This window comes from Nymphaea colorata, chromosome 10 (genome assembly GCF_008831285.2).
Source record: "Nymphaea colorata isolate Beijing-Zhang1983 chromosome 10, ASM883128v2, whole genome shotgun sequence".
NCBI classification, from domain to species: domain Eukaryota; kingdom Viridiplantae; phylum Streptophyta; class Magnoliopsida; order Nymphaeales; family Nymphaeaceae; genus Nymphaea; species Nymphaea colorata.
In genome coordinates, this window is record NC_045147.1 from 9,113,090 (window position 1) to 9,185,178 (window position 72,089).

General features: G+C 41.2%; 1 protein-coding gene across 5 annotated transcripts; it reads right to left on the minus strand.

Annotated features, from left to right (window-relative positions):
* Positions 1–12,156: 12,156 nt before the first annotated feature.
* LOC116262427 (uncharacterized) lies at positions 12,157–49,594 on the minus strand. 5 transcript variants are annotated; one of them, XM_031641781.2, is made up of 11 exons: positions 49,392–49,594; positions 49,085–49,202; positions 47,880–47,907; positions 47,555–47,746; positions 45,129–45,305; positions 20,617–20,801; positions 16,110–16,205; positions 15,152–15,197; positions 14,370–14,476; positions 13,601–13,702; positions 12,157–13,505 (listed from the first exon to the last, which is right to left on the minus strand). In XM_031641781.2, the coding sequence occupies exons 3-11, from the start codon at positions 47,899–47,901 to the stop codon at positions 12,459–12,461; spliced, it is 1,974 nt and encodes a 657-aa protein (XP_031497641.1). In that variant the 5' UTR covers positions 47,902–47,907; positions 49,085–49,202; positions 49,392–49,594; the 3' UTR covers positions 12,157–12,458. The 5 variants fall into 5 exon arrangements, with proteins under 5 accessions (XP_031497641.1, XP_031497642.1, XP_031497645.1 ...); XM_031641782.2 differs by having other exon boundaries at positions 49,320–49,594; XM_031641785.2 differs by lacking the exon at positions 45,129–45,305.
* Positions 49,595–72,089: the final 22,495 nt, after the last annotated feature.

Consider the following 72,089-nt stretch of genomic DNA (forward strand, 5'->3'; position numbering starts at 1 on the left):
AACACACTGATAGTCCATTGGCTATAAACATGGTCATCATGACAAGCATCAGTAGAAAATCCATGTGGACATAATGCACAGCCAGACATAGCATATTTTCACTAGGAAATCCACATAAATTGAGAATAACCTACAACAAAGCCTCATGAAATATCACATATAACTACTATAGTAGCAGGGTGTCACAACCAACATTACCAGAAGAAGTAGACTGACCCCTATAGGCACCCAAGTTGAGGGACCAAGAGACGCCTTGCCCTTCAACATAAGAATAATAGAACCTCAAGCCATTGTGCACCCAATAACCTATGGGGAGTCCAATGTAGTTAGAGGAGTGTGTTACCGCAGGGAACTAATACCATACTAATGCCAGAACAAAGCCATCCACTGGACTGAGCTCCCCACTCATAAGTCTCATTGCATAAAACATGGTTGGTGATCCTTTTGTGTATCAGTCCTTAAGATTTGTCATTTCAGAACATATTCTAGTGTTTCCCATAAAATTTAACATTGGGCACAATTTTGAAGACTAATTCCATTCAATTAACTACAATTTCCCTAAGAGATTGCAGTTAAAACATTATAGAGCACACCTACATGAGTAACAATAATTAAAATTTACTCACATTGTTTGTATTCCATTCATTGACATGCATGCATGTCTATTGATCATATTTGCACCTTCATGATTATGTTTTATAGGCTCACATTTTTACGTATTATACCATTAAAGCAAAATCTATATTTTCCTTGATTTCTCTCTTAACCAACTTTATGTTAAGAATGTAAACTCAAGTATATACCTATAACTATGCAGATCTAAACCAGATTCCATTCTCAATCTCATGGTTCCTTCATCTAACCATCAATTTCATAACATAGAGAATGATTATTTATAAGTAATCTTATCAAGATTATGTGTCACAAAGGAATCTTCATTTGAGCCATGAGGAAATCAAAGAACCCTTGCCAAACTTGATCTCAGTTCATTCATATTAGACAGTTGCATCTTGACTTGGTTTTTTCCTATATAGAGTAAACAGTAATTTTCATTTATAATGCTTAATCAAATTATATAGATTCTTTAGCCCATTTTCTCCTTATAGATATTTCTTTCAGTTCAGCCACTACGTTTAACATACATCCCTCATGTAAATGGCTACACCTTCATTAAAAGATGACATTCTAAACATATTATAAAGGTGATGTCCTATCTACTTTGTTATCTTATAAAAGATGAAGAGACAAAGACAAATTGGCCAGTCAAACCAATCATAGCTGAATTAATATAGTCAAAGTCATGAGAATACAACTTTCACAACTAAAAGAAACTCGATTCATACATCTATTCTACTCAAGTTCACTAAGGTTCATCTTTCTTTGATTCCCCAGTCCTGACACTCTTGCAATTTCTGTTTTATTTAGTTTTTTATTCTTCCCATTTCCTACTTCCAATGAAAGAGTGCTAAGAGGTTGGCTCCCCATCTTTTATTCGGATGGAATAATATGTATACGAAAAAACAATGAATGGGAACTGGGAAGAGGGATGCGATGCATCAACTCTATGCAGAGAAAGTAAAACAAGGTTTCTAACACAGCAAACTCTTCACTGGGAGTGAAACAGAATAGGTGGAGCCAAGAGGCCTAAGCCAGCCACCACAAAAAGGGGGGAACGAGCAGATATTAAGATCAACTTGTGGTTTATTCGTCTAGGGATTTAGAGTAGTCCCTTACCAATGTACCGACATTGATAGGGATGGTTATCACCTTTGAGCCTTCATTGTGAGTAGTGATCAGCCAAGGAGATCCATACCTCCAGCCGTTTTCTTCTACCTTCAATAGATTTTTTGAGACATCTGATCCACCCATCGTTGTTGAGTGGATAGCAAGGGGAGGTCAGGTATTGGATCACATGATTTCACCCCATTTAAGCAAGTTAAATTCTTCAACTTTTCAGCACAAGGTGCATCCGTTGGCTAGGATTATTATTCTCCTCTCGAGACAATCCAAGGTAGGCAGCCTATTGACGCAAGCCCAGTCGATAAACTAGCAGGCCCTTGGGAGAGTTGTGTTACTCCAAATAAACTTTCTCTAGGGCTCTTTAGTGCCCTAGTGACTAAGATCTTTATAAAAACGAGGTTGATGACGTTTTCTGATTGCGATCAGATATCCACCCATGCCAGTTTGTATTATCAATCAAAGTTACTTCACAAACCTGTGACATTGCTGGTGGATGTTGATTAGCTTCCACAGTTATTTATTTCTAGCCATAACTACGTTGAAGTGAAAGCCTTTACTAGTGAGGGCATAGTCATCTGCTTTAATGCAGTTTTTGAATAGTTCATCACTTCATTTATCCATCCAAAAAAGAGCTATTTGACCATCTTCAATTGTCCTTGCTAACGAGCCTATCAATCTTAACCAAGATTCTTCCATAGAAAGGATCTAGTCCATGGTTTCTTTATGGGACCATAGGCTCTTGGTTGAGTCCAAGTATATTTTCCCTACATTTCCAGGCTATGGGAATTTGTATTAACTAGGTGGCAGATCCTTCTCGCTCAAAAGGGAAGCATTCATGCTCTCCAACTATTGAGACCCACTCTTCCTCCTTTTTTAGGTCTACAAAGAGAGCTCCATGTCTTCCATCTATATTTACGTTTGCCATTCTGCTCCTCAGTCCACAAGAATCTAGCCATTGCTGCTTCCATCTGTTGTACAACAGCTTTGGGGAGACGGAAGGATTGCATCCAAAAGATTGGAAGAGAGTTGAGGTTGTGCTTAATGAGACATAGTCTCCCACTATAGGAGAGTGAGCTCGTTTTTGTAGCTGAAATTGTCAAATTTATCAATCAATTCCCTGCATACTTCCTTTTTTAAACAGCCAGAGAATAGCGAGAGGCCGAGATACTCGAGGGGGAATTGGTCTACCACCAGTTTAGAACACTACCAACGGAACTTGATCACTATCTTGGACATTGCAAAAGGAATGGTTGACCATTAGTCCGGAGGTGTTTTCTATCTCCTCAAGGAAAGATTTGATTCCTCGTAAGGATTTTTAGTTGCTTTTTAGAAAACCGTTACATCATCAGTGAACATAATGGTACTGATATTCTCCATTGCTCTAAGAGCTCTCAGAACTACAATCATCTTTCACTTCACTTGATATTTTTGACCTCTAAAAACTGCTTCCCTTGCAATTATGAAGAGGTAAGGAGTGGTTTTGATGGTAGCCATGACCTTGGAAATCCAATCCCAACTAAAACTGAGAAGATGCATGCTTTTCTCTAGGAAGTTGCATCTCTCTAAGAAGTTCCAAGAAAAGTGATCGAAAGCTTTTGAAAAGTCCAATTTCATGCATGCAACTTGCTACTTCCCTTTTATGTATCAATCCATGATATCTTATGCGTGAAAGAATTGGTCATGAACCACTTTATTGTTCAAGAAAGCCTTGGGTTGGATCTATGATTCTTGCTAGGATGCATTGCATGCATGAGATAATATAATTTTGTACACTATGTTGCAGAGAGCAATAGACCTAAAGTCTTAAATTCTTTCTGTACCCTAGAATTTGGCGAGGAGCATGATATTGGTGTGGCTTGCCTCCTTACTCAATCTACCGGAATTAACAAAGGAGATAACTATCTTGCATGTGTCATTTCCTACCATAACCCACATGTCTTGAAAGAAGTTAAGAAATCCATCCGGACCTGTTGCATTGTCTCTATCTAGGCTGAAAACAGCCTCTTTGTTTTCCTCCTTGGTCACCGGAACACCTAGAAGCAAATTTTCCATAAGAAAAATTTTATTGCTTTGTACCATAGACTCAAACATATGACCATTAGCAGCATCAGAATTCATAAAGTTCTCAACATAAGAGGAGGCATCCTCCTTGATGTTGTTTCCACCTTAAATCACCTCACTGCCTACCATGAGCTTTACCTATTGTTCCTTTCTTTTCTTTAATTGATTGATTGAATTATTTGTTGTTGCAGTCACCTTCACTTAACCATCGAGTCTTCTCTTCAGAAGACTTTCTCTCATCTTCAAAAGACTTTTTCCCATTCTAAGGCTTGTTGAAGATCCTTTTTTACCTCCTCTTCATTAGCTATGGCTTCTAATCGACCTTCATCAATACTTTTGGCCAAGCTATCTAGTTCAACATAAAGCAAATGGACTCTTTTGCCAATATTGCCAAAATGATGCATGGTCCATTTTTTTAGGCGAATGTTGACTAATTCCAGCTTCCTTATAAGCTTCAGCATGTGGAAGCCTCTACTGGGTTGTCTCCACTCTTGTTGGATGATGTCTCTAGCCTCTTGAACCATAAGTCAAGGCCTGGCTTGTAACTGACATGATCAAGGCTTTATGATCAGACATGGGGTGCCTTTTGCATATCAAGTTCGAACTACAATAAAAAAATCCTTCCAAGTAGGCTGACAAGGCACTAGTAGAGTTTACAATGGATAATATTATTTACATCTTTACTTTTGGATCATGTGTAGAGACCTTTGGGGTCATTGATTTCCTTAAGTACGCAAGCAGCCAAATCACTTAAACCTCTACAAGATTACTGACTAGGTGCCCGACCCATTTTGTCACTTCTACTTCTCATTGTGTTAAGGTCGCCACAGCATGCCACTGAAAAGTCGTAGTTAGTTAGGATGTCTTCCAATTCCATGAGACTACTGGTTCTTTGCCTGCTATCATTCTCGAAATAGAGACCCACAAGAACGAATTTAAAGCCCAATGCATAAGAGAAAAACACCCCAATCAAACCCCAACGCCTTTTGGTCCAAGAATCCGGACTGATTCTGTTATTGTCCCAAAAGCAGGCTATCCTCGCCGTTCCTTTGTCCCAATCAAAGTTAGAGGCATCATCCTGTTGCCCCTTCTACTAGCCACATTGACGATCATCGCATCTTTGTTCATGGAGTCATATAAAAAGAAATAGCTGGCCCTTCTGCTTGCAGCAGAGCAATAGTGTCAAGGCGGCAGCTGGCCAAGCTGTCCCTTGATATTCCAGCTAATGGCATTCATTCCCCACTATTAGCCCAATCTGCCCCCTGGGTTGTGGGTTTTCTTTGTTTGATAAGGGCTGGCCTTTGATGACCTAGATGGCATTTTTCTTCCTTTTACGCATCACAAGGGTCCATCTCTCTTCAAGGTCTGCATGCTAGTTCTTTTCAGCAAGTTGTTGCCGAGAGAGGGTGGCTTCCTTGTTTATGAGATTCGTTGTAATGAACTATGAACTATCTCCTTCAACTAAGCAGTTGACCTATTGGCAACTGATCCGTTTTGGTCCTCTATCCCTTTGGTTCGACCATTAGTCTTAGACTTGGCAGACAAGCCGAAACCTAGAGGAGAGGTTAGAGTCCATCTGACATAGAGAACCCACCAAGGTTGGAGAAGGGGTTAAAGATGAGACAGATGTGGGATTTACCTTCTTGGTAAAATTCCTTAACATTGGAGGCATGTTTGTGAGCTGCCTATCTACTGGCCGGGAAGATTTTTCCTCCAATATTGCTTGAAATTTTGCATTTAGTCGCACCTACCTTGCTCGATTCAACTCTGATGCTGGTCTGTGGCCTTTTCTTTTGGATGGTGCTAGTGGAGTCCATTTCCATCCCCTTTCTCCTGGGGCATCGCAGGACCTGGATGCCACCCTAGGGGTTGTTGCACTCCCCTAATCCCTCTAAAGTTGGCCTCTCGAACTTGCAGCTAGCCGCTGGATGAGTGAGAGCCCCACATCTGCTGTAGAGTAGGTGATTCTTGATTCATATGTGATGGCCTGAGGTACTGCAAGCCCTTCTCCATCACAAAGAGTGATTTTAGGGACAGGGTGGAAGATAATGAGAACTTCCATCTTGACCCTAGCAAAACCCAATTTTTCCTATTTTTTGGTGCATGGGTCTTCCTCTATGAAGCGTCCCCCAATGCTTTGGCAACTCCCCTGAAGGTATAGTCATTCCATAGCTCGGCTAAGTGTTGTGGTAGTCTTAACCACATTTCGACAGGTTGCTCAACTTTTATCTTCATCTCTTCACTTGACCTCCATCAACTAGCTACAATATTTATCTTCCCACCTTCCCAGCCTTTTTTTTCAAGATTTCATCTAGTTTAGCTTCAAAGATGACTCTCACCATGAAATGCCCTTTGCAAATGATAGTGAACAGAGGGTTTCGTACCTTCATCCATTGACCTCTTAGGAATTTGAAGATGAAGTTGAAATCTGCCCCTAGCGGAGCATTACCCCCAAACAGACCAGTTATGGCTGCCAACCGAAAGAGGGATTTCATCTCTTCATATGCCCTAGGGTCAATCAACAATTGTTGCCCTTAAAACTCGATCTCTACTTGGCTCAAGTTCTTAAAACTCAAAACTTGTTTCAGGAGCCAAGGCTTGAGCCAAGCCAAGCATTTCATTAAAAAAATAATTTTTTTAAAGGAAGAGGCAGCATATGAACTTGAACATGAACCTCCCACCAATCACATGTACACCCATTTGAGGAATGTACTTTCTTGATAAGTTCATGAGACATATTTTATATATTTTCTTTCTCAAGTTTAACTGAGCTGAGCCCACTTAACTCGAGCATGACTCGATTAAGTTGTCGAGTTCATTTCTTAACTTGAACTCGACACGTTTAATAAATGAGTCGAGTTCAAGTCAAGTTTATCAAGAGAGGTCCACTCAAGCTCGAGTTAGTTCGACTCATTGACTCCATCCCCACCCCCTCTACGCACCTCTCCCTCTCTCCCCCTCCCTGCATCCCCAACCACTCTACGCACCTCTCTTATTTCTCTCTCTTGTATTTCCTTCCATGGACCTCCTCTTCACATTTTAATTATTATGTACCTTTGTTAAATATTGTAATAAATAATTAAATATGATTTTTTTCATTTATATTATTTATTTGAACAAAAACTGACAATGAGTATTGAGGGTGTTATTGTAAACATAAATAAATATTTTCCCTTCCTTTCCTTTATACAACTAAACAAATATGACCAATTCGAGTGGTGGCGCTATACATCATTCTATCTGGGGATTTCATAATGGATATTTTGGAGTAAAATCAGACTTTACATACTCGAGTTCATGCATAGAAATAACTAGATAAAGCACTTACCGGTTCCTACCATGATTCACAATGAGGATAACGAAGACGGGAAATTTCCTCAGCCAATGGCCACCGTCGATAAGCACAGGCGTAGAATGTTGAATGTGAGCAAGGATGATGGATCCTCAGAAATTTTCCAACACACTAAAACCGCTCTCATCATGCAGTATAAATACAAATCAAGAGTCACGTTGAATGGGTGCGAAGACTAAGTTGCAAGTTGAAGAGGTGCTGAAACGAAGGCTCACAGCTGTTAGACTACTCTTCAATGCATGTTCTCCAACATTCTCTTACTTGACCCAAGTGACAAGCAACCGATATATTTTTGGTACATAAGTTGTCATGCAATACTCTTAACATAATGAGTACACTTAATGCACAACCAACAAGCACGCAAGAGTCATGCCCTTTCTATCTCCTTACGTTCCAATGTTGTTTTAATGTCTATATGCTTGCTTGATAGATGTATGAAACAAAAACATAAAGTCCATGAATTGGTTCTCATACTCAACTAACCGATCAAAAAATAGCCCAAATAGATCAGATAATATTCAAAACTGCAGGTTAAATTATATCATAATTTTAAAACTGCACTGACCCAGTCCAGCAACCCAATGACCCGGTCTGTTAAAAACCTGAACCGGTTAGAAAACTGACTCGGTTTTGGAGGCACTGTATCAGTTCTGAAGTAGCAGAATAGAACTGTTCCATTCTGGATGTCCAGGATACACTGAACGTACAGAACAGACGTTCTGAAATATGAACAGAAAACTGTTTTTCTTGGATCAATACCATAGATCCAGATTTGTAATTCAGATCTTCTTTGATTCAAAACTTTATGAATCAATTATTGGGTTTGGATTTTAACTCAATAATCCAAATCTGATCTCCTTATGTCATCCTTTTCTCGAAAAGAACTCAGAAGGGAAGGTAGAGGGGGAAACGGTTGAGCTGCCCACCCACCGCCGGAAGGAGAATGTTACACAATCGGCGGCCATGGAATATCAGGCCTGAGAGGCTGAGCCCACGCCTCTGCACGTCTCCGGGGATTGAGAGGACCACCGCCGGCCATGGCGAAGGCCTTCCCCCTCCTCCCCACCTTTTTTTAGGGGAAACGGGCAGAACTTCCTCCACTGTGATGGAGCAGAGGGAAAGAGTGGACATCATCCCCACCGCCGGTGAGGGGCCCCATGGTCCCGCCGGCGGCCGGTCTCCAAGGAGTGAGTGCCGCCCTCTCTGCTGTTCCCGGGATCGGCCATCGGCCCTCCCTCTCCCTCGTCTACTCACTGGCAGGCGAAGAAGACGCCGCACGCAGTCTCCACCCTTCTGTCGGCAAGGAAGACAGCAGAGAGGGCCATTGGCCCTCCCTCTCTCTTGTTCTGTCCAGGTGGCGACGCAAGAGTCGCACGGTGCCTGCCGGCCCTTCCGCCGACAGGGAGGACCCCGACGGTCCTCCTGTTCACGGCCGCAGGGAGGGCCCGATGCCCTCTCTCGCTCTCTCTTTTTCTGCAGCAGGCAGACGCAAATGTAGCAGACGGTGCCTGCACTGCCGCGGGTGAGCAAAAGCCCACCGTACTCTCCGTTTTGACAGGGAGGTGCCCGATAACCTCACTTCGCTCTCCCCTTTTCGCGGTCTCTATCACAACGGGCCAGGCCCCTGATGGGGTCTGTTCCGCCGGTGCTGCGATAGGGGAGAGAGACGCGGGTTTGCCTGGGCAGGCGTTTCCCGGCAGCAGCCGGGCGCACGCCCGTTAAATAGGAAATCAATCAAGGGTCACCATGAGTCGCAAGTTGAGATGCTGAAGCTAATTTTCACAATGCACGTTGTTGACGTTGTTGGGGGTGGCCAAGCTAGTAGATAGATATGCTATGGCCTCAATTGTGAGATCAATCGGTCACGAGTCAAGTAAAAAGTAATGCACGTGGAATGTGCAGCGCGGTGGTGCAGTGACAAAGCGTATAAATGCATTAAGGTGAACAGTCCCTTTAAAAGTACAATTCCATCGTTGGGGAATCCAGTGAGTTTTCCACGAGTAGTGTTTGGATACACAAGGGGGTGCGCGTGGGTTAGGGGCAATTCCCCCAGTGAACGCATACGCTGCGTTTCACAACCGCGTAGAGTCACGCGGGGGTGAGCAAGTGAATGCTCATCGTCGAGTAGTGTGATGGTCGGCCGCCTTACTTAATGACATATAGTCGTCAACTGGCTTCGGTTGGGAACTTCCTCCCAAGGGAAGTCTACCCCCACCCAAAGTTCGCTTGTATGCAGATAGGCACTTTGAGGAATGACAATGTTCTGACAAGACCTCATGGTCATAGCTTGCCGATGGTCGACAATGGGATAAACCTGGGTGATGGTATGCTGAGTGCTTAGCACTCCTCGTCTAGTCCACAGTCCCAAAGAAAAGATGAATGCTTCCGCTGGCTTAAGAGAGAGACGGCTGGCCAAAGGCTTTGGGGAACGCCTTCGGCGTCGTGCGGGCTGAAGAAATTCGGCCCTTGACAGCCAACTGCAGCTTAGCAAAATTAAAAGCACAAGAAGGCATTGTAGGCTCAAGAAGGCATATCACACATATTTCTTACCCAATGTTGAGTTGGAAGTCATTTGAAGTTGTGTTGATCTAATCAGACATTGTTTCTGACCCAATGTAGAGTTGAAGTCGTGTTGATCTGATCAGACGCCCTTTGAAGCTGTTATCGATGGTAGATGATAAAAGTGAAGTTCTGTTTTATATTAATAGGTCTGATGTCGTTTGATTTGATGAAGCCTGTCGTCATCTCCCTCGTTAGCTGAGCTATCTTCATTGGAAGTGGATGGTATTGAACTGACATCCAGTTGCAAAAATCTTGTTCTGGTCTTCAAAATTCAGTTTCTTCTCTGTTATAAGTTATATAGCAATAGATTTGACAAGTCTTTCTTTTGGTGATGGCGCCAACTTGAATTGTATAATTCTGAAACGTTTTTCCCCTTAATTGTTAAGAAGTTGAATTGTGGTTGTCTGGTTGGCATTTGAAGATGAGACTTGACATGATCCTAGATTTCGTTACTGATATTAATCTTCCATTCTAGCAGCCGATTGGATATTTTTTGTAGTGTTGTTTCAATTTTTTCCTTTAACTGGTGGGCAGTATATATATATATATATATATATATTTCTGCGTTCCCTGAGGCGGAAGATAAGAATCGTGGGATTTATTCTAAGGTTGATGTTTCAGCCTACTATAAAGCATTTGCAAACCCTTTCTATGGGTCTTCATTGAAGCTAAATGATTGCTATTATGAAAGATGGTCTCGTACATTCATGACGTGCCAATTCAAGAAGTAGGTAAATATGTCCCATGGAAAGAAGTTGATAGTGTAATTATGCCTTGGATTATGCACAACGGCCAGCTACACGTCGCTGACGGACTATACTATTATACAATTGCCAAACATGGGAGTTTTTTCGTGAAACATACTTTCATGACATTACTTTCATGACAAGAATGTCAATAAGATTTTGCAGGTGGAAGAAGATATTTTCAGCTGCAACAAGGATAGAAAAGTGTTGCACAGTATTTTACTTCGGTCAAGTCAGCCTACGAAAGGCTGAACTCTCTACAGCCTCTGTGCAAGACTTGTAAAAAAACTCATCAAGGGAAAACTATGGTGGCTAAATTCTTATCAGGGTTATCTTCAAATGATGAGAAAACTATGGTGGCTAAATTCTTATCAGGGTTATATGGTGGCTAAATTCTTATCAGGGTTATCTTCAAATTATGCAGTAGCTAAGGTGTAGATGCTTACTTGTGCCGAGATTCTTACTACTGCTGATATATACAATCAGCTTAGCCACATTGCAGTCGCTCTACGTCAGACACCTAGTGATTCTTCTTCGTCAGCTTTAGTGGCCATGGAATTTTTTCCAAAACCACCAACTTTATTATTTCTACAGCTAACTCGTTATGACTTGACCACTGGTTTGACTGGTTTCAACATTACATATGATAAATAAATAAGTATATGTATATATAATGTCTTATAATTACCCCTTAAACCATATTGGTTATATGTATTTACATGCATATATATTTAATTACACGTAAATGAAATGTGCAAACCCTTACGAAGGCAGATAGATTTCACAAATTGATCTACTATGCATATCTTAGTAAAAAGTTGATGGGCAGAACCCTGTCAAGTAAGCATGTGAGATCATAGCTACAAATGATATCCTCTCACTATGGTCACATTAAAAAAAAAAAAAAAAAAACACTATTTTACACTTGAAAAATAAGCCAGTCATATAAAACTTGCAGATTCCACACCATAAAGTCAACTTTGCTCTCGAGCCCGTCTTTTAGAAACACGAGAAGAACACTTTCCTTTTTTACATTTTTGCATTTTGTTTTTAAGATTTTTTTTAATTTATCAAGATTTTCAGAATAAAAGAAATTTTGTCATATTATACCCGAAGAACCCATAAATGATACTTGTGACTATGCCTGGCACCCACAAAACATTCGCTGAGTGGCCTGCAACTAGGTTAGATATGCAAGACTCAAAAACTGAAATGTTTTTCCTGTTTATGTAAATATGGGGCCCGGTAGACTAAAACTATACTCTACAGAGCGAAGCAACTTGAGTACTGACATACATTGGTAAATCTCAGCCAATGAACCTAGCCCGGAGGCACTTGTCCATAAAAATCATCGTGGGAACACCAGGAAGTTGCATGCGCAACAGCGCCAGGAACCAAACTTGACCGTAATGGCTTCAGGCCGGCCCGATAAGAGTAGGGCACAGGTCAGCCCCACGCCCGAAACCCGAGCCTGATGCAAGCCGATTAAAATAAAATAATAATAAAATATATATTATTATTAAATAAAAATAAAAAAAATAAAAAAATTGTTAATCGGACCAAATCGAACCCCATCGGACTGAAAGCTTTTTCAGACCCGAGCCCAATCAGACCAGGTATCAGATACCCAGGCCCGTTGCCCAGGCTTAGTATAGTTAGACGAGCTTGCTTTCTCCCTCAAAACTAGTAACTATCTTTAACAATTAGTTCATATGCTTCCCGTTTCCAGCACAACACTGTGAAAAGAATATGTTACATATACAAACCAGTACAACATAAAACTTAGATTTTCCGCTTCAAACAAAGAATGCACCCGCAATAACATAGTACAAAAGTCATGAAATATCCAACTTCTTATAGCTGAATCACTCTGCAGAGGAAAGCAAACCTCCAAGCTGGGAGTCCACTGCGGTTTTGATGACCAATCAAGAGATCACACTGAAAACTTCAATATCACCAAACTGATTCCCTCCTCCAACTCCAGTAAGTATAAAGGTTCACCTCTGCCCTGAAGCCTGATAGAAACTTGACTGATGAGGTACACGCGTGCCCAATATAGCAGCAACATCAGACGGAATGGCTGCAAATGCATTGTTTATTGTTGGTCTATGGCCACTAGATGCAGCTCGTGGTGCACCATCACAGTTGGCTGCAATAGCTGATTGCATGTTATGACCTGAGGACACGCCACTACGAACTGAAGCATGCTGGAAATTGTAGGGACTAGGGTAGACAGCATCTTGTGGATGATGACCATCACGGCCTCTACCAGAACCCAAGCCACTAGATACACCATGAGGATTTGGGGGAATAAATGCAGGTGGGAAAAAGTTAGCTGGTGCCAAACCACCCGACAGAGTTTGGTGATACCCATAGCCAGTAAGACCGCCAGCAGATAGATTATGACTGGATGGCCGTTCATTGCCAAGTGAGGCATGAGAATTGTGTTGATAAGGTGTCCGTTGATTTACACAAGGCAAGAATCCCCTCTCAACAATGGCATGAGATAAGCTACCAGAATTGAGTGGCAATGCTGCATGTATATTACCATGAGCTGGGCCATGAAGCAAGCCCCTGGAAGGAATAGTAACAGGAGCACAGAGCGTTTGACCCACTGGCTTATCATGGGATGGGCCATATTGCAAGCAATGGAGACTGGGGGAATTAGCAACGGAGGCATGGAGAAATTTACCCAGTGGTTTATGCAGACGGGATGCTTCAAATGACAAGCCACCAACTGGTAAAGTTTTATTATCGTCAGCCCCTTGGTAGCGCATCCTCTTTGATGAACCTTGAGGGGCCATTAAGAATGGTTCATCAACAGGAAACTTCTTCTTACCTCTTAATTGCCGTGTTGTGTCAACCTTGTAGTTTGGCAAAGCAAACCCAAAAAGGCAGACTTTGAGTTCCGTTACATCAATCTGGCCTTTCCTGAAAGCTGTAATGTTATCTAGTGTTGCCTTTATGCAGTTGTAGATCTTCTCAAACTGCAACTTCCCAACAGATCTGGCAACATTCTGAGATTGTTCAGTGAATTCCTCCACCTGATGCACCCAAGGTTATAAACTTATAATCATTTAAGGCGATAAAAACAGAAACCATTTCCTTTTTTAATTGTAATAGTGTGAAGTTGAATTACATTCATGTTGTTCCTCTCAGAATCCGATGCTTTCAATATCCAAGATCCTTCGTATGTACTGGCACAAAGACCAAGTGACCAAAGACTCTTTACCGCCCACAACTGCAAAGCAGAAAATGCAGACATGTTGTAAAGGAAATAAATAACCGGACAATATGATGACCGGGATCTCTAAATAAGAGAAACAAGGACAAGCATATGTACTACCAAAACACATACCAAAACCACATCATGCTACCAAGAATGTGAAAACAATAGGCTTCCGAGTTAAGAAACCTGCTTACAAGCATGTAACATATACTCCTAAGTTGTAAAGAACAGCAACAAGGACAAGTACTACATGCACCAAAACATCAGCAGTATGAATGCTTCCAACCATGTAAAGACAATAAAACAGAAACCATAAAACTTTTCTCCATGTTTCAATCTTTCCAGAATAATTTTGGCATAAGGTTTCCTATAAGCTATGAACTCCAGTAGTATTATGAACAGCTTAAGCTGGTTTTACTAGCCAATACACATTATAAACGATTGTCACAAATATTATTCTAGGGGTTGTAGCAGCAATCTAACACAAGTGGAATGACAATCAGGATAACTACAGATGTAAATACCATAAATTACTAGCCAATACTCAGAGCATACATGGTCCAAAATCTAATCGCGAATTTCAGTTATTTTTGTTATCATTGATACAGGATGTCATAATATGTAACCCAGATGAGTCATGCCCCAGATATTGACAAGCCAAAATAGCATGTCAAATTACCTTAATCAACAGTGTGACAAAAAGCGCAGCCAAGGATTCTTTATTGCTGCTGCCAAAGTGTTGAAACCGTTGAGCAGCTTCCATCAATGCCTTAATGTTAACACCATCTACATAAAATATAAATTGAATGACAATCATAACAATATTTAATTTATATCCATGTATTCAAGGAGGAAGATACATATGGCACCCACATTGCACTCTAGTTGAACACAATTAATTTTTTTCTTTTTAAAACAACAAACATTTGCTACCAATCAGTGGCTGTCGTAAAACCGGTTGGGTACTTACCATTGAGCACACATGGATTTCCTTTTGAAGTTCAAGAACTTACATTTAATCACTGTATTGCACCACTATATAAGTAATTCCAGATTAACTTTCATTTATTATACCAAGCCAAGGCAAGCAGAAACTCCTGTCAACAGTCAGCAATTTAAAGTTCCACAATTAATCCTAGCCGTTTGAAAACTTAGCAAGGACCAGGGCATGTACTCCCGCCAACATTTAGAAACAAAAGGCATATCATTGCCAGCTGAAAAGTCACTCCCTGCTGATCTTAGTCACTAATAAGCCATGCAAAAAAATTCTGCTCTAAATTAAGGTCCCAAGTTCAGCTTACAGTGGCTTCAATGCTTGCACGTACAGGTACATTTTCCAAAAACATCTTTGTCCATGATAAACAAATAATGCAGCAACGTGCCCACAACCCATTAAGATAATAAACATATCCCATATGTAGACTGAGGAAGTATTCCTATATGAAAAAGCTACAACCTCACCTTTTAATAAGTCAGAGAAAGGAGGAAAAATTGGTGGTGACCGAGTCTGCATCACAAGAAAAAAAACAACTCAGTGTTCAAATATTTTCTACAGAAAATACAAATAAAAGAACAGAGAGTTGCAAAGACAAAATGAAGCAGTAAAAAAAAAAAAAAAAAAACCCTATCTACAAACCCACCATGCATGATAAGAGCACAGCTGCAATACAATAAATAAGAAATAGAGAAAGAAAAGAAAACTTGGTAAAAATATTTGTAGAATTTTATTCTAAGATATGAAATTATGAAATAAGAAGAAGCACAGCAATCCCAAATAATTTTACAAACGAAGAAGAAAACTTGACCACAAAAAAGCAAGTTGCACAGTTTTTTGGCCATGTCAGTTAAAATTGTAGCCCTAACCCCTCATTTGCCATGTTCGCATTCGCATTCAGTTATCATTTTGTATGCAATTGAAGACGTAAAATCGAAAAAGCAAAGAACCAGTTTGCTTACACAAGCAAGACATGTATCACAAAATTCACATGCATATTAGATGTGAGATAGTTACGAAAAAGAAAAGTAGCTCAGAATATCTTTTAAGTGCTTCCACACTGCTATAGAAGAGCACAATGACCTTCAAGCCTGATTGACTAAATTATTGCCTCCAACCTAGAACCTGATGTTCTATATCTTTGAACTACATCTACAAAACATCCCTACTTGTTAATCCCCAATATCCTCTACACCTTTCAGGCTCATCTGACCTCAGCAATCCTTTCTTGTCACCATGGTTAAGTAAGGAAGAACAAGAGTGAATCCAAAACTGGAAACATGAACAATTCCTACTTAATGTTCCATGTCAAGCACCTTTGGCAAAATCAGAAACCAGAACTAGCTGTAACAAATCTACAATTCAATCCAATCTTGTCAATAACAAATGAAAGATATTAGATTCTTCAATCTTTATAGTTGCTACCTGGAAATGGAAAGCAACTAGTAGAGTAATTGACAAAGAGTTCAGAGTATGGTCTTTTGAGCTGTTGATTCCATGTGATTTTGCCCACGCTTTCATCTACAACCCACTAAAGGATATCAATAACCATATGCATAGAAAAGATATCTAGCATGTAATAATGTGCATGCCCGTAATGAGGTTCAAAAATTAATAACACAGACATGTGAATCTTCGACACAAATCTCCAAAAGACCTGCAAGCATAGGTCTGCATAAGGTAAACTCCTAACCACATGATAAGTACCCAATAGAGAAGTGCATAACAGTGAAGATGTACTACAAGAGTACAAGTTACAGAAATCAGCAATAAGCATCCATTGATCAACTTCCAATGTTTTAGGAAATACTTGTAATCGCTAGTGGAGTATATGTCACCTTCACTGTCAAGTCCTTATGTGCCATGTATATGGCTCATTAAAACCTCAGTGTGCTCATTAATTAAATTGTTGTGGAAGTTTAATCATACATTTATACTCATGCCACATTGGATGGAGGTATTTATCAGATCAAAGCTAAATAGTCTTTGGAAAAACCAAAAATCAGTGGAAGTGCCATGACATCATGACATAAAAACATGTCTACATTCTATTAAGTTGTTCCTTCTCCTTCAGGTAATGCCTGCTTGGATAGACTCTGATCTTCGTTATCAAAAAAAGTACTATATGTAGAATAAAAATGGATCCTTCACCAGGATACGACATCACATTGTAGTGCTAGGGGATCCCAAAAACTGATCCAGGTTAAAAGGAAAAAAAAAAGGATGAAGTGCTAGGAGAACCCAAAACTGGTTCACTATAAGAAAAAGGTCCTGCCTAAGTTCCTGTTGATGGAAGACATGCATACCAAATACATGGCCCTATGGAAGGGAAACTATCAAACCTCACAAGGAGGGGGGTAAGTGGAAAATTGTGCTTCCTGATCATAACTGACTTGCTCGTGATTTCTTTACCTTGGATCATCAACAGTACCTTCAGCATTCATCAAGCTGGATTTTGTCTTTCTCTCTTGCCTTCCTCTTCAAGAGAAGTAGGCACATTAACTAGAATAACCTTAGGATGAACATGTTTGACCACCTTTCCACAATTCTTACTGAAGCATCTATACTCTTTGCATGTCAAAAGTTTCCTTCACTGCTTAGGGGTGGGCTTTTTGTTAGAGAGGGTGACAAGAGAGTCCAGAGTAGTTCCCTTTCTTGGGTCCACCCATGGGGTGGGAGCAGGTATCTGTTCATATGAACACCTCCTGGCAGACATCCATGGAATATATCAGTCCCACATGAGAGACAAGGTGAGAACTATCTCCAACCAAAAAAATGAAGGAGATGCTTCGTCTGCATCCATGTTAGCCTCAAGATTGGTTAGGTTACATGAACAGGGTGTCCTTCTCAAGAGGATCAGCAGCTTCAAGGCCCAAATGGTCTTCTCAATTTAGCACCTGAAACTAATTTTGCTTACTGGTCGTATCCTTCGGCATGACCTTCTGAGCCCCATTTCGTTTAACTAATTACTTTGACCTACATCCATTCATTAGATGGGGGATAGATGACATCTGTCCTAACAAATGCTCGACATCTACCAGCAAAATGACCTAATGATCCACAAGGACAATTCTTAATTCTTGACTCATACTCTATAGTCTGGGCTAGCACATACCCATCATCCACCTCAAGCTCTATTTCTCTAATGCAAGAAAAGTCCAATGGCACTTCAATTTCATGCAAATCCCAACATGTGAAAACCCTTGGTAAAGGGGTCAGCCTAGACTAACTTTGCTCCAATAATGTATGTGAGGTTTGTGAAAACCTTATCATCCCAAAGCTCTTAGAAGGTTAGGCATTCTAAGCCAGATTTTAAAAGGTTGGAAGCATCTACTTTTAACAGCTTCCCTGGAAGCCTCTGACTAGTAGGTGACAGCAACTTTCCATCTGTCTGGACTCATGATATATGAGATCTTGGAGTCAGACGAAGGCCCAATCAGAAATATCTGCTTCCCAACTAAAGTGAACCTCACATTAGGAAGTTTGGGCCACAAGCTTTTCAAAGAGTTGAAAATAAAGGCATAGTTGACGTCGAATTCACCTCAAGCAAGTCCTCCTACAAATACAGCAAGTGCCATGAAATAAAAAATTGTTGTCAATTATCTAAGCTTGTCTGGCTATGAAAAGTCATTTTCTTCCATTAACTTCTTTAGGAATGAGTTAAGGGATAACGTTCTCCTTGGCCATTTGATACCCTTCAACCACTAATGCGCACAAAAAATAGCCTCCCACCTCGTTCACCACTGGAGTCTGGGCTGGGTTGGAAACATCCTCCTTAACCATCAGCATGTTGGGCAAGGATAGATCCCCTTTGCTCTGTAAAATGTGAGCCTGCATATATGAATAGATTCTTCTAGCTATTGTCGACTCCCTTGCCTTGGAAAAGCCCCCAACTTAGCACCCGTTACCCAGAAGCATCTCCTGTTGGCAAAATCAGTCACACACTCCCCTCCCCCCTACCCCCCGGGCAAAAGCTCGTCGGCCACATCTCCATTGACGGCACCATTATGTGGTTCACACGTGTAAGAGAACACATCATTAAATACGATCCAGATGGGCAGCCTGCGCCAGCAGGCAACAATCCAATACTAGCAACCGCATTTATGGTAGCCAGTGACCCCAGTTCATGGCAGGGGGGCATCCCTCTTCTTCGCTGTTGCAATCTGGGGATGCAAGTAGAAACCCTACAAACTAATCCCTGTTAAGCTTTTTCTAGATATGGTCTCCTAAATTGTCTAATAAGCTTAAATCTAAAGAAAATTCTGTAAGCATCTAGAAACCAAATCAAGTTTGCTGACATGGATCTACTACAAAATCAATTAAACAAGACGTGCTTCAACCGATAAGTGAGTTCCTTTGGTGACTATGATCTTTAGATTACAGTTTAATCTCTAACAAAAACATTCATTTTTTTTAAATGAAACAGTTTATGCTTCATCTAACAACTCGATATTCTTAACAGAACTCACTCATCTAAAGCAACAACAAAACGTTCAGGTTGGTGAAACAAATAGTGATGGTGAAAGTAATAAAATAGATATTAAGAAAAAGCATAAGGGGAATAAATTGATAAGAAATGACATACATCATGATCAAAACCTGACCTAGAAAGTAATAGATTCAAACATATTACCAGCACTTAACACATTTAGAAAGAACTAACAGATCAAGCTGAATCATAGAAGGTAAACATGCTGACAAGCCTAAAATTGGAGGAAAAGAAGAAGGGCACCAAAAGGTAGAAGGAAGCCAATGAAGAAGAGTGAAACAAGGCCAGTTGAATGAGCAAAACCAACATTTAGTTAAGTGAGACAGAGAACGATACCATGATTGGTCATAGTAAGCATTGCAGCTAAGGAAGATCATTCACAAATGACTTTGTAAAAGTTAAACCCTAAAGTGACTCGACCATACTCTTTTATGTTAATTAAGAGTAAACAAGATCTTCTTGTCCTAAACTGATGGACAGCCACATGTCAGCTATTACATTTGTATGTTACACACAAGTACTTATAGCCATCAAGGATCAAGTAGTCCATTAGTCTCATTGTTAATTATTGTCAGAGAAGACATTTTCATTTCTAATCTGACAAATTGTTGATGGTCATGCTCTCAGGATATTGTCAATCAAGAGGCAAAACTGTTATAAATAAGTTGTTTGTTCGGAGGACAAAATGTAGTTTCATGCTTTATAAACAAGTCAAAGCATTCACACAATCATTATAATCCAACTTTTTTTAAGTTTATTATAGATTATTTTGGTCAATACGTGCACATTCCTCTCACTCTGTCACATAGATTTTCTGAAGTATTACAAGCTCATCCTTGTATACAAAGTGAGATTGTGAATTACATAAAAAATCCTAAATTTCCGTACTGCAGTGAAATCAGACGACTGATTTTCTTGGGACAGTGTCAGATCTACTAAAGTCAGCTTGCTGACTCAAATAAATCGACTAAGTACTTGGGTGAGTCAAGATTTTGTTTTTAACTTTTAGAATATATGTGATCAACATACAATTTATGATTCGTAACTCTTGAAAAAAAATAAATTGTATTTCAGTTGCATATGTTGACTATAAGTATTCATTTGCATCTAGTATAGATATTTACATGATAAGCAAATAATTTTTACTATTGTAAGCTCAAAGAAAATAATGTGGATTGACTGAATTGGTCAAGTCAATAACAAAACCATATTGGCTGAACTAGACTGTCTTCGTCATGTTTGCCCATAATTTTGACGCGGTAAGGGGCTGATCAAAGCTAAACATGTGTGCCCAATGAGCTTACTCACTAAGTATGCCACAAGGACCATATGTATACATTTTCTTAATAGTCGGGAAACATCACACTATTTGAAGGTCTTAAGTAAAAAACGCAATCAGAAAATGAAAAATAAAGAGGAACAAGTAGTGCGCTAAGTGCTAACCAAATAACAGAGTGGTCGAAACCGTTTATCAATTGAAGAAATAATCCGAAGCATTCCAGATCTAACGATACCATCTTTATTTTCAACTGAAATGTCACATTCAATGCCTGTTCTTCTCTCTGTACACTTTAAAATTGGAACTCTAGCTCTAAGAATAGGAGTAACACCAGAGATTAGTTGTTGCCCTGCAATTTAGAGAAGGCCAAACATCATAATCCTCTTGTAAAATACTCAAATGACTGGCTACCTACAGACTATCTGCAGCTTTAAAAAATGAAAAAGAAGGCAGTTCATAATTTTTGTGTATTCAGCAAAACAAAGAAGTAAATATTGAATCATAAAGTGCTATCCTGAATACTGTGAGAGTCCAAATGAACACCATGAACTTTTTTTCTGAGCACATTAAATTACACACATGTATTCTACACACACACTCTTTATGAATGCTCTTTATCATTGCATTAACTGCTTGTGCATAATTTAAGTGTACATATAGCTGTCTGCCTGCCAAGAATTGTGTTCCTTAAACCCATGCTTGCACATGCATATGCACTCATGTGACATTACAATATTAGCGTGTCCTTCCAAGTTCCTCCTAAATAGCTCTGTAATTTAACATATTAAATTTAGTATTTAACTTTTTGTATGTGCGTGTGTGTGTGGGTGTGTGTCAGCTGCAGTATCGTTTCTCTTCTTCTTTGTTCAAGTTCCATCACAAGCAACACACGTGTACATATTTGTAACTTTCTGGCATGGATTCATCCTAGAAATAAAATAACCATTGCCCCTGAGAATAGCATGCCCAATCATTGTTTCTCAACAATGTTTATTCTCCTACGCCGTAGTAGGTGACTTTGGTAGTCAAAATAAAGCAACTTTTTCTGATCACCAACCAATATTTATTGAATCAGTTAACAGAAAGATGTTCAAAGAAAGAGAAAGAAAGCACTATGGAATGTGTGGCATGAGGTAAGTTTTGTTCTTTTCTTTTTGGTGTTTTCAAGGTGAAGAAAAGGGCACCAGTGTGGTCTGCCGCACTGGTGCCACATCTGCATGTGCACTGTGTTGCATTGTCGCGGGTGCAGGCACCAAAACAACATGTCCATGTGATTTACCATTTTGTATTGCTCTCTAAGCCATTTTGGCTTCTTTTTTTAATCAAGTTTACATTTTTATATATATTTTTTGTGCCTTAGTGCACAAGTGAGTTTGTGAGAGTGCATTTTGTACTTGTGAACTTTCTGTGTGAGAGCAATTTCTTCTGTGACTAATAAAGTCTTTTGGGATTTGATGTTGTGATTTGGAAGCCATGGACATTTCTTGCCGATTGAAAGGTAGCAGTAGATCAAGTTGTTCTTTATCTCACAAAAATTTCAAGGATGTCAAGTCTCTCTGGAATGGCCAGTTACAATCAGAGCAGTTTCAACAACTCCAACGTCTTGCCTTGCCTGCATACAAGGCTAATGGTAGCAACCATAATACATGGGTGATGAACAAAGAAAAATGGCAAATTATCTCCAAAAGTTGTTCAATGTGTGTTCTCAAGATACGCTAAAAATTAAAAAGATTTATATGTTATGATATCAAAAATGACAATCTTTGTGTTTTTAGAAACGTAACCTTCTTAGAAGATGACAAAAGGTCCGAAGCTATGTCACGTGGGTGCGGGGTGCGGATGCTGGTGCGGGTGGGGTCGGTGGGAGATGCGGCAAGTTCCAAAAAAAATTGGGTGCGGGTGCGACGAGAGCATATATATATATATATATATATATACACACACACATATATATGTTATTTGTTATATAAGTAATTTATTTGTCTATATTTTTAAACTTCTTTTTATCAAAGTTACCTTGAATCAATATATCAATGAAAGCTTGGCCAAAACATTTTTCATAACGGCCAAAACTCATTTGATGCCGACAATCTTTGTGTTTTTAGAAACGTAACCTTCTTAGAAGATGACAAAAGGTCCGAAGCTATGTCACATGGGTGCGGGGTGCGGATGCTGGTGCGGGTGCCGGTGGGGTCGGTGGGAGATGCGGCAAGTTCCAAAAAAAATTGGGTGCGGGTGCGGCGAGAGCATATATATATATATATATATATATATATATATACATACATACATACATACATACATACATATATATATATATATATATATATATATATATATATATATATATATATACACACACATATATATATGTTATTTGTTATATAAGTAATTTATTTGTCTATATTTTTAAACTTCTTTTTATCAAGGTTACCTTGAATCAATATATCAATGAAAACTTGGCCAAAACATTTTTCATAACGGCCAAAACTCATTTGACGCCATGTCGGTCCGCACCAGCACGCACACCGATGCGGGTGCAGGAGTGGGTGTGCCACCATAGTTGGCACACCCGTGTGAATTAGGTCTGATGGACTTGATACAAATAAAGAAATAGAATATGCCCTTGCATTTGATTTGTAGAATTCTAGTAATTGTGAGACATTAGATAGAAATGATTTGAATGGTAAACCCAATGTTAGTGATGAACCTCATAGCTATCATGAGCATGAATTCGAAGACAATAATGAAATCGACCACAATAATGAGACCCAAGGAGAAATTAGAACGTACACTCATAGAGCAAATAATGATAATCAACGTTTTTATGATATAATTCATTCTAATAGAGGTAGTAAACCTTATAAGATCTCAAAGAATTCCAAAGGTTCCAAATAGATTCGGTTCCTATGCATCTTTTTCTCCTAGATATAAATCATGCCTTTTGACTATTTATGCCCTTGCCCAGAGAGAATATATTACCTACAATGAAGCAACGGATAATTCCTATTGCATAGAAACTATGAACATAAAATTAAAATCTGAAAGAAAAGCAAAAATGTGGATGCTCAAAGTTTACCTAAAGGAATGAAAGAAATAGGACGTAGTGTTAGAATGAGAACTGTAAATTCCTTAGGTATGAGGGAGAAGACGAACCAGCTTTGGAAAAGACTTCCAGCCAAAGTCACACGGGTGCACCAAAGATGGTGGCACACCCACGTCGACTCGAGTGCAGGTGCAGGTGTGGGTGTGGCCCGACACGGCACTTGACTCAGTCAAACCGAATAGGGTGCTGCTGACCGAACCCGTTCTTCTTTTCTCTTTTTTTTTCATTTTTTTTTCTTTCTTGTATTTTTCCCTCTTTTCTCTCTCCTCCCCTCTTTTATTTAATAAAACTTTCAGTTATGTATAAGATTAAAATAACCTTGATAAAAAAAAGTTTAAAAATATAGACAAATAAAATTACTTATATAACAGATTACATATATATATATATATATATATATATATATATATATATATTTATTTATTTATTTATTTATTTATTTATTCATTTATTCATTTATTTGCTCTCGCCGCACCCGCGCACAATTTTTTTGGAACTTGCCGCATCCCGCACATCACATCCATGTGACATAGTTCCATCAGCAACAAGTTGACAGCCTCTGAACTGATTAGGCATGCCTCAGTGTCCTTCCTTTTTTTTTAATTACATTTACATGGCAAAATACACAATAAACATCTAAAGAAATAACAGAAATGTTACCGCCCATAATTCTGCCTGAATGCCTTATCATATAGTGGATCTGGATTATTATATGGATATAAATCCAGATCCATGACACACCTCTTCAGGCTCTTCTAGAATTTTACACGATATCTTGCACCCCTCCTCAAGGCAAGAAATTAAGTATTTCATAAAAAAATTGATTTAAAATGACTGATTTGAACTACCTAATATATGTTTTAAGTATAGAAGTTATTGTCCGTTATAGAGGGCATCTCTCATCTCAAACTAAGTTTGCTTCCGATATTTTTGTTATTATCTTGTTTAATAGATGATAAGGCAGTTGAAAATCTTGAAATTGTTGGATCAAAGACAAAGATTGATGATGGTATTCCCTTATAAAATCCAACTCCTCATAGACAACCGAGCTCTCATGTGCTTGAGCAAAATCCAGCTAGATATTGTATGTGGCTAATCAATTTCAGTATAATCATACCTGACACAGTGACTAGAGTTCTCACTTTAATCCCTACAGAAAGGGCACCAAAAGAACACAAATGAATAAAAAGTGCAGGAAAACAAAGGGGAATCCAATAACACAAAAAAATTAAGGTTTCTCTTAATCACCAATTACCCTAAAACAGAGTTAAGAGCCCTTTTTAAAGGGGCTAATCCCTAAATCTGAATTGGATCTTGGGTCACAAAACAAAAAGGTCCAAACTCAAAAATAACAGAAATACTATCTATCATAAGATCTATAATAGATCGAAAATTTGGGACCCAGCCGAATAAGTCCTACTGTGTCAATCTCCTCGGGTTGAAGACTTCAGCTCCTAACGATATTGTGGATGTCGGGGGCAGTTGGTGCAGATGCAAGATGGGAGGGATCGCCCTTGATTCGCCTTGAGTATGTGGAATGTGTGCATAGGAACCTCTTGCCATCCAGATGAGGCTGCAACAGAATCACTAACCTTGGACATGCAAACTGCTGGTACATTTTGCTACGGGCCTAATGTGCCTCAAGAATCCTCATGCATATGACTAGTCTCCTCTGACTGTACATTAGTTGAAGATTCAATTGTATCATGGTGGAGGCGTAGGTTGGCAACATTGAAAATTGGGGAGATGCTCCAATCAACGGAAAGGTCTAAAAAGTATGCATTTTTCCTCAAGCGCTGAAGGGTCACACTTACAGGGTCTTAGCTTGTCATAGGTTCCAACAGGAAAATGCTCTGGACCCAAATAAACCCAATTAAGGTGACATACGTCAAATTTGATCTCTCGCCTACCCTGGTCAACATATGCTTTGTGTGACTCATAGCTATCATGCAATTTCTGTTTGACCTACTGGTGTATGTCGTACATGTAAGGGACATCATCGAGGGCTTAAGGGTCGACATCAGGAGGGTGTGACACCAGAGCGAGCTCAACTACATGAGTAGGAGATCAACCATACACAATCTCGAATGGAGACTTGCCAGTGGAACAGTTAACCAAACTGTTATATGCAAATTTTGCTTGTGGCAACAAATCCTAAGTCCGGGTATGTTCCTCAACCAAGCGACGAAGCAAGTTTCCTAAAGTGCAGTTGACCACTTCAGTTTGCCCGTCAGTCTAGGGGTGGTAAGCACTACTAAACTGTAGCTTAGTGTTGAAGACTGCCCACAAAGACCTCCAAAAAAATGACTCGTGAACCTAGTATCACGGTCTAAAGTGATGCTCCGAGGGAGACCATGAAAAGGGGCAACATCCCTAAAGTAGAACGGAGCCACTAAAGATACATCAATAGTACTCTTACATGGAGTGAAGACTGCCATCTTGGAGAATCGGTCTACAACTACCATAATGAAATCGAGTCCATGCACCGTCTTAGGGGTCCAACAAATAAAGTCCATCGAGACATGATCCCAGGGCCAGTCTCAGATAGGTAAAGAAGTGCACAACCCACTATTTTGTTGTTGGCTCTTGGCCATCGGACAAAGTCAATAACTATTCACATACTTCACCACACCTCTCCGCATTTTGGGCCAACAATAACACTCTTCCAAGGAAGCAAGAGCCTTATCGTATCCAAAAATGACCTGACATACCACCTCCATGAATTTCAGAAATCAATTGTCAAAACTGGAAGGAGAAATTTGGAATGCACAACTTATCACCCTAAAATAGAAAGCCATTATGAATTGAGAAAAGAGTGTTTGCAGAATTTGTTTTGGTAAGACACTCCTCCCAAGGTTGTTGGAAATTAGGCCATTAGCATATAGCTCCCTACAATCATCAATCCAACGACATTGACTAACATGGACATAAGAAGGTTAATTTTTCTACTAAGAGCATCAACTTTGTAAAGAGTTCCTGATTGATGTTTGTTAGAATATGTTGTTATGGGAACCGGGTCCATATCTGGACCCGGTTCTATGGGGCGCAGGTACCGAGGCGGGCTCGGTACCCTAGGCGGCTTCTCCTCTCTCCCTCTTTATATTGTCACTTGTGTTTAGTGTTGAATTAAGTGAAATATAATTTTCTCTCTCCTAGGGTTGCAGTGAGCCCCTAGGTCAGAGCTTCCCCGTGGTTTTTCACCTCTTTCCGAGGTTTTCCACGTATATTGTGTGTTCGTTCTCTACTCTCTCTTTGTGGTTCGTGTTTCTACATGGTATCAGAGCCACCGAAGTTGGAGAAGCGTTTTTTCCAAGGATCGTCAAGTTTTTCCGTCGCCCGACGCCGTTGAAGTTCCGGTGCCGCTGCTGCCCGTTGCTGTGCCGCCGTCCTCTGTGTCGCCGCCGTCCTCTGTTCCGCCGTCTTCTGTTGCGCCTCCGCTGTCCTCCGTTCGGCCCGTTCTTGGTTTCTGCCACCGTGGGTGGCCTCTGTGTTGCGCCGTCGCCTGCCTTCCGTCGCCGCTGCCTCATTCCCGCCGCCGTCGCCGCTGCCTCCTTCCCGTCGCCGCTGCCTCCTTCCCGTCCCGCCGCTGTGCCTCTTGTTGCTGTGTGCTTGTTTGTGATGGCAAAAGCGATGGGGACTCAAAAAGATGCCGTTCTTGACGCGGGCAGCGCCTCCAAGACTGAGAACGTGCCGATCCAGGTCACCTCCATCCGTCTGACCAAGGACAATTACCTATCTTGGTCTGCCGCCCTCGAGATTGGGATTACTAGCCGTGGGCGTCTCTCTTACATCACTGGCGACAAACCTGCGCCCATCAAATCTGATCCTCAATGGGCGACGTGGGCGTTGGAGGACAGCCAAGTGAAGGTGTGGATTATCAGCTCCGTGTCCTCCGATATCCAGCCCCTCATTCTGCGGAAGCCGACCTCTTTTGATATGTGGACTGTGCTTGCAAAGATGTATGGTCGCAAGAAGAGACATCTGCGCACCTATCAGATTAAACGCAGTATTTACTCCCTGACACAGGGTGATTTGTCTGTTGCTGCCTTCTATGCTGCCCTGAAGACCAAATGGGAGGAGCTAGATTATCATGTGACTGATGAGTGGACGTGCGGTTCAGATCATTCCCTCTACTGGGAAAAGGAATGGATGGACCGTACGTTTCTGTTTCTGGGAGGCCTGAGGGATGAATTTGAGTCTATTCGTAGCCAGATTCTTAATGGTGATGAGATTCCGGGGATAGAGGAAGTATATGCTCGTGTTGAGTCTGAAGAACAACGTCGCCAGGTGATGCATCTTGACACCGGTCATGGCCCTTCTGCCTTTGTCAGTCGTGCCTCAGGGACTGGGCAGCGTCCTGCCCGACATTGCACTCATTGCAACAAGTTGGGGCATTCGGTGGATTTCTGTTGGGATCTTCATCCCGAGAAGAGACTGGTTAGAGGTCGTCCTCCCTCTGGCAAGCGTAGCCCTTCTGTGTCTGATTCCAGTCAGAGCAATTCTTCTAGTGGTGCAAAGTCCAAGCTGTCCCCTGCTCAACTCAAGGAGCTACAGGCGTACATTAGCCGCCTATCTACTACCCCTGAGGAGTCCTCCACGTCTGAAGGGGCTCAGCTAGCCCAAGCCCTCGTTGCCTCGACTGATCAAGGTAACCCCTCTCTTGGTGATTGGATTGTTGATAGTGGAGTCACTCACCACATGACAGGGGACTCTAAACTTTTTCAAGAATATCAACTTTCCTCTGGCAAGCAACGCGTGTCTATGGCAGATGGGTCTTCTATCTCTGTGGCTGGGAAAGGGAGCTTGTCCCTGCTGAACAAATACCGTCTCCACAATGCCCTGCATGTTCCAAATATTCCTATGAACTTACTCTCTGTCAGCAGTATTACTAAAGAATTAAACTGTAATCTAATTTTCTCTGCTGATCATTGTTCCCTGCAGGACTTGGTGACGGGGAAGAAGATTGGGATTGGTTCGATTACTGATGGGCTCTACAGGCTGCCGGTACAAGTTGCTTCAGCATTGATTTCTGCCACGAGTGGTCACTTGTCTGGTGTGAACGATAGATCTACTGTTCTGCGATGGCACGAGCGTCTTGGACATCTCCCCTTCCAGTTAATAAAGAAGTTGTTTCCTCATTTGTTTGCTTCTGTCTCCATTGACTCCTTCGCTTGTGAAGTGTGTCAATTGGCTAAACATGTCAGGGCTTCATACCCTATTTCTTTGAATAAATCCACTCATCTTTGCCTTAGTTCATTCCGATGTTTGGGGTCCTTCTGGAGTACCCACGTGTGGTGGTTGTCACTATTTTTTGACGCTTATTGATGATTACTCTAGATGTACGTTCGTGTACTTGTTGCGAGAACGTAGTGAGGTTCCAGCAGTTGTGAAAAACTTTGTTGCCTTTGTTGAGACTCAATTCCATACTACTGTTCAAGCTTTCCGTACGGATAATGCAAGAGAATATGTCTCCCAATCCCTTGATGAATTCTTGAAAGGAAAGGGTATTGTTCATGAAACCTCTTGTAGTTATACCCCTCCTCAGAATGGTATAGCTGAACGTAAAAATCGTCATCTATTGAATGTTACCCGGGCCATTATGTTCCAACGTCATGTCCCGAAGCGGTATTGGGGTGATGCACTTCTCACTAGTGCACATCTCATTAACCGTATGCCTACTAGAGTGCTGGATGGTCAGTCTCCTTATTCTACCCTGTGGCCTACTCAGAATCCGTGGCCTCTTACTCCTCGTGTCTTTGGGTGCAGTTGTTTTGTGCATAATCATAGCCCTACTCTCAAAAAACTTGATCCCCGGTCTATTAAAGGAGTTTTCTTAGGGTACTCTTCCACTCAGAAGGGGTATAAATGTGTGGATCCCACTACTTCCAAAGTATATGTTTCGAGGGATGTCACATTTCATGAACATGAGTCGTATTTTCCGGTGAATACTCTTCAGGGGGAGTGTCTTGGGAACTGTAGAAACAAAATGTGCACGAGAGTAGAAGAAAGCACACAGATGTAACGTGGAAAACCCTCGACTCGAGGGAAGAAAAACCACGGGTGAGGAGGTCTGGTGCCCACTAGCCTCCAGACACTCTCTCTCTTCAACACTTCATTAACTCAAAGATTAGGGTTTACAGAAGTATAAGTAGTCCTAATTAGGACAAACCGGATCGGGTACGGATCCGGACCCGAACAACAAAACCCGTCAACACTCTCCCTCAAGTTGGGCATACATATCAAACATGCCCAACTTGGATACATTTCTCTCAAATGGAGTTACACTTAAGGCCTTGGTTAGGACATCAGCAGTTTGGTCTTCAGACTTCATGTAAGGTAGCGTTAATTCCTTAGCATCAATTCTTTCTCTGATGAAGTGACGGTCGATCTCCACATGCTTTGTTCGATCATGAAGAACCGGGTTGTTAGCCAAGTTAATTGCAGACTTGTTATCACAATACATCCTCATAGGCCCTTCAATCTCTATTCCAATATCTGTCAGTAAGATCTTCAGCCATAACAATTCTGATACCCCAGTAGCCACAGCCCTATATTCAGCCTCTGCACTCGAGCGGGAACACACATCTTGTCTCTTGCTTCTCCAAACAACTAAATTTCCCCCCAAGTAGACGCAGTATCCTGAAGTAGATCTTCTGGTGTCAACACAGCCTGCCCAGTCTGCATCAGAATACCCTTCAACTTCAATAGATCTTTGTTGCACATATAGAAGTCCCTTTCCGGGATTCTTCTTCAAGTAGCACAAAATTCTATCTACAGCCTTCAAGTGCATATCTGTAGGTGCATGCATGAACAGGCTCATCATATTTACAGCAAATGTGATATCAGGTCTAGTCAGAGTGAGATAAATCAGTTTGCCAACTAGACGTTGATATCTCCCTTTAGCTTCTCCACACAATAGTTCTCCATCTTTGCTACTGTTGATAGTTTGTGGGTTTCGGGTCCGGATCCATACCCGACCCGCCTTGTAGCCCGTTTTGGGCTCTACTTAAGTCTTGTAACCCTAATCCTTAAGTGAATGATTATCTTAAGAGAGAGAGAGTCTGGCTGCTAGTGGGCACCAACTCCTCCTCATTCGTGGTTTTTTCTCCCTCGTGTTGAGGGTTTTCCACGTTACATCGTGATCATTGTTGCTCTTCGTCTCCTTCTTGTTCGTATTTCTACATGGTATCAGAGCCGTGAAGTTCCGGCGTTTCTGGTTTGTCTTTTGCCCGTGTTGGAGGAGGATTCGCCTGGCACTGTTCATTGACTCGCCTGGCACTGTTCATCGTCTCGCCCGGCCCTGTTCATCGCCCGTGCCCGACGCTCGTGTCCGAGCTTCGCCCGACGCCCGACGCCAGTGCCCAGCACCGCCCTGAGCTTCGTCTGTCGCCCCGCCGCCGTCTCCGCCCAGCGCCGCCCATGATCAGCGCCGCTCAGGATTCCGCCGTCTCCGCCTAGCGACGACCGGCCCAGCGACGCTCTGCCCAGCGGCTTTCCTCTCTGTCATCCGGCGCATCGTCCACCGCCGTGTCTTTTTCCGGCGGTCTGCTTCCGCCGGTGCGCCGCTCTGCCTGGTTCCGGCGGTCTGTTTCCGCCCAGCGCAGCGCCGTTCTGCCTGAGCGGCTGCCTCTCTGTTGTCTGCTCAGTCGCTTCCGCCCAGCGTCGGCCTGCCCAGCGACCCTCTGTCCAGCAGCGTTCTGCTTCGTTTTGTCCGTTGCCTGCTCTCTGCCTTGTTTTTGGTGTTGTATTGTGTTGTTGCTCCCTGCTGCCCTTGCTGCCTACTGGGCTTCACCCGTAGCTAGACTGGTCTGTGATTATGGCAGCCTCTTCCTCGTCAACCGTCAACACCAATCCCACTGAAATAGGGGCTTTTAGAACTGAGAATGTTCCCATGCAGGTCATCACTCTTCGCCTCACCAAGGCTAATTATTTCTCGTGGTCGCCTGCTATGACCATGGGGATTGCTGGCCGTGGTCGCATGGCCTATATTGATGGGAGCAACCCTGAACCAGCAAGAACAAGTGATGTGTGGCATACTTGGTTTCTTGAGGATAATCAAGTGAAAACTTGGATTGTCAATTCTGTTTCCGCCGATATTCAGCCCCTTATCCTTCGGAAGAAGACTGCTAGAGACATGTGGGTGGTCCTCGAGCAAATGTATGGCCAAAAGAAGACCGCAATTCGTACTTACCAAGTAATGAAGACAGTCTATGGCATTCGACAAGGGACCTCGTCTGTTGCAGAGTACTATGGGGCTTTGAAAGCCAAGTGGGAAGAGCTTGACTATCATTCTGATATTCCTTGGCATTGTCCCCATGATCAGGCGCTCTATGTTGCTCATGAATGGGAAAACAGGGTGTTCCTATTTTTAGCAGGTTTAAATGATGAGTTTGAAGGTGTTCGAAGCCAGATTTTGAATTCAGGGGAGGTGTCTAGTATTGAAGATGTGTACTCCTGTGTTGAAGCGGAAGAACAGAGAAGGCTTGTTACACAAGAAGGGAAGAGGGAACTTGTGCCCTATAACGAGAGATCTGCTCTCGTGAGTCGTGGTCCTGGCGGCCCATCTAGGTCTCTTCGCCGGTGCACTCACTGCAAGAAGACAGGTCACACTGTGGATTATTGCTGGGATCTTCATCCAGAAAAGAAGGGGAACAGAGGGAGATCTTTGACTGGGAGAACGCCTGTGTCTGAGGTGCAAGCCACCTCTAGTGGAGAAAAAGTCTCCATTTCTGCTGACCAGCTTCGTGAACTAAGGGCTTATTTGGGCAGGCTCGATGTCAACAAGACTGAGACCTCAGAGGGAACTACAGCTAATCATGCTCTTGCAGTTATTGGCAATCAAGGTAACTCTTCTGTGGGGGAATGGATTGTCGATAGTGGTGCTACTCATCACATGACAGGTAATCCAAAATTGTTTCATGAGTATAAGTTGTCCTCGGGAAGGGAACATGTTTCTCTTGCAGATGGTTCCTCTACCTGTGTGGCAGGCGAAGGCACTCTGTCCTTGTTGGACAAATTTCATGTGCAGGGCGCTTTACATGTTCCCCAGTTTCCTTTAAATCTCTTATCAGTCAGTAGACTTACTAAAGAATTGAATTGTGAACTTATATTCTCTGCCGATCGTTGTGTTTTGCAGGACTTGGTGACAGGGAAGAGGATTGGGATTGGTTTAGCTTCTGATGGATTATATCGTCTTCCCATACGTGTGGCTACTGCTCTGTTGACAGCGATCCGCAAGACAGATAAGAGAAGAGAAGATTGTCTTCAGTCTTTTATGTACTGGCATGAACGTTTTGGGCATTTACCTTTTGGGATTTTGAAACATTTGTTTCCAGACTTGTGTTCCTCCTTTGATGTGTCTTCCATTTCTTGTGATGTTTGTCAGTTTGCCAAACATGTGAGGGCTTCGTACCCTCTTTCTTCTAGTTGTGCTAATGAAGCTTTTTCCCTGATTCACTCTGATGTATGGGGACCTTCGGGCATTTATACCCGTCAAGGTTTCCAGTATTTTATCACTTTCATTGATGATTTCTCTCGTGCTACATTTATATACTTGTTTAAAGACCGCAGCGAGGTTCCTCGAATCATCGAGACATTTATTCTTCTTGTGCATACCCAGTATGGTGCGAATGTTAAAACTTTCAGGTCCGATAATGCCCGTGAGTACATGTGTCGGCCTGTTGAGGAGTTTCTTAGACAACGGGGGATTGTTCACGAGACATCTTGTAGTTACACCCCCCCTCAAAATGGGGTAGCTGAAAGGAAAAATCGTCAACTTCTTAATGTCACCAGGGCTCTTTTGTTTCAGAGAAATCTTCCTAAACACTATTGGGGTGATGCAGTTCTTACTAGTGCCTATCTTATTAACCGCATGCCCAGTCGTGTTTTGAATGGTAGGACTCCCCACTCGTTGCTTCCTGGCAGTCGTCCACCATTTCCTCTTCCTCCTCGTGTTTTTGGTTGTGTATGTTTTATCCATGATCACAGTCCAAATGTCAAGAAACTTGATCCTAGGTCTATCAAAGGTGTCTTTGTTGGATACTCCCCTACGCAAAAAGGATACAAATGTATTGATCCTATTACTGGTCGAGCTTATGTTACGAGGGATGTTACCTTCTTGGAACATGCCTCTTACTTTGGTGCGAATCCTCTTCAGGGGGAGCAGTCTGTGGGCAGGGAAGAGTATTCTCAGAGACAGGAACTTCAGTTTATAGATTTTTTGGACTACAAGAAAGCAGAATCACTTAATACTGTTGATGTGCCTGAGAAGGAGGAAAGGGGTGACAATAGCATTGAGAAGGAAGGCCCTCAGTTGTTTGGACAGTTCTACTCTAGACGAGGTACTCGGACAGAGGTGATGACTTGTGATGTTAGATCTACTTCCAATCCCAATGCCACTCCTTCCCTGGATGAACCAAGTCCTATCGAGGAGACCGTGGAGACCCATGATGAGGTTGAAAAGAAGAATGACGATCTTCCCATTGCCCTGAGAAAGGGTGTCAGGTCATGTACTCAACACCCCATTGGTAATTTTGTTTCTTATTCCAGACTTAGGAAAAATTACAAGTGCTTTGTTTCTACTCTTTCTTTGGCTGTGATTCCCAGGACTGTCGCTGAAGCTCAAAGTGACTCCAAGTGGGCTGATGCAATGAAAGAAGAAATAGATGCCCTAAGAAGAAACTTGACATGGGAAGTGGTGAAGATTCCTGAAGCCGCTCACCTAGTTGGATCCAAATGGGTGTATACCATCAAGTACAAACCAGATGGGAGTGTTGAAAGATATAAAGCTAGACTTGTGGCCAAGGGGTTTAGCCAGAAATATGGAATTGATTACTTGGAAACCTTTGCTCCTGTTGCGAAAATGAAGACTGTGAGGGTGGTTATATCCCTAGCTGTGATGAAGGAGTGGAAGATGTATCAACTGGATGTTAAGAATGCATTCCTCAATGGTGACCTCGAAGAAGAAGTATATATGCATATGCCTCCAGGATATGAAGAACCAAAAATGTGTTGTAAGCTGAAAAAGGCATTGTATGGCCTTAAGCAATCGCCTAGAGCGTGGTTTGAACGACTGAGAAGAGTGATGATACGTCATGGATACAAACAAGGAAATGGAGATCACACTCTGTTTGTGAAGAAGAAGGAGAGCAAGGTTACTCTCCTGCTCGTCTACGTAGATGACATGATTGTTACTGGAGATGATGAGGAGGAGATTATCAAGCTAAAAGGGTTACTGGCTACTGAATTCGACCTCAAAGATCTTGGCAAACTAAGGTATTTTCTTGGTATGGAGGTTGCTAGGTCTAGTACTGGTCTTGTACTAAACCAAAGGAAATATACATTAGATCTGCTGGAAGAAACTGGTAAATTGGGATGTAGACCTACTCCTACCCCTTTTGACACTGGGCACAAGTTGAGTCTTAGAGATGGAGAGCCTCTCTGTGAAGAAGACAAGGGAAGATATCAACGTCTGGTTGGGAAGCTAATCTATCTTACCCTCACGAGACCTGATATCACCTTTGCGGTGAATGTTTTGAGCCAATTCATGCATGCGCCAACCGATGCACATCTGAAGGCTGTGGACAGAGTGCTATGCTACCTGAAGAAAAATCCTGGTAAGGGACTCCTGTATGTGAAACAAGAGACTGTGGAAATCGAGGGCTATTCTGATGCGGATTGGGCAGGTTGTGGTGATACCAGACGATCCACTACAGGGTACTGTGTCTACTTGGGAGGAAACCTTGTTGTATGGAGGAGCAAGAGACAGGATGTTTGCTCTAGATCCAGTGCAGAGGCAGAATATAGGGCAGTTGCTATGGGAGTGTCAGAGTTATTGTGGTTGAAGATATTGTTGACTGACATTGGAATAGAGATTGAAGGACCTATGAAGATGTATTGTGATAACAAGTCTGCAATCAACTTAGCCAACAATCCTGTTCTTCACGACAGAACAAAACATGTTGAAATTGATCGTCACTTCATTCGGGAAAGGATTGATGCGAAGGAGTTGATCTTACCTTACATGAAGTCTGAAGACCAAACTGCTGATGTTCTGACGAAAGCTCTTCCTTCAGCTTCATTTGAGAGAAATGTATCCAAGTTGGGCATGTTTGATATGTATGCCCAACTTGAGGGGGAGTGTTGATAGTTTGTGGGTTTCGGGTCCGGATCCATACCCGACCCGCCTTGTAGCCCGTTTTGGGCTCTACAAGTCTTGTAACCCTAATCCTTAAGTGAATGATTATCTTAAGAGAGAGAGAGTCTGGCTGCTAGTGGGCACCAACTCCTCCTCATTCGTGGTTTTTTCTCCCTCGTGTTGAGGGTTTTCCACGTTACATCGTGATCATTGTTGCTCTTCGTCTCCTTCTTGTTTGTATTTCTACAGCTACTAAGTTTATGCCCGGCATCTATAGGAGTAGAGGCTGGTCTGCATCCCAGTTTTCCTGTCTCCTTTAGTAGATCCAGGGTATACTTCCTTTGACTAAGTACAAGAGTTGTACCTGATCTAGCAATTTCAATACCTAGAAAATACTTCAGCTTACCAAGATCTTTTAGATCGAATTCAATAGATAGTAAACCCTTTAATCTTGCTATCTCTTCCTTATCATCACCTGTAACAATCATATCATCAACATAAACCAATAGTAGAGTAACTTTACTCTCTCTTCTCTTTACAAACAGGGTATGATCTCCATTTCCTTGTTTGTAGCCATGTTTCTTCATAACAAGTCTGAGCCGTTCAAACCATGCTCGGGGAGACTGTTTCAGCCCATACAAAGCTTTCTTCAATTTACAGCATTTTCCAGGCTTCTCAAAACCTGGTGGCATGCACATGTACACTTCCTCTTCGAGATCTCCATTGAGAAAGGCATTTTTTACATCAAGTTGGCACATCTCCCAACCCTTCAGCACCGCCAATGAAATAATAACTCTAACAGTCTTCATCTTTGCAACAGGAGCAAACGTCTCTAAGTAGTCGATCCCATATTTCTAACTGAACCCCTTGGCCACCAAACGTGCTTTGTACCTCTCAATGCTCCCATCTGGTTTGTACTTAACAGTGTAGACCCACTTCGACCCAACCAAGTGGGCTGCTTCAGGAATATCAACCACCTCCCATGTCTGATTTCTGTCTAAAGCTTTCATCTCTTCTTTCATTGCATGAGACCACTTAGTGTCACCCTGAGCCTCTGTAGCATTCCTGGGAATCACAACCACAGCCAAGGAGGATACAAAACATTTATAGTCAGTGCTCAATCTAGAGTAAGATACGAAGTTACCAATAGGGTGCTGGGTACATGACCTGACCCCCTTTCTCAAGGCAATAGGAAGATCCTCCTTCTCTTTTCCAGTCTGAATTTCTCTTCCAACATCTTGCTTCTGAACACGACTTGGATCATCCAAGGAAGAAGTAGGATTGGGATTCGGTGTAACCTCCTCATCATCAATCACCTTGTCAGTACAAGCTCTTCTCCTGGAATACACCTGTCCAAACATACGATTACCCTCTTGTTCTGTCACCAAAGGATGCTCTCCCTCCTTCTCCTGTTCATGTACATCAGTAGTCGTCCCCTCTTCATCTTTGCCAAGCACCTTGGCAACAGGATTCTCTTCACGCCTGTAATCCATAAAGTCTGTAAACTGAATTTCCTGTGTGGGAGAATACTCTTCCTTAGACATTAATTTCTCCCCCTGAAGAGAATTCTCACCAAAATAGGAGACATGTTCCAAGAATGTGACATCTTTGGTAATGTGAAGACGACCAGTGGTAGGATCTAGACATTTATAACCTTTTTGAGTGGAAGAATACCCAAGAAAGATGCCCTTAATAGATTTGGGATCAAGTTTTTTCACATTGGGGCTGTGGTTATGTATGAAACACACACATCCAAAGACTCGAGGAGGAAGATGAAAAGGTTGACTACTCCCTGGAAGCATAGAGTAGGGAGTACGACCCTTTAGCACACGACTAGGCATGCGATTAATCAAGTAGACACTAGTAAGGATTGCATCACCCCAATAGTATTTTGGGAGATTTCTTTGGAACAGTATGGCTCGGGTGACATTGAGCAACTGACGATTTTTCCTCTCAGCAACCCCATTTTGAGGGGGGGTATAACTACAGGATGTCTCATGAACAATCCCCCTCTTTCGAAAGAATTCTTCAACAGTGAGACACAGATATTCACGAGCATTATCAGACCGAAAGGTCTTGACAGAATTTCCATATTGGTTTTCCACTAGGAGGATGAAAGTTTCAATAATGTGAGGCACCTCACTACGATCTTTCAACAAATACACAAAGGTACATCTTGAATAATCATCTATAAAAGTTATAAAGTATTGAAAACCACCACGAGAATGAATGCCCGAAGGCCCCCACACATCATAATGAACCAAGGAGAAAGCTTTATTAGAACGACTATTTGAAATTGGATAAGAAGCTCTAACATGCTTCGCAAACTGACACACATCACATGATAACATGGAAATGGTTAAACTAGAACATAGTTCAGGGAACAAATGTTTCAAAATCCCAAATGAGAGATGACCAAGGCGTTCATGCCAAAACAAAAATAATTGACGACACTCTTCCTCCTTCTTCTCTGTTCTGCTGACATAAGAGCTGTGACAACGCGTATAGGAAGCCGATACAGCCCATCAGACACCAAACCAATCCCAATCCTCTTCCCTGTCACCAAGGCCTGCAAAACACAACGTTTTTCAGAAAATATAAGCTCACACTTCAGTTCCTTGGTAATCTTACTAACAGATAACAAATTTAAGGGAAGATGAGGAACATGTAAGGCATCATGAACTAAAAAATTATTTAACAAGGAAAGACTCCCTTTCCCTGCCACAGAAGTAAAGGAACCATCGGCAAGGGACACACGTTCCTTTCCCGAGGATAGCTTGTAGTCATGGAAAAGCTTGGGGTTGCCAGTCATGTGATGAGTGGCACCGCTGTCAACAATCCATTCACCCATATAAGAAGTACCTTCTCCCCCTGAAACAGCCAATGCCTGATTGATCTTCACCTCATCTGGTGTATCTGCCTGACCAACATCAATCTTGCTCAAATATGCTCGTAGCTCACGAATCTGCTCTGCAGAAATAGAACCTTTCCCATCACTCAGACTTGTTGCAGACGATACAGGCTTCTTCCCACTCGAAGACCTCCCCCTACTATCCTTCTTCTCTGGATACAGGTCCCAACAAAAATCCCTAGTATGACCAAGTTTTTTGCAATGTGTACATTTTCGAGAAGAACGAGGAGTTCCCACAGGGGCACGGCTAACATAGGCAGACTGTTCTTCCCCCTTTCGTCCACTAGAGAGCAGCCTTCTCTGTTCTTCAGCTTCAACACGGGAATAGACATCTTCAATACTAAATGATTCGTCAGAGTTAACAATCTGACTCCTTATATTTTCAAAGTCATCATTCAGTCCGGATAAGAAAAGGAATACCCTGTTTTCCCATTTATCAGTCATGTACTGCATCTGGTCGTGAGGACACCTCCATGGAATATCAGAGTGATAGTCAAGGTCCTCCCACTTAGATTTTAATGCTGCATAAAAGTCTGCAACCGAGAGAGCACCTTGTCGCAGGGAATACACATCCTTCATAAGTTGATACACACGAACTTTCCTTTTCTTTTGGCCATACATCTGCTCCAAAATAATCTCTTTATATTGTCACTTGTGTTTAGTGTTGAATTAAGTGAAATATAATTTTCTCTCTCCTAGGGTTGCAGTGAGCCCCTAGGTCAGAGCTTCCCCGTGGTTTTTCACCTCTTTCCGAGGTTTTCCACGTATATTGTGTGTTCGTTCTCTACTCTCTCTTTGTGGTTCGTGTTTCTACAATGTTTAATGGAGAAGGTATATTCTTGCAGGAAACAAACCTACTTATTGGGCACTAAGCTTCTTTTGACTGTTCAAAAACTTTAAAGCTTCATGGTCTGTGAACAAACTCCACTAAAATCAAGTTATGTTGTCAGTAGTGCAAGACCTGTACTACTACATAAGTGGAGTAGTGGCGCTTGGCTTGAGTCTGCTTTTCACTACAAAATGCAATTGGTTTTCTATTCTAGCTCAAGATAGCACCAATGCCCACATTCAATGCATCACATTCAACTATAAAAACCTTTGAAAAGTCTGAAAAGGCTAACACAGAGGCAGAGGTCATCCTCTCTCTGATAAGCTGGAAAATCTTCTCAACCACAAGACTGCATACGAAGCTAGCAATCTTAAGGCACTCGATGATGGGGACTATAATTGTGCTAAAACTCCATATAAGCTATCGATAGAAAGAGGCCAAGCCATGGAAATTGCAGATTTCCCCCAAAGTCCAAGGAGAAGGCCAATCAACAATTTTCTGCACCTTTGAAGAATGCACCTTGACCCCTTCCACAGAAACAAAGAAACCCAAGAAGGTTAAACTATTAGTAAGAAATTCACACTTTTTAGCATTTGCAAAAGGGCTTTCTCTTCTCAGAATCTGTAAAACTGCCTGAAGGTGGGAGATATGGTCGGACACAGACTGACTATAAATAATAATGTCATCGAAATAAACAACTACAAACTTTCCTAAACAAGGACGCAAAACTTGGGTCATGACATTCATGAATGTGCTTAGAGCGTTAGAGAGCCCAAAAGGCATGACTAACCACTTGTACAACCCATCACGGGACTTGAATGCCGTTTTCCACTCATCCAACTTCCGGATGCGAATTTGGTGATACCCACTTTTTAAATCAATTTTGGAAAATATATAAACACTAGCTAGCATGTCAAGCATATCATTCCAACAGGGAAGTGGGAAACAGTATTTGACTGTGATGCGATTGATTGCCCGACTATCCACGCATATTCGTTTAGACCCATCTTTCTTAGGCTTGAGTAGGGCAGGGACTACACGAGAACCGACACTCTCATGAATGTAACCCTTCAGCAGTAGCTCCCCCCACTTGCCGCTGCAATTCAGCATGTTCGGTTGGGCTCATGCGGTGGGCAGGTAAATTAGGTATATTTGACCCAGGGGCCAAAATCGAGAGTGCGTTGACTTGCTTGTTTAGGAGGTAAGCCATCAGGCAGCTCCTGTGGCCTGACATCTTTGAACTCAGACAACAACGGCACCACATCCTCAAGTACCAGGGATAGGAAGGCTGACACAGGCTTGGCCACTAACTCGTAGCAGTTATCCGGACACTCGTATAGGAACTCCTTATAAGATAATCCAACCGACCCTGATACTTTCTCGATCTTCACTCCCAAAAAAAATGGTTTCCTTAATCGGTAAGAGGACAAATCGCTTCCCATTGAATTTGAATAAATAAGTGTTTTTATGACCATGATGAATAGTCTTCCTATCATATTGCCAGGGTCGTGCAACCAGGATATGACAAGCTGTCATCGGGGTGACATCACACCAAACTTCAACCTAATAAAAATTTCCCATCGTGTTTTTAACCAGAAACTGGTGAGTGATTGGGACCCCATTCCCTTTTCTAAACCACAAGACCTTATAAGGGTGGGCACACTTTTCCATCCTCAGTTTCAGTGTCTTGACGGTGTTCAGAGAAACCATGTTCTCACAAGGGCTACTATCTATAATAACATCACAAACATGACCTTCACAATAACATCTTGTTTGAAAAATGTTATTCCGCAGCCACTTAAAGTTTAACGTGGTTTTCGGAGTGGTCAAGACGTGATGCATGGTTAACAAATTCTCATAGGCATCACCTTCATACTGGACCGTCTCCTCTCCCTCATTGGACTCGCCCCCGCTAGTCTCAGACTCGCTATGGCCCTCCCCCTTTTCGGAGTTGGACTCATCAATAGGTTCTACAAGAGCAGACTTCTTAGCAAGAGTGGGACATTTGGACTAGACTGGACATTTGGACTGGACTCACTGTGGTATGTGGAGGAGGGTCGCGTACCGATACTAGTATGCCGGTATGGGAAAACAGGTACATGGGTACATGGGTGGTTGGATCAGTTCTAGGTTGAAACTGATCCAAACCACATTTTAAACTTAAAAACTTGTTTGACAGATCCTCCTTCCATCGATGCCTCTTCTTCTTTTGGCTTGTTCTTCAGCCTCAAGGTCCACAACAGAAGGTCATAATCAGCAGTGGGGAGCTTCATCGGCCGGCGGCAACCGGCGATGGACGGTGGCAGTCTTCAGCATCGCCGGCAGAGTAAGCTTTTATTTTTCTATTTTCCATTTCATTATTTTTTTAGGGTTTCTGCACTGTTTCCCCTTTTTTGTTTTCCATAGTTGTTTCCCCTTCTTTTCATCTGATTATGTTGAATGTTGTTTTCCCCTTTTTTTGTTGCTTTTTTTTATTAGATTTATGTCATTCCTTCAAAATCTGCCTTAGTGCCATATCTAGAAAATCATCTGCCGCTACAGTTCTTCAAAATCTTCCCAGTGCCGGTTCTTCAAAATCTGTTGCTGTCGTTTTGCATAATCATCTGCTGCTGCCGCCATTCTTCAAAATCTGCCGTTCTAAAGTTTACGTTTCATCAAAACCAGCTGATTTGCTCTCTTGCTTAGGTTATGCTTGTGTAAAGCTGTACATATCATTAAACTTTAATTGTTAATTTGTTATGCTGTTAAGTTTTGCATAATTGTCATGTTGTTAATCAGTTAATAGTTTATTATTCATAGTTTTGTCTTCAACTTAAAGTCTTAAATCTATATATGTTTTTCGTGTATATTTAAATCAATATGAATTTTGTTTTACTTTTATTTTTTTGTAGCCGGCAATGCCTCGTCGGGTTGTCCACAATGCTATCGGGGGGTGGTGACCTTCGCTGTCAAGGCGTCGCTTAGGCATGGACTAGTCATCAGTCCACATCCCATGCCTAAGTCCATCACTTAGGCATGGGTTTGGCGCCTAGGCTGGACTAGGTGTGCTGGCGCCTAGTCCATTTGGGTGTTTAGGGGACTTTAGCCTCTAATACTTTATTTGTTTTGCTTCCCAAGACCTATTATCCCTTGAGTTTAGCTTAATTTTATTACAGGGAGTCTGATTTGACCTAGTGATTGCAAAATTTATGTTGAAAACAGAAAATTTCTGCTATAAGTATCTCAAAAAATTACAATTTGTGCAGAAATTAGATTGCATGCAAGGTCTATCTTTTACTTGAATTAATTGCGTTAAGATTGTAGGTGCGATTTGAGTTCTGCTAATGTATAAATTAGACAGCTTAAGTCAGAGTCGGGTAGGTGTCTTTCACAATCTTTCAAATTGGTTTATATTTAGTTGCCATCTACCATAGGTCGAGTCTAGAGAGCAAAGATTTCAATGTAGGTATTATTTTGGTTATTTTCTGTTTCATGTACATTGTTTACAGATCTACAATAAGAAGTCTATCATTTGGTTTATTCTTCACTAAACTTATCTTCTGTTGTTTTATAAGTTGTTTTTGACTAATCCTAACTTGCTAACATGCTAACTTAATACATAAAGCATAAAGCTAACATTTAAGAATTAAAAATAACTAAGCCAAATTGCAAAGACTTTTGGATGCCTTTTTAGGCTAGGCGCGCCTAGGCAGAGTCTAGCCACCTTGACAACTAAGGTGGCGACCACCTCCCCCTTCTTGAAAAACAGAGGCGGTAGCATCCGCTGTTGCAAAAAAAAATTGCTCCAACACATTTTTCTTGGGCGCAGCCTTTAGTTGTCTAGGTGGCTAGGCACGCCTAGGCACCAGGCCACCTTGACAACTAAGGGCTGCACCCAAAAAAAAAATGTCTTGGAGCAAATTTTTTTGCAGCGGAGGATGCTATTGCCTAAAAAGGCATCCAAAAGTTGTTGGAATTTTGCTTAGTTATTTTTAATTCTAAAATGTTAGCTTTATGTTTTATGTCTTAAGTTAGCATGTTAGCAAGTTAGGATTAGTCAAAATCAACTTATAAAACAGCAAAATAAAATGTTTAATGCATTGAATTTAAAACAATAGACTTCTCATTGTAGAACTAAAAGTGACCTCTAAACAATATACATGAAACAGAAAATAACCAAAATAATACCTACTTTAAAATTTGTGCTCTCTAAACTGGACCTATGGTCGATGGCAACTGAATATAAACCAATTTCAAAAACTGTAAAAGACGCCTACAAAACTCTGACTTAAGCTGTGTACTGCATGAACTCAAATCACACCTACAATCCTAACTCAATCAATTCAAGTAAAAGATAGACCTTGCAAGCAATCTGTCCTGAGATACTTATAGAAAAAATTCTTTGTTTTCAACATAAATTTTGCAACCACTGGGTCAAATAAGACTCTTTGCAATAAAATTAAGCTAAACTTAAGGGATAGCATGTCTTGGGAAGCAAAACAAATCAAGTATCAGAGGCTAAAGTCACCCAAACTTCCAAATGGACTAGGCGCCAGCACGCCTAGGCGCCAAACCCACACCTCATGCCTAAGTGATGGACTTAGGCATGGGATGCGGACTGGCGACTAGTCCATGCCTAGGCGACGCTTTACCAACTAAGGTGCAGGCGTTGGAGACTACCCGGCAGGGCGTCGGCGGTGACCCGTGACCCCTGGTCACTGGCAACAAGGCAGTCTATGGTGGCTGCAATGGGGAGTACTTCTCCTCCCCTTGCGCGGCTCAAGGCGATGTCCGCTGGGGTCTTTGGCATCAGGTAACGACACTGTCTTACCCTTACGCCAGTGGGAGAAAGTTCCTCTCTCTCTCTCTCTCTCTCTCTCTCTCTCTCTCTATATATATATATATACATATATATATATATATATATATATATATATATATATATATATATATATAATGCACACACTTTTTCCGTTGTACCCCTGTACCAAGTTTTTCTAAAATCGTTGTACCTGTACGGCTGTACCTGCTTCCCATGATTGTACCCATACCTGAACCTATGTGACATAGTTCACATATTATCTTAGAAGGAGCAAATCCTTGCAAAGTTGCTAAGCACATGACGGTGACTCTCTATATTGTTGTTCTTTTGCTATTTTGGTGGAAATGATAGCAAAGTCAGTTAGATAGTCATGGTTTCTATGGATATGCAAGGAGGAAAAATAACAAACAAGTAAACTAACAGTCATGTGCATGTATTTGCACTTTGCCATTTATGAGATTGGGAGGACAAGCTGCAAAAAATAGGGAGGGAATAGAAGAAAGAACTCAAAAGTTCTGAAACTAAATCACATTTTACCACTATAATCTCTCTTGATCCAAATCAGTAGAATCAAGAAAGAAAAATAGTAACATAAATGCAATATTAATTATATTTATACCCAAATCCAGTGGCATGTTATCCTTTCTTTGCATTCTTGCACAACATTAGTGGCACTTTATAACAGATTAAAAAATATATATAATACAGTCCGTTTTAGAGTTCACTTATAGTAGTAATAAACGAACTTAAATCAACATCATGATAGCATCAAGTGCACCAGTTTACCAGCTTGTTGACAAAAATTTCAGTAGTAAAAGTTAAAGACCACCAAAAGATAAGTTCATCTCAATCAGATCCTGATGTAGTGGTAACTATATATGAGACAAAATTACTTTGTAGAGAAAACAATGCCTTTGATAAGTTCCTGAGCAAGGATATCTGCTTTTCTCGAGGACATCTGGCTTCATCACAACTAAAGTTAACAGACAAATCTAGATCACTTTTTGAAGTGAACATATCCATCACAAAAGATCCAAATGCTTCCACAGTAGGAATACCATCCCCAGCACCTAGAAGTTGGAAGAACAAAAGAATCTGAGCTTAAAATTTTCAGGTAAACAAATTAGCATACAAATTGAAGCGCTACTCAATTTCAAAATTTTCATTAGCGAACCACTATTTACAAATTACACACTGTAATATTCAATGCCTTTTACTCATACCCTCAAACACCATTCACTTACAAGAAGTACCAAAGTATCAAATAAACAAAGAATTTTGGCAACGAAAAATAAGTAAGAACTTCAAACAGAAACAACTTCAAACACAGAATTATTGCAGAAAGCAATTTCCTTTTCAGCTCACTCAAAGAAATCCTCAAGAACACTAATTTGGTTCCTACTCGCAGGGTCAAGATCTTGGGCCATAGACAAACTTTGAAAGAATAGAAGCTCTGCTTGGATGATGCAAAATAAGAAAGCTTCAATATCACCGCCACAGCGCAATTGTTCATGCAAGTACTCTCAATGCTAATAGGATAAAGGGATAATAATAACACACACAAGTAATAATAAAGGGATACCCTTATATCCCTAAACCGTATGCCATGGTCCATATGAAAATAAATAGAAGAAGAGTCATTTACCTTTGTAGACAAGAAAGGATTGTGATAGCCATTAGGAGTGCACAACGGCTAGTAAAAACCAAAGAACGCAATGCCCTACACTGATTACAATAATAAAACAAAAAGTATAGAAAAGGAAAGTGGGGTGTGTGTGTGTGTGTGTTCATGCATTCTAACCACCCCCTGGCAATACCTGTTTTTGCATGTTATTGGTTCGTTAACATGTAACATTTTTATTTATATTACATGTTTACTTAATCCCTTTTTTGGGTATTTTGCATATATATATATATATATATATATATATATATATATATATATATATATATATATATATATATATATATATATATATATCCCCGCTGTACCTGTATACCTACATTTTCCTAACTTGCTATGCATGTACCTGCATCTAGGTACCTACACCAAACCCCTACCCACACCCATTAAGGCTTAGAGACCATCAAATGTATAAGCTAAACAAGTTTTCTGCATTATTCTAATAGTTTCCCTATAACTGCTTTTTAACTAGCTTTCTTCTAATCTATGTCCAGTCTTTGTTTTGTTACTTTTGTATATATCCCTCTCTCTAAATTTATAATATATTCTTGTGTGTATTCTGACTGTGTGTGTGTGTATAGGCAAATGAACAAAATCAAATGCTAAAATGGGATTAAATTTTGAATTCTCCCTCCCTCCCAAGGATCCACCAATTATAGGGTGGAGAGGATGGTTGTGAAAAGAAAAGATGAAGAAAAAGAGTGAGAGAGAAAAGTAGGTGAGAGAGGGAGATAAAAAGGAAGGATTTGAAGAACCTGTCCAAAATGAAACTGGTTGAACTCATTCCCATATACACACACATACGTACACAAGAACATACATAAATACATGCATATATGCCTACACACACACACACACACACACACACACATATATATATATAAAATACCCAGTCAAACAACTTGGACTGACTCCAACCAACTAGCCCCAACTATCACCTACTAGTCCTTTTTGGGTTTTGACCAACTTGAGCCTGACTTCCAATTTTGGCCATTAACCTATCCTCTAGAAACTGGTTTTTTTTTTATTTTATCCATTTCAACTTTCTTCATTTTGTAGGAAGTGCACACTAGCCACCATCAAAAAAGCTGAAATTTGTTGCTAGTTTTTGGCAAGAGAAACCTTATTTACACATTTCCTGGAATGGGCCTTAATTAGGATTATCCTCCTTTTGGTCACTTGGTTATAGTTGCTTTGTTCGGTTGATTTTCCAATGCTTCTCATCACTCCATTCTATACTAGAACTGCTCCCATTTTACTTTATTCCACAAAAAAAATGCTTTATACAATCTTTTGACATTTGAAATAAAAAAAAACACACATCCATTCTATACTTAGAACTGCTTCCCACTTTACTTCATTCCACAAAAAAATGCTTTATACAATCTTTTGACATTTGAAATTAAAAAAAAAATGCACACACACACACACACACACACACAACGTGTACGCTTCCCACATGCATCCCAAACTTCCCAGCTCGTTGTCTTGCCTCATAATACAATTCCCCTTTCTAGGAATGTTGCTCTGATCATGTTCTAAAACACCTAAATAAGAGGATGAAAAGAAATTCCAAGAAGTACTTAAATCGGAATTAAGTAAAATATCAACATTTGAAAGCAGATATAAGCTTACCATTAAACTTCTCCTTTGCCAACTTGTCAAAGAACACAATCAATGCACTTCGATCTTGATAGTCATTTGGCTTAGGATACAGTGTTGCTTTTACATCTTTCAATAATACTTCCAGTGAAGACAAGAATGTTGGGCTAAATGTCCATCTCTGTGACTCCTTTGCTTCAAGCTCTTTGGTTTGCTTTAGCAAGGCTATACAAAATCAAAGAAGTAATTCTACAAGCCATGAATATTTTTAATAAATTGAGAAAAGCCATAAGTTAATGATCCACCATAATGAAAATGAAATTGGAGAAAGCAAAAGCATCGATACTAGATGAAATACCTTTCTTTGAAACCAGCTTCATGACATCCTACCCAAAAAGGAAAACAAAAAGAGTAATAAGAACAAAGTTAAGTAGGTAATCATCTAGAAAACTCAATCATTTGACACAAGCGACATAAACAAAAGAAGAAAAGTTTGGATGCTCTAAAACAACTTCCTGCTAAAGCCAATAATTGGAAGGACTTATATTATTGCAAATACAAAATCTGATAAACTACATATTCATAAGCCCTTGGAAACAGCTGAATATGACCCTAAAGCAAATATTTGATATGCGGCAAACTACTAAGTCTGTCATGAGCAAGGGAGAAAACACTTCCTCCCTTTTGTAATTTCCACTAATTTGTAAATAATTTCAAGAGTTGTATGAAGTTATGAACTAAGCAGCAAGCAACGATCACACTGTCCCTTATCATCTGCTAAAATAGATTGGTAAGTGTCGAGTCGTCGGAGTTCAGACTACTTAAGAAGCACTACATATTTTTTAAACTTCGATTGAATGAGGAATAATTCTGAAAAGGGGAAAATACAAAATTAAACACAGCCAATTAAACCAAAAGATCTAATGATTAATTGTACTAAAACAACAAAAACAGGGATCGGTTTCAGCAATTTCTTGTTTGGGTTTTCGTGCTTTTGCCACCTCATGATCAGGTTGAGATCCCGTATATGAGCTTCCAAGAATTCTCTTCGCCGTGATTCCTTGGCCAATGTTCTAGAGTACATACGAACACCAACAGACGATATTATCTGCTATGTTCAAATTCATGAGTTTTCAATACACCATTCCTACCAAATACGTGACAGTGCCATGGAATCGGGGTGAACTTCCAGACTTAATCACACCAGAGAAATAACACATAAGCCATGCACCGGTCTGACGACAAGACGCATCAAGGTTCCATAACGAAACTTTAGAATTTTGGCTGGGTGGTTTCGTTTTTTGGCATATACAATTTCTTCAAATTCTGGCACCTAGGTTACAGACTCATTTATTTTGACCGACTGAATCAGAAACCTATCCTCGAATTTCTACTGTAGTTTGAAAATCAGACCATCAAACCCGCCCACCCCACCGCCAGCCAAAACCAAAATCCAGGCTGAACGGGCCCAAGAGGGCTTTCCCAGAATGCAGCTATGCATTGAAAAGAAGCAATTAAGAATCACGACATCCATCCGTCCAAGAGAAAGAGAGAGAGACTTACAGAGTTACAGTCCGACGTAAAATCACCGGCTGCTTTGTAGTGAATAAAAAAACCTACGGACAGGAGAGAAGGAGACACGGAAACTCTGATTTTCCCTTTTCCCCCGGTCTAATAGACCCTATATAGAAAAGGCATAACAGTTACAGTGAGTCCAAAGCTTAGTCCAGCGCGAGCGAGAGAGGTTGAGAGAGAGAGAGCCGAAAATGGGAATTCATAACAAAGGAACAAGAAGTACCCTAAAGAAGGACCCTAGATATACAAGATACATGAAAGAGAGGAATCAGAGAATCACGACGACGAAAAGTACTTGGAATCTCAAACGTTTGCATTGATAAACGTTTGAATTGGTGATGGTTTGCAACGAGGAAAAAGAGTTCCAGACCAACGAAGAGACGGTTGCAGGGGCGGGTGGACCCGACAATGACCAGCGCGATTAAGGCAAAACGGCGGACGGATGGGGAAAAGGGGCTGTTCAGTTCCCGATGTACGATCGAGAGTACGAAGGGCCACGGAAAGTTTGAAAGGTTATACATAACCAGTTACTTTGGCAAATTTAAACAATCAATCGGTTGATTAATTAAAAAAGAGGGACAAGAAAAAAAATTAAAAAATTTGTTTGAATACAAAAGAAAGAAAAGAATAGACACATGAGTTTGTATTGTAAATCTCATCCCTTTAAAATTAGAGGGATTTGAAAGGAAAGAAAATGTCTCTTTTTTATCATATATATTTCTTTCACCTGAAAAATATTATTATAAAGTATATAAATTTTATCATCTCTTTTACTTTTTATTGGAACAAGTATTTTTATCACCTTTTTCTTTTCTTATCCTTTTCATTTTTTTCCTTTCACATTCTCATTCCCTCCCTTTTTCTTTCTTTCCTTTTCATCTTTTCCTTTCCTTCTCTTTCCATTCATCCAAACAAAGCGTAAGTAACTAATGGTGCGGCAGAATGTGTCTGTCTATTATTTAAAAAAATAAAAATAGTATTTTTTTTTCATACCAAGAACTGCTGTTTTGTTTCCTAATTTACTATCCCAACTGTCTCTGTCTTTCTCTTTTGACAATCTCTCCTTCGTTTAAACGTAAGTTGTCCATTTTATTAGATAAAGGCATCTAGCTTTGGAGCAAGGTATCCTTCAAGGCTAAGGCTGTGTTTTGAAAATGGTACAGTAAGGAAGAATTTACCACGTTAGGTGGTGAGTGCATCAAACGTCAATAAATTTACCCTGCAAAAATGGTACGATCGTGGAGATTTTAACTTGCAAAAAAGTTCGACCTAAGGTCAGACTTTTTTGGAGAGATTTTTTTGAAATCCGTTACGCTCTGCTCTCTCGTTCCTTTCAACGCTTCTTCCCCTCTTGCAGGCTCTTCCACTGCGTCTCCCCTTCTTCTTCAACTTCAACACCCTGGCCTGCGGAAGAAAGGTGCTCCAGGCTTCCAGCCCTAATCGTTCCACTGCGTCTCCCCTTCTTCTTCAACTGCAACGCCCTGACCTGCGGAAGAAAGGTGCTCCAGGCTTTCAGCCCTAATCGTTCCACTACGTCCCCCCTTCTCTCTCTCTCATTCATTTGTTGTCTTCAATGTGCTAGTCCTCAAAGTTCTTGAGCACCTCCATCGGAGAGTGGTGGGAGATCTCGAATAGGCTGCTAGCAGCGCTTGTGGAGGAAGAGGGCTTCTTTGGAGAGGAGGAAGAGGTGAGGATCTGAGTGAAAGTCTGGAAGGGCTTGAGGAAGAGAGGAACGAGGAGGAACTTTATCAAGTTGGAGAGCATGCCTTTGCCTTTTGGAGAGATGCAGGAGGAGTCATCGTCGGAGGAACATCGCCATTTTGGTCCTTCTGCCAATGTTAAAAAGAGAAATGGTGGTACTTGGTAATGGAGGAAGAGGGGTAATGAGCCAGTCATGGAAAAGATTGCCTTTTTTTGCACAGATCTTTGTTCAGACATGTTAAGATGATCTGTCTGGGTTGTTGATCCATCCTCTCCTATATGAGCGCCTCTTTGAGTTGGAGATGCAGGTCAAGTCTTAGTGTTGAAAGTCGTAGCAGCAATGCTGTTAATTTGCTATGCGTAAAGGAGTAGAAATAACCAGCTAGACCAAAATGGCGATGTTCAGTTAAATTCCTTCTGCTTTGGCTTCTTTATTGGTAGGCAAAAGGAAATGGCTCGAAAACGGAAGAGCTGTTTCCTGGTTCCAAGTTCTGGATGGTGATTAAGAATTACAAAGATTTTTCAATGTCGAGCATTGCCAAATGACAATGGACAAATTTGCATGTTTCTGATGATTCACTAAACTTGAAAAGTGCAGTGAAGGACCTACAAATTTTCTAGAAATTGTAGATTGTGAGAAACAGCTGGTAGCATTCTCTGTTTTGGGTTTCGACTGTAGCCATTGACTTATGCTCGAGGTCATTGATACACATCTTTCATTAGTTAGAGGCCGTTTCAATTTATATTCACATGAAATTGGAGGAAAACCAATAACACAACAATTTTTAACGGTTAGGAAAAAAATTGTTTCAATTTATATTCACATGAAATTGGAGGAGAACCAATAACACAACAATTTTTAACGGTCAGGAAAAAAATCTCTATTAATTTTTACCATGTGCATCAAACAGAGTTAAATTTACCGTGCAAAAAACTTTCCTGCAATCAAACAGGGCCTCAAATAGGAAAAGGGTTAAATTTCATCCTGTATTTTTTTTCTAGAAAAATTTACCATGGTAAATTTACCATGTTAAATTCTTCCTTGCAATCAAACACGCCCTAAATGACTTAGAAAATGTTGGATGTTTCTATTCTCAGTCATGGTGTGGAAGTTGCAAATGAAGTGGCACATGAGAAAGTGACCACACTTACGACTGAACAGATTTTCTCTATTGTTTGGTACTCAGCTAAGGAGGCATGTCAAAGTATGCAGCTAGAGGATGAGGAACGAAATGCCATGTTGACTTGGTTGCTGACTGGACTCCTGTGTGAGTAGTCTCTCAAGCTTAAGCATGGAGCCAATGTGCTTCAAATTGTTACATGCAAAAAGGGCGTTAAAGCCATGGTGGGCATGTGGAGATTGAGTATAGTGAGGCCCTTGAAGCTAACTCTATGGAAGATATGCTGAATTGCACATGCTGAATGGCTGGCTACAACCTATGGAGGCAGTTGATGGAAATTTTGAGATCATAGCAAGCAATGAAAGCTAGAAGCATAGACTCAGAGTTGTGCTGAAAGGCAGAAGACTGATTAATCAGAAATGGCAATACATTGGGGCACTCATCCAACATGCACGGGTACTTTGCTGACTGCCTACTATAGAGGCTGGTGAGCAAATATGTCAATATGGGAAAAGAGATGGGAGAGATGATGGTGGCTAATGTTATCTTAGCTTTACAGCTACAGTTTGTGTTTAATGTCTTTTGCTTTTTAATTAGGAACATCTACTCTTGTGGTAGTTTGGCCTTTGGTTTTGGGTTTGGAGCAGCTGGTTTATGCGTACCTGAGTTTTTGATCTCCTTTTATGGCTGATGCTCAGTATTTTGTATATCTTTTTTCTACCTATACACATCTTAATTTTTCTACAATAAAAAGGAGGGAGCCTATCTGCGAGCAGCCATTTTATTGGATATTCTCCATGTTTGATACTTCGTCTGAAACATGAGAGAAGCTCTACTGGCTCAACATCTCTGTTGTTCTTTCTCTGCAGCCATCATGCTCCACTTTCTTTGGTCAAATGTAGCTTGAATCCGACCGATGGTGTAGTGCAAATTTTTTGGTGGATCCTTTGGTGCTCTGAAGAATGGTTGTCACTTAAGCCTGTAGCTCTAATAAATTTAGCGCTAGAGCTGACCCCATGTTTAGCTGCTACGTGAAAGCAAGAGCACTGGCACGTTTGTAGGAACCAACCACTTCTTACTTCTTAGCTCTAGAGAGAGAAGAGCTCTGGCGATTACTTCTTAGCACCAAAAACTTGAATTTTTCACTCCAAACAACTTTCCATCCCCCTTTCCTTCGTGCCGACAATAGCTCGAAAAAACTTTCGCACCATTCGATCTCTCTCTTATTCTCCTGAAAACCGAACTCCAAACCTTCTCTTTTGCCCGTTGGAACCCAATAAAATAAACCTTGCCTGGGTCATCTCCCTCACTTCAACTCTCTCTCACTTTCTCTCCCTATCTCCTCTTCTTCTTCTTCACTTTTTTGTTTTCCTTTTTCATTTTCCCTTTTCTAGATATTAGGGTGGTGCCTTGCCCATTGGACTTCATTGTGCCATGCCAATGGCTATCGATTTGGGATTTTATCTGCCTCCGAGAGCCTCGTGCTACATCTTCCTTCTGACCCTTTGTTTTTCTCGCCTTCTTCGTTGAATTGTTGTCAGTCAAACCATGACCAACCTTCCTCTCTAGCAGTCTTGATTCATCCTACAAAGGTGTTCCATTGATTCATCCTACAAAGGTGTTCCATCTCCAATTGGAAGGCTTCGCTTCTATGAAGTCTCCTCTACTGGGTGTTTTGTTTTGCGGCTGATTTTTTGGCTTCCATTTAGGGGTAGAATCAGAAAACTTTGGCTATGGGGCACTAGTTTCTTAATTCTAATTTTTTAAAAGGGCACATATAAGGGCACATGTATGTAAATGAGGAAAAAGTGTCGGGAAGTTTTAACATGAAAATAAATACTTTTTGTGGGCCTGTGTGGGCAATTGCCGACACCAGCCACCGCCCATACTTCCATTCAAGTTCGCTTCCAAAAACACTAGTTCAAGAGCTCAAGTCCCTCCTCAAAGAACATTTCCAAGCTGTCTGTGTGATACAATCTCAAATGCCTTCTCAAACTCTAGTGCCTTCTTGTTCCAGGACAGTACACAACACCCTATGCCCCTCCGACTCACAAATCTACTACTCTAGGCCTTATTCCTTGGTTTGGTTGCATGTGTGCAAGCAAGGGATGTGTCTTTGACTTGAGGAGGAAGTTGATGCATTTTCATCGGTCTACAATGAGGGCTGCTTCAAGATTTTAATGTAGGGTTGTCTTTAGTTTTGATGTTGTATTTGGGGCATGGATAGTGATTTTAATGGGAGAGTGGTGAGATGCAGTCCTTTGGATAGAGTAGAATATGAAGATTTAGGCATCAAAAAATAACGAAGTAGCATTTCTGAAGTACCCTTAAAAATTGCGTGAACAAATGGCTAGTGTAAAATAATTGAAAAGTTGACATTCCATAAATGCCTTACAAGTTGGCACGATGACAAGTAAATACAAAAACAGCAGTCCAAAAATGCCCTTCTCCTACTTATGAAATAAAAGTGGATTCCAAATGTGCCCTTGATTGCTCTTTGCACATGCCACTACTATTTCAACGAATCCTTGTTTCTAAAACAACTTCAGTTTTCCCACTTGATGAAAAGGGGTTAAACGCTACTTCTATTTGATACAAGCATCCAATGAGTTGCTAGCCAACAACACTTCCTATAAACAAAATGCAATGCATGTAAATGATATTGAGTAGAAATTAGTTCGTCAACAAATAAGGGAGAGTGCTTATGGTACTTATGTCGATTGTTACAGATTTTAGGAAAGGCATGTGAAGGATATTCTACCAAAGCATAAGTTGACCATGGCAATGATTGGTCAATATCATGTCCAAGAAAAGAGACAACATGTTGTTACAACAGACATTGCCCCATGTTTGTTATCCTCAATGTTATATTAAACTCGAGCAACATGTATAAAAACATGATCATTATTCTATGTGTTTTTTTCATCATGATATACGTGTAAAATGTTATGAAAAACATGTCCATTATAATTTTATCAACACTACTTACCTTTATCTGACTTATTAATTGCAAGTCCATGTATTATCAACATTTTCACATAAATGTTTTTAATATTGTGTTTTTGCTAACAAAAACACAAGTCTCTTTTACCATTTTAACATTCACCATTAGTAGAGCAATATTATATGCAGTTATGCAACCTTTGTTAGTACTTTAATGAAAAAACTATCAACATAGTGCTACTACATGCAGTTACATCAACATTTGTTACCATTTTAGGGTAAACACTATCAATAAAGGCTATTGTATATGGTTTGTTAATTTCTTACCATTCTAAGGTAAACACTATCAGTAAAGTGTTGTTGCATGTAGTTTCATTAACATCTCATTAACATCTTACCATTTTGATGTAAATACCATTTGTTAAGCCAGCATCTGTTTTAATGTGAATGCTATTAGTAAAGCATTACTACATGTAGTTTGACTAGTGTCTACTACCATTTTAACATAAATGATGTTAGTTAGAGTTATTGCCAGGGGTGGAGCCAGAAATTTTTCATGAGGGGGGCAAATTAAAGTTTAGAAATTTTGACACGGGCTGAAATATCATTTTCAAAATTTTCATATTGGACAAGTAAAATTTTCTAAAATTTACATGTAAATGTTTTTTTTTAATTGAGGTGGGCCTAGGGCCTATGCGGGCCGCCCTGGCTCCGCCCCTGGTTATTACAGGTACTTACACCTTTGAAAGGCATATAGGGTATTTGATATTAAATGTCATTGCCGTTGTTACATATGCAAACTAAAATGCTAGAGTTTTTGGTAAAGTAGTTATACCCTATATAGACTTTGTTACTGTTGTGAGGACATATATGCTAGCTAATTTGTGGGTTGTAAACGTAGTTGTTAATGTTGAGGATGATGATGATAGCACAAATGATATGATAAACGAAAAACATGCTAGTGATGCAAATGTTATTAAAGCAATTTGCAGCAGAGAAGTCATATGTCAACATGTATACGTAGAAGATTATAGTGTTTCATTATTTGCATGTATGCATGAATAAGGTAGTGGTGAGTGTTTTTACGAATGGGATGATATTGTTGATGTGTACAGAGTAGAGGAAAGTGTTCTTAGCAATGTGCATATGCATGAACAACACATTGGTAAGTTTAATGCATGTGAAGATCTTCAAAATGGCATACACTAACATGGTAGTAGTGACTATAGTGCGTGCGAGCATACTTCTAATGAGCACAAATCTGAGAAGAATGTTCCAATGGTTACATTACAAAAAATGAGGATTCACCGATGGCCAAAAACGTTGGTAAAATATGAAGCAATGTCAGCAAAACTTTTACCGACACATGTAAAGGTCATCAGTGAAAACTATCACCAACATTTTTATGTCACAAGTCGTTGCACGTGTTGGTGTAGACATTTTCACTGACGTGCCTTAAACATAGTTAAATACATGATTGCCAATGTCTAGGTAATAACTTCTTTTACTGGCATATATAGGAACATAATTCAGTGACAATGAGGATGTCTTCCATTAACCATGTGTTTAATGCTAGAAGAGAAAGAAAATAATTGAAAGATATTATTGAAAGGTCTATGTATGTTCAAAAGAAGGGTTCTTGAAGCATAGTAAGGCCAAACAAATTTATAGGGGAGTGTTGTGATGTCAATGCTATGCAAGATGGTGGTTATGAGGCTTCAAAACATCAGATTTTATGTTGGACCTAGCAATCACCCCTGACTCCTCCTTCGATTGCCCCCATATTGAGGTCAAATAGAAAGGTAATATTGCTCATGCAAAAATAGAGAGCTAGTCTTTGATTCTGGTATTATTCCAAGGAAAACTTACAACTACAATAGCAAGGTGGGTTATGGATGCAATAATATACATTTCACACCTTCTGACACAAAGAACCACCTTCAACAAAGGAGAGAGAGTGCTATGAAGAATGGTGAAGTACATGGTATTGTAACCTATCTCTAGGTGAAGTTGAGCATTGACCCCAGCTTTTATACTGCACTTCAATTGGAAGAGAATAAATATGTAACATACATGTTTTGGGCGAGTGCTCGTTTATGACTAGACTATGAGGGCTTCAGTGATGTTATTGCCTTGGACACCACAATAAAGATTGACACCCATGAATGACCCATTGCAAAGTTTGTGGTCAATCATCATGCACACAACTACATATTTAGTGGTGTTTTCCTATATGACTAGACAATAGATAGTTTAGTGAGATAATGAATGAGGTCCACTCACATATGGTGTTAACGAACAAAGACAACGTCACTTCAGGTGCAATAGCACACTTGTCCAAGCACAGATCATCACCTTTGCATTGTGGCACACATTCCAAAATATAGAGAAGAATATAAGTCACATTTGTAACAAAAAATTTGGGTTCAATGAGTGACTCTGTAAGTGCATTCTAGAGTTATAGTAAGAGTCGTTCTTATCTTCATGAATGGAAATGATTAACATGTAACAATTATAAAATAATTGATGGTTGTAGAAGTTATTCAATGACAAAGAGAAGTGTGTGCTTACATATGGTTGACAATGTTTTTGTGTAGACATGATTAAAACCCAAAGGGAAGAGAATATGTATGCAATCCTTAGGAAGGATCTCTATTCATATTTAACAATATTTCAGTTTCCTAAGCAATATAAATCTTTTTTTGGGCAAAATCTTAGAGAAATTGACTAAAACAAGATTACAAAGCATTTTCAATGGTTCCCATGATAAAAGAGATCAAGTTATTAATGTAAGATGCAAACATGTATACATTGACAATGTATGGATGAGAGAAAATTGAATCCTTTGCAGCATCAATTGTGATATGGAAACAATTCCTTGTAACAACATGCACAAAGATCACTTAGATGCTTGCATTGTCACATACATCTTAGAAAGCACCACACTTCAATGCTCTTATAGAAAGTTTAACTTTAATAGAGTTCTTTTCATTATGCAATGGATGTGTTAGATTGATAGCATACGTAATGCAATAATGGACTAAAAAATGTAAAGAGCAACATGCAGAGATGAATCTTCCTTAAGACATGTATGGGTGAGACATGTCTCATTACAGTATGTTGCCAGTGATTATGTAAGACCATCATTTATGTAGCTTAAATTGCATCAAATTATAATAATGGTTGCATACAATCACTATGAACATGGATGATACTAAAAGAAGATATTATGCAGAGGCAGGCTGTGAGCCACCACTTGTAACTTAGATTATGCTACAGGAATGAGATGAAACTTAAATTATGTTATAAGACTGCTTACGACCTCTTTTTGTTCTTTTTTTTAGCAAATATTGTTCTTTCATAAATATCTTCTTATTTTCTTGCAAGAAGAGGATGAAGGACTACACATCATTTGTTTTCCATTTTTACCAACATTTTCCATTAATATAAATTACTATCATAGTGAGACATCACAAGGTCATTGGTGAACTCATCAGTGAAAGCTGCATGTACAAAGCAACCGACCTCTAACCGAGCAAGCATTCAACATTTCTCCAGACATTTATTTATCACAAACTTGTTGTAGTCATGAATTATAGTAGAGATATTAATTTACTTACATTTGCTTTCTTCATAACATTTTGCATCAATTGTTTGGAAATTGGCAAATGGCTCATTCCCACCTCCATTCAAATACATATATTAAAGGTTCCAAATCTATATTACATTTGTTCCTTTTTTCACCAACAAAATATTTAATATGAATTGCAAATGCAGCTTAACATCACATGCATGTAGTCAAATTCATTAGTGGAAGTTGCTTAACTTTCCTCTATTTATATTAAATTATCCTCCAAATTTGCCTATGTTTACTATGAGTCATATTTACTCATGTTACACGAACTAAAGTGTTCCACATTTCATCAGACATTTATTTATCAAAAATTTATCATAGATGGATGTCATGATTTGTTGGTCAATAATACATACCCACGTCTCTTCAAATAAATAAGTGCATGGTTGGACATTCATTTTCATCTATTCTTCCCACTCATTTTCATCCATTACCGGCATTCCTCCCATGAGCATACAATTTTTATACATGAAGAACGGTAAAAAGACTGGCTGACAACCACTTTCTTCTTTAGAGAGACTAGTGGTGGTTGGAAAAGAAGATGAGAAGACCTTGTTAGTGAACAACTACTACAATTGCAATATGCACTTTCATGAAAACCAACTAAGAAAAGAGCTGAGCACAAGGCAATGGCTGGGAAGCTTTACCATCCATGAAGTGAATACTTGTTCTAAAATAATAAAGTTTATGTCAACCGCTATATTTGCAGCCCCTATGCACAACAAGAGCAATGTGGACTGCTATGGGTCCAATTTTGATTTGTGAAAGAATCTTATCTCTTTTGCAAACAAAAAACCTCTAGATGACCTCTATCAACTTTCTTTAGTATTTTTTTTATGCATATTTATGTTGTTTGTTCATATTTTGGTTAGGAACCAACTCTCGCACCAGTATGGTGCATTGCTAACATTGTGGGAAAGCGAATCCCACTGGGGTGTGTACGTTGTAGATTTCTTCAACCATACCATCACCCTATACAACTTCATGAATACGGACCCTGGAATTGGCTGAAATATGCATAGCATGGTCGCATTCTTCAATGAGTAACTATGGGCAAGTATATAGAGTCTATAAGGACAATATTAACTTTTTTTTATTGTATTTGTAATTTGTTTCCATGGGTGATTTATTTTGTTTTTTAATTTGTAATCATGGTGCTATGTTAACTTGTGATGCATACCTTGAACAATGCCTTTTCCTGCTCGATGATATATCAATGCTATTCAAATGTAGATGTATACAAATTTCTATAGTTGGTTCAACCTCAAGACTTCGTGAAAAGATGTCGATGCTAGGGAAGATGAAAGTAGATGCTTTAGTTTTCATCATCAAAAGCATCAACACCTTCCCCACGTTGCTTATGTGCATTATTGACAACTGTACAAAGACGTATAGATTTGCAACTCATTTGCATGATATGCTTGCATATAATCTCTTTGACCATGATACAACGATAGCTCTGAGCCTAGGGATAAAAGTAACTGATGGATTTATAGAGAAAAGAAAAAAACACCAATGTTTATGGTGGTAGCATGGTTGATGCATGTTAGGTTGGCCATTAAGCTCCTCTCAATGTAATGTATGAAGTCACACCAGTCTAACAAGTTCTGAGAGCAGTAATCAAACAAAGTTGTTTTTGCTTGTAGTTTCTCAATGTTTTCACTTGCAATTGCACTTTCATACACCAAAGTTGTCACCTATTGCTACTGAAGTAGACGGTGTAAAGGAAAAAGCTGGCCAACTTCATTGTTTCTTATTCATTTTAGGGTTTCCGTACAAGCTTCACATAAAACTTAGTTGATAGTGCTTCATGTATTGGAGCACTGTTCGTTCCTAATCAAACTTGAGTTTAAAGATCTGCAAAAATGTTTTCTAAAAACTTGAGTTCAATGATAAACTCCTTGGGTACAGTAAGTTTTTTGTGTAGTATAGTGAGCCATTGACCTTTATTTCATTAAAACACAGTTTACTATTTAAGCTCACAGTGATGCTCAGTCTAACAAGTTTTCATGATAGAAATCATAGAATGATGACTTGCATTTCTCCCACCTTTTCATCTACAATAGCTCATCCACGTAGATTGTTTTAAGATATGACACTTGTATTTGAGAAGTAAATTCAAGTCTCTAACGTGACCAAATCTAGCAAAAATTGCAGGAATAAGGACAATTAAGTTTCTAGTGATGCTACTTGTGAAGACACACCATTCTAACAAGTGATAATATCAGAAATCTCTCTATGGTAAACATCGTGCATGAAATGATTCCAAGTGACAAATATATTTGTCAATGTGATGTATATTTGTATGATATAGGTAGTATTTCCAACATTATGAAGAGAGGCACTATAATGGGTCACGTACATTCTAGACATTGACAAGAGTACTAATGCGGACTCATGCCCAATCATAGACCTGGGCAACGGGCCGGCCCGATAAAACCCGGCCCGGGTTGGCGCATCGGGCCCGAAACCCGGCCCGACCCGATAGATCGGGTCCCGGCCCGACCTGATAGACTGGGTCCCGGCCCGCGGCCCGATAGACTGGGTCCCGGCCCGCAGCCCGTTTGGTAATAAAAAATATTTTTTTAATTATAAAATAATTTTTTAGTAATATAAAATATATTTTTACTAATAAAATATATATTATTAAATTTTAAAAAATTTAAGAATTTATTTTTTAATTTATAAACGGGCCGGGTCGGGCTAGGCCAGGCTGACCCGGGCCGCACGTCAGGCCCAGGCCCGGCCCGAACTCGGACCCGACCGGGCCGGGTACCGGGTACCTGATGGGTACGCGGCCTGTTGCCCAGGTCTACCCAATCACATACACACTCAGGAGGTCGGCCTACATCTGCACATGGTTACATCTTTTCCGGCCATGCACACTGTCAGAGATCACCACTTGAAGGAGACACCTCAACTAGGCCAGCCTACGCAGCCCACAAGCAGGCCCCATATAACCACCTGGACCATCTGTGCATGTTCAAAGATCGCCCAAAAATCTGCCAGCATGCCACCTAGCCTAGACAAGCCTGCTCGGCTGGCCGATCTCCCCCTCCTTGCCACTATCAACCAATCAGCTGGCTCAAATGCCGCTCAGACCTACAAGCACTCTCCACTTAGGTTGGATGAGTTGACTGGGTGAGAGAAGGGGGAGTGCCTAGCCATGTTGGAGCAGCTAGTGGGTTGGGATGCTGGCCTAGCCGCATCCTAAGCCCAACCTAGTTAGCTCCACATTAGAACAGTTGGAGCCCTTGCATGGTGCTAGGATGCCCCATAGTGTGCCGCATGGACCAGGCACCCCAATTCAGCTCATTGCTTTCTCTCAGTCTACCATGTTGTCCCACTCAAATAGCAAGCATGCGGCCCAGATCCACAACATCGCACCACCTCGACTCCTTCATCCAGCTCAGACTAGTGTAGACCCAACCCAAGCCATGTTGGACTAGTTACTAGCTTGCATTGTTGCCTTGGCCAACCTAGCACCTGCTAGCATGGCTCAAGCAGGCAAGTTGGGGCCACATTGGACCAATGCATGGTCCAGGTTGCCATCCCGGAAACCAGCATCCACCCGGCCACCAGCTCAGCCTTGTTTGTTTCTTCTAGACATGTTAGCAATCCAGCCCAAGCTCCTCACCCAACCAGTTTCTTAGGAGGTTGCGCAAGCCATCAAGCATATGCCATGTGCCACCAGCTCACCCATTTGCCCATCATGTCCTAGGCCAATCACAACCTATGCATGCCACCCCAGCCAACCAGAGGCCGACCGCCCTCCATGTCAGCTTGGGTGACCACTTTTGTCTTTTCTCATTACCATGTCAGCGATCTAGGTGCAATACACCAGCCAACCAGCAGCCTCCCTTGCCTTCCAAGTTTGCCAACCATGTGCCAGGTTAGCTGTCCACCCCCTTGGCACATGCTTAATCAGAAGACAAGATTTGAAATTCAAATCTCTTTAGATTTGGGTAGGATCCAGCTTGGCACCTAGTCAGCCTCCAAGGACTCCAGCTAGGCCGCCATCTCAGTAGTCAATGTCTATTTAGCTCCATGTCAGCTCCAACTCAGCACCATGTAGCTAGGTGCAGCTCCCTTTCTCTCTCTTTTAATACACACACACACACACACATATATGAACATTTATTAGCATTAATTCATCTCATTTTTTGTTTTGAATTTGTTTGACTATGTGACTCACCTAAAACTGATGTTCGATGCCCAATCCCGCTGGTGTTAGGCCATGCCACCACTGTTGTCGGTCCTTGGCAACACCTCCACCATCAATGGGTAGAGCTCTCCTATTGAGAGGAGCCACTCTTCTAGCAAGCATCACCTTGATTCAGCGATCTCTAACGAATTGGGTTGAACTCACATTGCTGCTTCCTACAAGCATCTCGCCATTTGGGAGCTCTCCCTGATGGGCCATCACCACCACAACACTAGTCACTACCACCGCCGTTGCTACATTTCTAGCCGGCCAACAGGGTAGGCCACCCATCTTTTTCTCTCTTTGTCTCTCCATTCTATCTAACACCTCGTCCAGCACTGCTTTGCTTGTGCTTTGTTGTGGCACGACCCTCTACTAGCATCGTGATGGCCTCCGCCATCAACCACCACCCCTCGCCCACCCCCAGCTGCTCCCCCACCACTTGCCGTTGCTTGCTAACCATTGGTTGTCTCCACCATCACCTCCTGTCCTCCGACCTCTTACTCTCTCCCTCTTCACCACCAGCATCACCACTGGCTCCACCACTGCTCAGCTGCCATGCTTCCATACATCAGTTCCATTGGCGACCTTGTCATCCTTCAATACTCGTGCATAGCCACAATGCTGTCCATTGCTGCTCTCTCTTTCAATGCTCTCTACTCTTTGCACACCCATAAACAATCTAGAGATCTGATTGTTGTGTGCCATATTCCATTAGATTCATATTGTTGAACTCTACAACATATCTTAAACCAAAGCTAGATGTTATAGTCACACATCGAAACCCACTAGCCAATTCAATTGATTGTAACTTTGGTTTTCACCCATTTACACTGTTGCTAGTCCTCAACCAGACCGTACTTGTTTCACTCGCTAGTAGAGCCAGTGGCTTCGATTCAAGGAGGAAGGCTTTTGTTGGAATAGACCAGAAAGGATGAGTCTGGCCTCTTACTTAAATTTCAAACCACTTCCATCAGCCACCGATGAACTAGTCCCCAATCAATAGTGAGTACATAGCCTTCCACTTTTTCGTTAGCAGTTGCACTTAGATCCACATGTCATGTTCATTCCACACCCTCTTCGCCTTCTCACCTTTTGGTCAACCCAGCGAGACACTTTGTCCTTGGCCGACTGAGTCCTACCAAGTAGTTCTCCACCCTAGATGAGCACTACCTAGCAAGGCCCAACCATGGTTGAGCCTAGCCAAACTAGCTTAGGCCACTGCTAAATATGCCTACCCTGCGCTAGCCTCAGTTGAGCCCTGCCAAGCAAGCATCAACCTCAACTGAGTCCAGCCCCAACTTGTCTCAACCTCGGCCAAGCCAAGCTTGGCCAGCTTCGGCTGCAGTCACACTCAGCCCAAGTGCCCTCCCACCATTCTCACTCTATTGGGCACAATTACACTTACCACACAGGCCAACCAAATTAGTTTAAATTGCCTAGATTAAAACTTGATTTTCATAAGTTTGATGACAAGCATGTGTCAAACTGATCTTTTAAAACAAAACAATATTTTGATTGCCAACAAGGACCTACCGAATACTTTGTCTTCACAATCTCCCTACAATTTAAAGGTGAAACCATGCGTTGGTATAAGTGGTACAACAAGAACAACCCTTCCTTCACTTGGGTTGAAATGGTGGAGGAGATAACTAACTGTTTTGGAGAGTCTACCTTCATTAACAATGAGGTAGAACTCAAAGACCTTAAACAATCGATAGTTTTAATGACTATATTGCCAAATTCAAGGACTTAGGCATGATGATTGAGGATGTCCCTACTAAGACCATGGTGATATCTTTTATTAAAGGATTTGCATAAGGATATCAAAATTAAGGTTTTGACCATCTGACCACAATCCCTACCTGAATGCATGAAGGTAGCCTGCATGATGGAAGAAAAGCACAAGAAAATTTGGGCATACCAAAGCCTTCAGAACAAGAGAGGCATGACAAACATGGCTTGTCCAAACCCCTTCCCACCATTCCTACTAAGTTTGGCTACAACAACCCTTACAAAAAGGAACAGTCTAAACCTAATGTGCCTAAGATCAAGAACATCACTCGTCAACAAAGAGAATAGTGACAGAGAAAGGGCCTCTAACACAATTGTGATGTGAAATGGTTTACAGGTCACAAGTGTAAAACCATGAGGGTGTTTTTTGTCATTGATAGTGAAGAAGTGATCTTAGATGACAAAGAAGAAGGCACATCCTTTGAGAAACCAACCTCCAATGAAGAGGAGACAACTTCTCAAGGACCTAGAAATGAAGAGGGTATAGAAGTCTCTCACCAAACTTTGCCGAGGCTAACACCCAAAATTTCATGAGAGTTAAAGGTAGGGTAGGAAATAAAGAGATGAGTGTTCTCATCAATACAAGGTCAACACACAATTTCATCAATGAAGATATTGCACTGACCCTTGGATATCCTTTGAAGGAATACCCATCTTTTGAGGTCGTGGTTGGCAATGGGATGAAGCTTCATTGCCACCTCATGTGTCTAGATGTCCAACTTCTACTTCAAAAAGCCAGTTTTGAAGTATATCTGATGTTTTGCCAATCAAAGCAGTTGACATAGTTTTTGGAATGCACTAGCTCTCTAGGCATGTGGCTTGGGATGTTAACAAAATGACCATGACCTTCCCAATTGAAGAAAAGATCACCGTTTTAAAAGTTCAAAACCCACCATGTCAAGTTTCTGCAAAGGAAGCCCTCAAAATTTTGCAAAAAAAAAAAAGCCTATTTTTTGCTTTTTCAATTGAAAAATCCTCTTATTGTGACTAAGAGCCCAATGTTTACTCCTAGATAAATTCTAGCCTATTTTTGAAGAGCCTAAGGGTCTACCACCTCCATGTTTCTAGGATCATCACATCATTCTTAGGGATAGGACAAAACAGGTCAAAGTTAGACGGTACAATTATGCCCACATTTAAAAGAATGAAATTGAGAGATTGGTGAAAGAGACGCTGAAGAGTGACATCATCCATCCAAGTTCTGGTTTGTTTTCTTCTCTAGTACTATTGGTTTAGAAGGACAAATCTTGGTGGTTTTATACTTTCAAACCTTGAACGATTCAATCGTCAAAGATAAACATCTCTTCCTAGTTATAGATGAATTGCATGGAGCTTGATTTTTCACAAAGTTAGATCTAAGGTCTGGTTATTAGCAGATCTAACTGGCCTGCCATGATATAGAAAAAACAACATTTCAAACCTATGATGACCACTATGAGTTTCTAATCATGTTATTTGGGTTAACAAATGCACCTGCTACATTTTAAATGATCATGAATGACATTTTTTGGCCATATCTCAAGAGGTTATTCTTGGTGTTTGTTTATCACATCCTAATTTACCCAAAAACTTGCTCTGATAACTTAGACCATAGTAAAATTGTTTTGAAAATGTTCTAAGATCACCACTTATTTGCTAAAAAAAACAAATTGTGTTTTTGGTCATAAGAAGATGGCCTGCCAAGGCCACATTGTCACCTTCAATGGCATCAAGGCTGATCTGAAGAATCTCCAAGCCATGGAGCAATAGTCAATTCCTAAGAACATTTGTTGTTTGAGAGGATTTTTAGGCCTCACTAGACATTATCGGAGGTTTATTCAACATTACCGACTTGAGGATTTTGGGCATCACTAGGTATTATCAGAGGTTTATTCATCATTAAGGACTCATTGCAGCCTCACTTATCTAACTTTTGAAAAAAACTCATTTTTATGGACCAAAAAAGCTACTTCTGACTTCGAACAACTCAAGAAGGCCATGAGGAGTGCACCAATATTAGTTTTATGAACTTTCACAAAAGTGTTCGTCATCAAGACCTATGCCAGTGACATAGACATTAGAGCAGTTTTGAGTAAAAAGGGCCACCCCATAGCATTCACCAACACTGCCCTTACCTTCAGAGTCAAGATATTGTACACTTAATCACCGTACTTGATGAATAGTACCCTTTCATCCTAGGTAGACATTTCATTGACCAGACTGACCACCAGAGTTTCAAGTGCATCATCGGGTAAAGGATCACCACCACCATGCATTAGAAGTGGTTAGCCAAGGTTATGATTTATGTCTTCGAAATTAAATACAAGAAGAGCCTAGAGAATAACGCTGCAAATGTCCTCTCAAGGTGACATGAAGCCCAACAGGAAGGAACCAGCATATGTACACTATGCCTGATTTCTTCTGATCTATGGCAAAAATAGAGGAAGGTCAAGCCTTAGATAAAAAAAATCATGTGTTAGGACCAACCTCATTGCAGACCCCTTGACATGTCCTAGATATATACCAAGGAATGAGGTTGTCTATTACAAGAATAGAGCATGGCCACCTAGCCAATCTCGACTTATTCTAGATCTTCTTCATCATTTCCATGACACTCAACTATTCAGGAATCAAAGTGTCCATAAAGCCCTACAAAGGCTCAACAAATCTTTTTGTTGAAATGGCATGAAAGCGAGGGTCAAAACTCACGTGAGAGTGTGCTCATTGCCAAAAAATAAATATGACAGCATCTGTCCTTCGGGTCATTTAAACCTGTTAGCCATACCCAACAAGGCTTGAGAGGACATATTCATGGATTTCATTAAGGCCTTACCCAACTCCGAAGGTAAGGATACTATTTTTGTGGTGGTAGATCCTATGACCAAATATACTCATTTTGTTTCTTTCCCACAAACCATCTGTACTTCTTGTGCTAGAAGCCTTTCATGAGCATATAGAAAAGCTTCATAGGCCTCCAAAACTATAATCAGTGATAAGGAACTCATTTCCTAAGCCAATTTTGAAAGGAGTACTTTAAGTTGATAGGAACAAAACCCAAACCAATGGCAAGATTGAGGTGGTCAACAAATCATTTGAGACCTTGCGGTGTTTCGCAAGTCATAAACCAAAGGAGTTCAAGTTTTTGTTATAGAGCAAGTGTTCCTACAATTCAAGCCACTACTCTGCCATTGGTATGATCTCTTTTGAGGTAGCATACGGTTACCCACCTTCATTTTTGTTCCATTATGAAAAGGGTGCCACTTAGGATCCCAATATGGACAAGCAATTTAAATAAAGAGATGAAATATTAAGAATTGTGAAAAAGAATAGAAATGATACAAAAGAATGAAGCAGTAGCATGACAGCATAGAAAGGAAAGATCTTTCAAAGTGGATGACTGGGTACTTCTCAAGAGATTCATGAGAGGCCAAAGAACCTTACTTGGCTAAGCCTATTCTAAGCGTTTCTCTCACTATCATGGTCCTTTCAAAGCCCTTGAAGCCATAGGGAAGGTAGCTTATCAGTTGGGTGCACAATTCCATCTGGTTTATACTATTTTTTAAACTTAAACCTTTCTTTGGTACACCACCATATGAAGAAAACGAGAGTCAATGGGATAATGCATCTCTCTTACTAATGCAAACCGTGAAAGTGAGGTAGGTCTAACGAAAGTGTTGTTTGTGGTGCCAACTATTGGTCTAATGAGATGACGAGGAAATGAGACTGTGGGAAAATAAGGATGTTTTTCTTGATAGGTTTCTAGCTGCTGGTCGTGGAGACAAGGCCTGTCTAAGAAGGGAGAAGATGATGCCACCTGCGCCTAACCACACGAACACTTAGGAGGTCAGCCCGCATCCCAGCATAGTTACACCTTCTCCAGCTATGCACATGGTCAGGTATCGCCACAACAGAGGAGCTCCATAAGCCAGTCAGTACTTGTAGACCTCGAGCAGGACTTATACAGCCATACTAGACCAACCAGCATGTCTAGAGACTGCCCAAATCTCTCCCAGTGCACTGCCTAGCCTACGCATTCAGTAGGCCGGTCTCCCTCCCACTCACCACTATGGAATGCCACCCAGACCTACCAACGGCCAACACCTAGGCCAAACCAACTGACTGGGAAAGAGAAGGGGGCACACCCAGCCATGCTGGACCAGCACGTAGGCAAGGAAGCAGCCTTCACCAATGGGCAGCTAAGGCCTAGCCTGGTCAGCCCCATGCTGGACCAGTCGGAGCCCTTGCATGCCACTAATATGCCCATAGTGTGCCACATAGTTCAGACACCCCAGTTCTGCTCGTTGCTCTCTCTCACTCCACCATGCTGTCCCACTCAGGCAGCCAGCATGCCACCTAGATGCCCAGCAGCCCACCACCTGGCCTCCTTGATGCAGCTCTGACTAGGGCAAGGCTGACACGAGCCATGCTAGACCAGTCGATAGCTTAGGTTGCCGCCTCTGCCAACCTAGCGCTTGCCAATGTGGCCTAGGTGGGCCAAGCTGGTCCAGGCAGCCACACAGGATCAAACATGGTCCATGTTGCTACCTTAGCCAACTGACATCCACTCGGCCATCAGCTCAGCCAACGTGTTTCTTCTAGACATGTCAGTAATATGGGCCCAAGCCCATGACCCAACCAGCTTCTCAGGATGCCGTCCCAACCATCAGGCATCTGCCATGTAAGTGCCAACTCAACCATCTAACCTGCATGTCCCAGGCTAATCACGGCCTGTGCATGCCATCCCAGCCAACCAGAGGCTGACCGTCCTCCATGTCAGCTAGGGCAACCCCTTTTGTGTTTTCTCTTTATCATGTCAATGATCTAGGTAATGTCCACTAGCCTACCATTAGCCTTCCTTGCCACCCAAGCCAATCTAGGCTTGCCAACTGCATGACAAGTTAGCTATCTGCCCCCTTGGCGCATGCCCAATCAAAAGATGCGATTTGAAATTCAAACCTCTCCAGATTTGGGCAAGCTCCAGCTTGGTGCCTGGTCAGCCTCCACGCATTAAACAAAACTATCAGCTCCACGTCAACTACAGCTTAGCACCACGTCAACTGGGGACACCTCTCTTTCATTATCTTCTTTAATGTGTATTTAAGAACACTTCTTTCAGCATCAATGCATCTCGTTTTTTGTTCTAGAATTGTTTAATTGTATGACTCACCTAATGCTACCCATGGTTGTTGCTCTCCTACTGAGCGGAGCCACTTTTCCAGTGAACTACCTCGCCCTAGCGAGCTCTCTAGTGAACCAACTGAAGCTACACTACCGCCACCCACAAGCACCTTGTCACTGGCGAGCTCTCCCTGATGAGCTCCATGACCACCACAGCTCTGGCCATCGTTGGTATTGCTGCTAGATTTCTAGCCAGGCACCGACGTAGGCCAACCATATCTCTCTCTCTCTCTCTCCATTCTATCTCATCCCTCTTTTGCCAGTGCTCTATCCGTGCTCTGCCGTGGTGCCAACCTCTACCAGCATCGTGATTGCCTTTGCCACTGACCACCACCAGTTGCCACCCTTGGCCGCCATCGCCTGTTGACCGCCGGTTGTCTCCACCATCACCTCCTCTCATTTGACCTCTTTCTCTCTCCCTACTCATCATTGTCGTAATCGTTTAGCCTCTGCTTAGCCGCCACTCTACAGTCTACCACCACCACCACTAGGCCCCACCACTGGTGCATAGCTGCAATGCTGCCCACTGTCACTCCGTGCCTCTCTCTCTCTCTCTCTCTCTCTCTCTCTCTCTCTCTCTATATGCAAGTCCTAGGGGAAGCCAAACTGCCATTGGCCACCCACAAGCAGCCTAGAGACCCGATCACTACATGCCATATGTCGTTGGATTTGTCCTATCGAGCTCTACAACTTAGCTCACATATGAAGCTAGAAGTTGTTGCAAGATGCTGGAACCTACCAGCCAAGTCTGTTGACTGTCACTCTAGTTTCTGCCCTTTGCACCACCATGGGTCCTCACCTGGACCGTCCTTGCACCAACCACTGGCCAGAGCCAGTGACTCGAGAAGGAAGATCTTCAGTCAGAATAGACTGGAGAGGGCAAAATCAACCTCTCATTTGGCTGAAAAGCCATTTCCGTCAAGTGTCAGTATACTAGTCCCTAGCCAACAACGAGTACCCCTAGCCTTCATCTCTCTTGTCAAGCCTTTCACTTAGATCCACAAGTCACGTTCGTCCTCCACCCTCTCTGCCTTCTTCACCTTCTACTTGACTGGATTGGCCGCTCTGCCCTCGCCAATCGAGCCATGGTAGTAGCTCCCAGCTCCAGCAGAACATTGCCTAGCAAGGCCCAACCAAGACCAACTCTAGCCCGGTCGGCTTCAACCACTGCTGAGCTATACCTAGCGAGCCTCGGCCTCAACCAAGCCCAACAAGCTTTAGCCGCAACTGCACTCAACTTGGCTAGTCTTGATCCATGCCTGGCCTACCTCGACATGGCCGAACATGACCTGGCTAGCTTTGGCCATAGCCACACTCAGCCCGACTAGAATCGGCCACTGTCCGGCCTCTCCTGGTCTATCCTAGCCTCGGTTGAGCCCAGCCTAGCCATCCGTGGCTATTGTCGAGCCATTCCAGGCCAGATTCTATCTTGGTCAATTTCGGCCTACTACGGCATATGCCGACCCCTGCTTGGTTAGAACCAGCCAACATGGTCCCTAGATCAACCTAGCCAGCCATAACCAGCTATTGCAAAGCTCTGCTTGGCCAGCCTTGGCCCCAGGCTGCTATTCTCCCAGCCGACCTCAACCATGAACCTACTGCATTTGGCCGTCCTTGGTCGACCACCACCCTCCTTGGAAAAATCCCTTTCTTGTATGTGTTTCTCCCTTTATCTCTACCTCCTTCTTCAAGTGTATGGTTGGGTCGAACAAGCACTTGCATACCTAGAGATTGTGCATTGTATCCTTCCTCAGATAACCAGTGAGTTGCATTATATCCCGAAGTATTAGCTCCAGGGATTGTCGGGACAGGATGCATGTGTATGTATTTGTTAATTTCGAAAGCATTTGAAGAAAAACTATGTTTTAGAAAGTAGTCCTGCATGAGGACTAGATTGAGTCTAGTTTTTTACTTGCTAGGGCTAATGCCTCAAGGCATGCTAATGGGCTAACTCAATTCAGTTTCAGACAGGGGTGCACATGGGTGGGAGGTTTCTAATGTGCACATTTAAATATTTGTGCAGTAGATGATGAATTGAAAAATAAAAACATAGACTTTATGCATGATCTAAGATGAAAACTAATTAAATTGAAAGCATAGCACTAAAGAAAGAGAGATGGATGAGAGGGGCATATGCTAACTCTTACGCCTAACCCAAGAACAATAATTTAAATTCTTTACTATGAAAGAAAATAGCCTACATTACTACATTATTAAAGCAAATAAAGAAAGCCTAGGCGCTAAGCAGAAAACAAACTAAACTAAGCAAGCAGAAAACAAAAAGAAAAACCTAAGCATGCTCCAAAGAAAAGAAAAGAAAAGAAAGAAAAGCACTAAACTACAGATAAGAAAAGAAAGTAGGGAGAAAAAGAAATGACCTAAACTTGGAGACCAAACCCAGCTTGCTTGCAGAACCTCTGCACTGAGTTTGGTTGGGTC

Bases quoted from the DNA above. Each gene is read 5' to 3' on its own strand.
- LOC116262427 (XM_031641781.2), bottom strand. From the start codon at position 47,901: ATGAAGCTGGTTTCAAAGAAAG. The intron at 20,802-45,128 runs GTAATTTTGTCT...TCTAAATTGCAG, and splicing joins GGCATTGTTTTCTCTACAAA to GGCAACAACTAATCTCTGGT. The intron at 16,206-20,616 runs GTTAGCACTTAG...AGTGGGTTGTAG, and splicing joins TTCGACCACTCTGTTATTTG to ATGAAAGCGTGGGCAAAATC.